Genomic DNA, 72,089 nt, shown 5'->3' on the forward strand with positions numbered 1-72,089 from the left:
AACTCACATAAAAGACATATTGAAAACATTATAAGACTCTACACCGTCTTCCTTGTTGTTCAAACTCAATACTAGAAATTATCTAGACCTTAGAGAAACCAAATATGCAAACCAAATTTTAGCATGCTCTATGTATTTCTTCATTAATGGGTGCAAAGCATATGATGCAAGAGCTTAAACATGAGCACAACAATTGCCAAGTATCACATTACCCAAGACATTTATAGCAATTACTACATGTATCATTTTCCAATTCCAACCATATAACAATTTAACGAAGGAGAAACTTCGCCATGAATATTATGAGCTAAGAACACATGTGTTCATATGAACCAGCGGAGCGTGTCTCTCTCCCACACAAGCATGATGAACTTATTCAAACATAAACAAAAATAGAAACAAACAAACAGACGCTCCAAGTAAAGTACATAAGATGTGGCCGAATAAAAATATAGTTTCAAGAGAAGGAACCTGATAATTTATCGATGAAGAAGGGGATGCATTGGGCATCCCCAAGCTTAGACGCTTGAGTCTTCTTAAAATATGCAGGGATGAACCACCGGGGCATCCCCAAGCTTAGACTTTTCACTCTTCTTGATCGTAGTATATCATCCTCCTCTCTTGACCCTTGAAAACTTCCTCCACACCAAACTCGAAACAACTCATTAGAGGGTTAGTGGACAATAAAAATTAACATGTTCAGAGGTGACACAATCATTCTTAACACTTCTGGACATTGCATAAAGCTACTGGACATTAATGGATCAAAGAAATTTATCCAACATAGCAAAAGAGGCAATGCGAAATAAAAGGCAGAATCTGTCAAAACAGAACAGTCCGTAAAGATGGATTTTATTAGGCCACCAGACTTGCTCAAATGAAAATACTCAAATTGAATGAAAGTTGCGTACATATCTGAGGATCACTCACGTAAATTGGCATAATTTTCTGAGTTACCTACAGAGAATTAGACCCAGATTCGTGACAGCAAAGAAATCTGTTTCTGCGCAGTAATCCAAATCTAGTACTTACTTTACTATCAAAGACTTTACTTGGCACAACAAAACACAAAACTAAGATAAGGAGAGGTTGCTACAGTAGTAAACAACTTCCAAGACACAAATATAAAACAAAGTACTGTAGCAAAATAACACATGGGTTATCTCCCAAGAAGTTCTTTCTTTTTAGCCATTAAGATGGGCTCAGGCAGTTTTAATGATGCACTCGCAAGAAATAGTATTTGAAGCAAAAGAGAGCATCAAGAGGCAAATTCAAAACACATTTAAGTCTAACATGCTTCCTATGCATAAGAATCTTGTAAATAAACAAGTTCATGAAGAGCAAAGTAACAAGCATAGGAAGATAAAACAAGTGTAGCTTCAAAAATTTCAGCACATAGAGAGGCATTTTAGTAACATGAAAATTTCTACAACCATATTTTCCTCTCTCATAATAACTTTCAGTAGCAACATGAGCAAACTCAACAATATAACTATCACATAAAGCATTCTTATCATGAGTCTCATGCATAAAATTATTACTCTCCACATAAGCATAATCAATTTTATTAGTTGTAGTGGGAGCAAATTCAACAAAGTAGCTATCATTATTATTCTCATCAAGTGTAGGAGGCATAGTATAATCACAACAAAATTTACTCTCCATAGTAGGTGGCGCCAAAAGACCACTATCATTATCATCATCGAAATAGGAGGCAAAGTATCATCAAAGAAAATTTTCTCCTCAATGCTTGGGGGACTAAAAAGATCATGAAAACCAGCTTCCCCAAGCTTAGAACTTTCTATATTATTATCAACAATGGTGTTCAAAGTGTTCATACTAATATTACTACCAAGCATGCAAAGAAGATTTCATAGGTTTTTTAATTTTCGCATCAAACAATCCATGTTTTAAATCAGGAAATAGAATAAGAAGCTCACTCTTGTACATTATGCCAAACTAGTGTAAACAAGAAACAACAAGATGCAATTGCAGGATCTAAAGGAAATAGCTTCGAGCACACACACAACGGCGCCGAGAAAAATACTTTACCCGAGACCGTAGTATGAGAGCCTTTTTACCTTTCCTCCCCGGCAACGGCGCCGTAAAAGTGCTTGATGTCTACGGGAGCTTCTATTCTTGTAGACAGTGTTGGGCCTCCAAGAGCAGAGGTTTGTAGAACAGCAGCAAGTTTCCCTTAAGTGGATACCCAAGGTTTATCGAACTCGGGGAGGAAGAGGTCAAAGATATCCCTCTCATGCAACCCTGCAACCACAAAGCAAGAAGTCTCTTGTGTCCCCAACACACCTAATAGGTGCACTAGTTCGGCGAAGAGATAGTGAAATACAAGTGGTATGAATAAGCAGTAGCAACGGCAACGACACCAGAAAAGTGCTTTGCCCGAGACAAGTAAACAAGCGATAGTAATGTAGCAAGTAGTAACGCAAAGAAACAAGTAAACAAGCAGTAGTAACTCAGCAGTATTTAGGAACAAGGCCTAGGGGTTACACTTTCACTAGTGGACACTCTCAACATTGATCACATAACAGAATAGATAAATGCATACTCTACACTTTTGTTGGATGATGAACACATTGCGTAGGATTACACGAACCCTCAATGCCGGAGTTAACAAGCTCCACAATAATGCTCATATTTTGGTAACCTTTAGTGTAAGATAGATCAACGAGACTAAACCAAGTACTAGCATAGCATGCACACTCGTCACCTTCATGCATATGTAGGAGGAATAGATCACATCAATATTATCATAGCAATAGTTAACTTCGCAATCTACAAGAGATCATGATCATAGCATAAACCAAGTACTAACACGGTGCACGCACTGTCACCTTTGCACACATGCAGGAGGAAAAACTACTTTAATAACACATCACTAGAGTAGCACATAGATAAATTGTGATACAAAACATATTGCAATCTTAAAGAGATATAAATAAGCACCTCACTATGCCATTCAACAGTGAATAAGTATTCTGTGAAATATGGCCTAAGAGACCCACACGGTGCACACACTGTCACCTTTACACACGTGGGACAAGGAGTCTCCGGAGATAACATAAGTAAAACTCACTTGACTAGCATAATGACATCTAGATTACAAGCATCATCATATGAATCTCAATCATGTAAGGCAGCTCATGAGATTATTGTATTGAAGCACATAGGAGAGAGATGAACCACATAGCTACCGATACAGCCCCGAGCCTCGATGGAGAACTACTCCCTCCTCATGGGAGCAGCAGCGGTGATGAAGATGGCGGTGGAGATGGCAGCGGTGTCGATGGAGAAGCCTTCCGGGGGCACTTCCCCGCTCCGGCAGGGTGCCGGAACGGAGACTCCTGTCCCCCGGATCTTGGCTTCGCGATGGCGGCGGCTCGCGGAAGGTTTCGTGGTTTTCGTCGAACGCCCCGAGGTTTTTAGGTCAGGGGCTTTATATAGGCGGAGAGGCGGCGCAGGAGGGCTTCTGGGGGGCCCACACCCTAGGGGGCGCGCCCCCCCTTGGCCGCGCCGGGGTGTGGTGTGGTGGCCCTGCCCCCCTTCTCTGGCGGTTCTCGTGTGTTCTGGATGCTTCCGGTAAAATAGGAACCCGGGCGTTGATTTCGTCCAATTCCGAGAATATTTCGTTACTAGGATTTCTGAAACCAAAAACAGCAGAAAACGGAACTGGCACTTCGGCATCTTGTTAATAGGTTAGTTCCAGAAAATGCACGAATATGACATAAAGTGTGCATATAACATGTAGATAACATCAATAATGTGGCATGGAACACAAGAAATTATCGATACGTTGGAGACGTATCAATCACCCAAGGTTTATCGAACTCAGGGAGGAAGAGGTCAAAGATATCCCTCTCATGCAACCCTGCAACCACAAAGCAAGAAGTCTCTTGTGTCCCCAGCACACCTAATAGGTGCACTAGTTCGGCGAAGAGATAGTGAAATACAGGTGGTATGAATAAATATAAGCGAGTAGTAACGGCACCGGAAAAGTTCTTTGCCCGGGATCGGCGTGTGGTTGATGGTGGTAATATTGCGGACGATAGAGATGCAGTAAAACAGTAAACAAGCAGCGATAGCAGTATTTAGGAACAAGGCCTAGGGATCATACTTTCACTAGTGGACACTCTCAACTTTGATCACATAACAGAATAAATAAATAGATAAATGCTAGACTCTACACTCTCTTGTTGGATGATGAACACCACTAACTGTGTAGGATTACACGAACCCTCAATGCCGGAGTTAACAAGCTCCACAATATTCAATGTTCATATTTAAATAACCTTAGAGTGCATAACAGATCAACATAACCAAACCAAGTACTAACATAGCATGCACACCGTCACCTTCACACTACGAAAGGAGGAATAGATCACATCAATACCATCATAGCAATAGTTAACTTCATAATCTACAAGAGATCACAATCATAGCCTACACCAAGTACTACACGATGCACACACTGTCACCATTACACCGTGCAGGAGGAATAAACTACTTTAATAACATCACTAGAGTAGCACACAGATAAATTGTGATACAAAACACATTGCAATCATAAAGGGATATAAATAAGCACTTCACTATGCCATTCATAACGAGTGAATAAGTATTCTGTGAAATATAGCCTAAGAGACCCACACGGTGCACACACTGTCACCTTTACAAACGTGGGACAAGGAGTCTCCGGAGATCACATAAGTAAAATCCACTTGACTAGCATAATGACATCTAGATTACAAGCATCATCATATGAATCTCAATCATGTAAGGCAGCTCATGAGATTATTGTATTGAAGTACATAGGAGAGAGATGAACCACATAGCTACCGGTACAGCCCCGAGCCTCGATGGAGAACTACTCCCTCCTCATGGGAGACAACAGCGTTGATGGAGATGGCGGTGGTGTCGATGGAGGAGCCTTCCGGGGGCACTTCCCCGTCCCGGCGGTGTGCCGGAACAGAGACTCCTGTCCCCCAGATCTTGGCTTCGCGATGGCGGCGGCTCTGGAAGGTTTCCTCTGGTTTCGTCGAACGTGATAGGGTTTTCGCGACGGAGACCTTAAGTAGGCGGAAGGGCAACGTGGGGGGCCACACGAGGGCCCCACACACCAGGGTCGCGCGGCCAGGGCCTGGGCCGCGCTGTCCTGTTGTGGCGGCGCCTCGTGGCCCCACTTCCTTTCCCCCTCGGTCTTCTGGAAGCTTCGTGCAAAAATAGGACCCTGGGCGTTGATTTCGTCCAATTCCGAGAATATTTCCTTACTAGGATTTCTTAAACCAAAAACAGCAGAAAACAAGAATCGGCTCTTCGGCATCTCGTTAATAGGTTAGTGCCGGAAAATGCATAAATATGACATAATGTATGCATAAAACATGTAGATATCATCAATAATGTGGCATGGAACATAAGAAATTATCGATACGTCAGAGACGTATCAGATACAAATGCCAAGGCCTACTCATGGAAATTTATATCCTGGCCCAGTAGACTACCCATAGCTCGCCCGCTCCAGTTCGGTGCTGACATCCGTCTAGCCCCAATATTTTTGAGAAGTTAGCCCCAATTATATGTTCTACGATAAATGAAGGATCCAATCTCAATTTTTATTCTTGCAAGCTTTTACTTTATTTATCAAAGCTTCCTTTATAGTTAACTTTGGTCTAAGTATAGAGTGTTACATGAACATCAAAAGTAGCCTAGAGAAATACAAGTTAGATTAGCACCCCTCATGACTAGTTGCTAGTGCTAAACTAAAAATGACTATCTAGATGGGAACTTGTGAAAACCAATGACTTTGAAAACCTTGGAATGATGAGTCATTCTATTGAAAGATTTTGAAGTTGAATATGACATGAATGACTTGGTGGCTTTAACAAAAACTGATGATTGGGTTCGGATGCGATACCATTCAAATTTTTGAGTACCCCAACAATACCTGATTATGGGTAAGGCTTGTTGGGGGGATGACCCCCGGTATGCCAAAGGCATGCCAAACCGGATGGTTTAGGCCATCAAAGTACCGGTTCAAAGGTTGTTCCGGATAGCGAAAGTTGATTCAAAGAATCATACCGGTATCCCAAGGAGGGGGATACCGGAACTAGCTAAGAGCGTACCGGAATACCGGAACAGGCTACACTGTAGCACGTCGGAAAAGACCAGTCAAAGATGCTCTCCAGAGCTAGAAGACAAAGATGAGCGAAGCACTTCAGCTCTAATCGAAGCCATGACGCCAAAGGCAAAGGATGACGTAAAAGGTGCCGGAGGATGTCACGGCTTCTGATTAAAGGCATACCGGCATCACCGGTAGCTAAAGTAGCTTTGTAAAGTAGTTTGTCTAGTCAAAGATCCCATTAGGGTTTCTAGGGTTTCTTCCCCTGTAAGCCACCCTCTCCCCTATATAAGGAGAGGGGGCACAGCCCTTCGCGGGCACGACGACATTGTTCTCCATTACCAATCTTGTACACAGAAACTTGTAAGCACTTGACATGAGGAAATAGAGAGATCTAGTGCTGTACTTGTTCTTGAGCTCATCATATTCTACCTTCGGCCCAAGCCAAGTTCTTGAGGAATCCATCCCGAAACCTCTCCATTCATACCAAAAACCCTCCCCCGAATCCTCTAGCGTCCATTCGGCCCCAAGATAAGCCATCCCATGGCATCTGTCTGTTCACCACGACGACAGTTGGCGCCCACCGTGGGGCCAGCAGCGACGCTTGCTGGAGTTCATATTCGGGCGGGCCTCCTCACCGTCGGCGGCGAGCACGTCATCACCGCGCTCGTCAACCGCATCCGCGACATGCGCTTCATCAACGACAACACAGGCTGCTTCTCCAATGGAGGTAAGTTCCCCAAGAACGGCAGCGTCATCGAATTCGGGAGCATCCTCGTCTACTACGGCACCGTCCCCGAGCGCCAGTGCCTCTCGCCGGTGCTGGTGGCTCCAGACCCGCCAAGATCTGCGCTTCGCAGCGACCGCGCCGCCGGCAGCGTCGAGGTGCTGATCGTTGGCGCGGGCGACGCCGGCAAGGGAGTTGCGGCGGAAGGCGCTGGCCGGACGAAGTCCGCACGCACGGCCAAGCCGCCCACCGAGCGCGACCAGGAGGCTGCAGGAGCTTCCACACCACCACCAGAGACTCCGCTTGAAGCGGCCATGAGCATCCTCGCTACGCCCATCGCGCAGAACATTTACCCGGCAGCGGCTCAGGCGGAGCTGGAGGCGCAACGCCAGAAGCTGCTTGCGAACGGCGCCGACATCGTCCGGGCGCAGCGCGAGCTGAACCTAACCCTACGTGAGTATAACGCTGCCCATGGCTTTGCTTCTGTTAGCGCTCAGGCTGCAAGGATACCGGAAAACCGGCTTAGAGCTCGCAACTTAGATCAGGACCTGGGTAAGGAGATTTTTACCGGAAAGAGTACTTCTGCATCATTGAGCATGGTAGAGAAACCTAAGTATAGCAGTCCGGATAAAACCATAAAGGCTGCTAAGGCTGCAGTAGAGCTGTGTGAATCCCTTTCCGGAGATGCTTTGGCAAAACAGCAAGAGCGTGTCAGGGAGTTGCTTGATACCATTGAGCAGCAAAATGCTGAGCAGCTGGCCAAATTGAACAAGGCTGCGGCTTCAAAATCTGTGCGTTCAACAAAGAATGCCGGAAGCAAGTCCCATGGGCAGGCATCGTCCCCCCATCCGGACAAGAGAAAAGAAAAAGAGGTGAATGCGCAACAGATGACTGTGTACGATCCGGTTCTTGCCGGAAAACAACAAGCCGGGCGACATGAGGCCGGTAGAAAAAGCCAAGGAGCAGATCGTGGCTACGCCAGATACGGCTATGCCAGAGATGAGTACACCGGTAGAGGAGAAACCGGGCAAAATTATCGCGTACCGAGAGCTGCTTATGCAGAGGAGGAAATGCCTCTGCCAAGGTACCGGCAGGCAAGCGCCGCGGTACCAGAAAGATATGATGAGGCTAATTCAGCAACCGAAAGAGTCGGGGCCTACCAGAACCCTTTGGGGGAAAGGTTAGGAGAAAGATGCCTGCCAGACCGGGATGCGAGGCACAGGCTGGATAGGATGTATTTGTCTGAGATGGTTGAGGCAGAAGGTCCTCCGGGTCCCAAGTGTTTTGGCCCGCGGATCATGAAAGAGGAACCACCGGTTCGCAACTTCACATTGCCCCGCGATACAAAAACGTACGATGGCACTACTAAGCCGGAAGACTGGCTTGCGGATTACGTGACCGCAGTTTACGTTGCCGGTGGCGGAGGAACCGTCGCTGGTGGAGGAAACCGGCGTTGGGCCGTGAGAATTGTACCATCTTTCCTGGTAGGACCAGCGCGCATTTGGCTAAACAACCTGCCGGCAGGAAGCATAAACGGCTGGTTGGAATTTGAGGAAGCTTTTGTGAGCAACTTCAGCAGTACCTACCGGAGGCCAAACAGGCCGCAACAGCTTGCTCTGTGCACACAACGTTCGAACGGAACAGACCGGGATTACCTGACCCGGTGGAACTCCACAAGGAACTCCTGTGAACGAGTAATCGAAGCGCAAGCCATAGCTTGGTTTTGCAACGGGTGCAGAAGAGGTTCACCCCTGTGGCAGAACCTCCAGAGGAACATGCCGGCAACTTTGTCGGAAATGATACGTGTGGCGGATAGCTATGCATTGGGAGACCCAATGCAACCGGCAGTGCAGGCAGAGCCAGCACAAACAAGCCAACCACGCCAAGATCAGTACCGGGATAACCGGCATAACAAAAGAAGGGAAGAATTCCCGGATCGGAGGTACGGTCCGCAGCAAGTTGCTGATGTACAAGATAACTCTGGCGCCAGCGGCAGCCAGAGGCAGAAAACAGGATCGCAGCCATGGGCGGGTCCTAAGAAACAATGGGTCGAAAAGAAACCCTGGGGCCAGAAAAAGAACTGGCAAGAACATGCGAAGTACACCATGGAAGCAGCTATGGACCAACCTTGCCGGTGGCACACACCGAATCCGGCTAATCCGTCTAACCATTTGACGAAGGATTGCTCTTGCACTAGGTACCTAATGTTGAAAGATGCGGTAAAAGATGCGCAAGCACAAGGCTGTACCACGATATTACCACCGTCGCAAGATATGATGCATCAGCATCCCTTACCACCACCACCACCGCTTACCGGAGCAAATGCTCTATCGGTACAGCCTCAGCCAAACCGGCAGCAGCACCAGCAAGTTCATCAGGTGGGTGATGGCAATGGACAACCGCCACCGCCGGCACCTTTGGGCCGGAATGTTTACCAAGATCTAGACTTATGCTGTGTTGTGTTCGTTACTGAGCCAACTGACAAGCAGAGCTTATACCGTCGCTCTATGGAAGTGAATGCAGTGATGCCGGCAGTACCAAGGTACATGCTGTGGTCTGATCAGGAAATCAGCTGGTCGTTCAAGGATCATCCGAAAATCATGCCCAATCCGGGTGGTTATGCTCTTGTTGTGGACCCTATCATGCATGGGCCAACGGCTCAAGTGCGGTTCAGCAAGGTGCTGATTGACAATGGAAGCATCATAAACATTATGTACCGGAACACCATGCGTACGCTGGGAATCACTGAGAACATGCTGCAACCAACTCACACTACGTTCCATGGGATTGTTCCGGGTTTGTCCTACTCGCCCATGGGAAAAGTCCGGGTGGATGTGTCGTTTGGTGGACGCGACAATTGCCGGGTGGAAAAATGTTCTGTTCGAAGTGGTGGACTTAGACAGTCCTTACCATGCGCTGCTGGGGAGACCGGCGGTGGCATCATTTATGGCCTCAACTCATACAGCGTATCTCAAGATGAAGATGCCGGCACCATCTGGACCCTTGACCGTAGTGGGAAACTATAAGGTCTCGCTGGAAACCGCTTCCGCCGGATCAAACCTGGCCGAATCGTTGGTGATCGCTGAAGAAAAAAGGAGAATGCAAACTGCGGTTGCACTGGCTCAGTCCTCGCAGTTGAGTTTAGCTGCAATGAGTGGCAACCTTGGCACACCGGCATTCAAGCCAACCAAGGAAACAAAAGACATCGTGCTGGACCCGGCTCATCCTGACCGCACCGTTCGTATCGGTGCCGATCTCAGTGAGGCATAGGAAAGCGCGCTCGTCAACTTCCTCCGTGAGAATCGGAATATCTTTGCCTGGTCTACTGATGATTTGGTAGGTGTTCCAAGGGAGTTGGCTGAGCACTCTCTGAATGTCCGGAAGGATGCGAAGCCGATAAGACAGCCGTTGCGCCGGTTTGCTGAAGATAGGAGAAAGATTATCGGAGAAGAGGTGACAAAGTTGTTGGTGGCCGGATTCATCGTAGAAGTACTGCATACTGAATGGCTAGCCAATCCGGTGCTGGTCGAGAAGAAAAAAGAGGAGAACCTTGAGGGAAAAGCTCCAAAGGTGTGGCGCATGTGCATCGACTACACCAACCTAAACAAGGCTTGTCCGAAAGATCCTTTCCCTTTACCCGGATCGATCAAGTGATTGATTCCACTGCTGGATGTGAACTGCTGTCGTTCCTGGATGACTATTCCGGTTTCCACCAAATTCGCTTGAAAAAGGAAGATCAAATAAAAACTGCGTTTATCACCTCGCACGGGGCTTATTGCTATGTTACTATGCCTTTCGGTTTGCGCAACGCTGGTGCAACGTATCAGCGCTGCATGCAAAAGTGTTTGTTTGATCAAATCGGTAAGAATGTGCAAGTCTATGTGGATGACATTGTGATAAAAACGAAGGTCAAGGAAACCTTGATCGATGATTTGAGGCAAACGTTTGATAACCTAAGAAGGTTCCGGATGAAACTCAATCCGGCAAAATGTACCTTCGGGGTCCCAGCCAGCAAATTGCTTGGCTTTCTCGTGTCTAGCCGGGGCATTGAGGTTAATCCGGTAAAGATCCGGGCCATAGAAAGAATGGCAATACTGCAAGAGCTCAAAGACATGCAAAAGTTTACCGGAAGCTTGGCATCGCTAAGCCGGTTCATAAGCAGGTTGGGGGAAAAATCCCTACCGCTCTACGCTTTGATGAAAAAATCCGATACCTTTGTCTGGACCCCTCAGGCAGACGCAGCGTTCAAGGAGCTGAAAACAATGCTAGCCACTACGCCGATATTGGCTTCGCCTCTAGAAACAGAGCCCATGCTGTTGTACATAACAGCAACAAACCGGGTTGTGAGTGTAGTAGTTGTGGTTGAAAGAGAAGAGGAAGGAAAAACCGTGCAAAGACCGGTATACTACCTGAGTGAGGTGCTCTCCCTCTCAAAACAAAACTACCCTCCCTTCCAGAAAATGACTTATGGCGTGTTCATGGCCGCCACAAAGCTCAAGCACTACTTTGAAGAACATCCCATGAAAGTAGTGAGCGAGGCATCAATTTCCGATATCATGGGAAACAAGGATGCTAGCGGCAGGATTGCCAAGTGGGCAATTCAGGTATCACCATATGTACCGGAGTACGAAAGAAGGGACGCCATAAAATCACAAGCTTTAGCTGATTTCTCGGTTGATTGGGCGGAAATGCAATACAAACCGCCAGAACACAAGGTAGAGTACTGGAAGATGCACTTTGATGGATCCAAACTCAAGGAGGGTCTGGGCGCCGGTGTAGTGCTTACTTCGCCTAAGGGAGATCATCTCCGGTATGTTTTACAAGTGCACTTCAGAGCATCAAACAATGTTGCTGAGTACGAGGCTCTGATCCATGGGCTCAAAGTCGCAAAAGAAATCGGTGCGCACCGGATCATTTGCTATGGAGATTCAGATCTTGTGGTGCAGCAGTGTTCCGGAGATTGGGACGCAAAAGATGCCAACATGGCCTCATACCGGTTTCACGTGCAAAAGATTGCCGGCTTCTTCGAAGGTTGTGAGTTTCACCATGTGCCGCGCGCGGAAAACGAAGCCGCGGATACTCTCTCTAAGCTAGGTTCCTCCCGGCAGGAAATTCCTCCCGGAGTGGCTTTGGCTCACCAAAGGACTTCATCAATCAAACCGAGTCCGGAATCAGAGTCAATTTTTGTACCGGAGTCACACGTTGTGCCAATGGACATTGACGAAGGAAACCCGGGGACTGTTCCGGTAAATCCGGGGACTGCAGTGTCAAAACCGGAAGAAGCTATGCTGGTGGACAGTATGGAGATAGACGTACCGGTATTCCTAGTCCGGGAAGCACCAACTTGGGTTGAACCTATTAAGGAATTCCTGATCAACGGCACCTTGCCGGTTGACGAAAACGAATCGAGAAGGATCCAGAGAAGGTCCAAGGCCTACACTATCATCAATGGTGAGGTATACAAAAGAAGTGTTACCGGTGTCCTCCAGAGATGCGTGGAGCCGGAAGAGGAAAAAGAAATGCTGGTAGAGGTTCACCAAGGAGAATGTGGGCACCATGCTACATCAAGGGCTCTGGTGGCAAAAGTCTTCCAGCATGGGTTCTATTGGCCCACAGCTTTGGAAAATGCTGAGGACTTGGTACGAAAGTGCAACAGACTGCCATGGGTACGCCAAGCAAAATCATACCCCGAATGCCTGGTCTCAAAACTATACCATTGACTTGGCCATTTGTTGTTTGGTGCCTTGATATGGTTGGTCCATTTAAAACCGCAAGGGGCAATATGACACATGTACTGGTGATGGTGAATAAGTTCACCAAATGGTTGGAAGTGAAGCCTATCGCAAAGTGTGATGGGCATACGGCTGTGAAAAAAAATTTTCATCAAAGAAACACAAATCAAAGCAAAGGAAAATTCAAATGCAAGTGACATATGATAATGGTCAAATCTGCCACTATTAATATGTTACACACGTTGAGCCCTTGTATTAAGCAAATCTCAAACCTAACCCTCCCAACTCTTTCCACCTCATCCAAGAGCCCATCAAGGTGAACACTTTTTGTGTTGACCAACATGGTTGACTCTGCCTCAGTTGCTTAATATAAGAGTGACAAGTGGCAACATTGAAAGAAAAAGTAGATCATACACATTTTGGAATTTCACAAATCAACTCCACTTTGCACACCACCACCACCATTGTGTGCCAAATATTAATTGAATCAACTCCACCAAAAATCTCTGCAAAATTTGAAAATTCACTTCTTGCGGCCATATCATCGAACACACGGCAGGCATCAAACTGAATTACTCACACACCCTTTTATCCATCAGTTTCTTGACTAAACCCGATTTGATTTGTGATGATCATTGTCCTTCTATGACTCCTGTACCAAACCAAGTACTAGCCCATGGTGATTAAAGCTGGGGGAGAGGCAGAACACGGCCATGCCGTGCCCTATGACACCCTCCATGCCATCTCTCTTCTCAGCCTTCCCCTCTCTCTTTAATCATGTCCAGCAGCTTACCCATGCACCACTGAGCAGGACCACCCCAGCCATTGGCCACGGAGAGGCTCGCCATGGCCAGAAAGGCGCGTGCCCAGTACGCCCAGGGATGCCAAAGTGTGCACGCTCACCGCGCCCTGGACGCGCCAGAGCACGGGCAAGCCCTGTCGCCTCCGTCCTCCCCTATCTCTCCGCCGCAGCCTAGAGCATCACCACCTCTCCAGCTAGCCCGTAGACATGCTCGAATGCACACGGAGGCACTGTCGCCGTCGTCCCCTTCCAAACCTTGCCGCCGGTACAGCCGCAGACCTTGCATCATCCCGAGTCGTCCCATCTCGCTTTCGCCACGCCAGCTAGCATGCGAGCCTCACCATGATGCCAGCTATCCCGTGCCGTCCTTACCTTGCCTCTTCGCGCACCAGAGACGCCGCGCCATGATCGACCCCCACGGGCACCCGCGGCACCCTTCTGCTGCTATAAATAGAGCACTCCCCTCTCTCATTCATTCACACCATCTCACTCTCCTCTCATCACTGCTTCTCCTCGACCACTTACCTAGCCACATTATCACCGGAGCAGCGCCAATTTGACGCCGGAGCACCGCCAGTACCCGCAGCACATCGCCGTCAACTGGAGCCACCTCGAGCGACGCCGTCGGTATCTGGAGCCTCGCCGTCCACGCCAATGTCACTGCGCACCCCTCCGACGATCGCCGAAGCACCGGTAGGCCCTCCGACCCCATAGCCCCGCCGCCAGAGCCACGGCATCTCGTCGGAGACGATGATGATCGCCAGCCGCACGATCCCCTTCTAATCCTACGCCTCCCCTCGCTCGTACCGATTCGCGTTTAAAGTCTCGATGACAGCGGGCCCCACTGTCAGGCAGCCCACTCACACGCGGCGTGCAGCTGGGCTGGCCCGAGTCTTTTTCTTTCTGCGGCCCAGCTTCGTTTCCCGCGCTGGCCCAGCTTTTCAAATCTGAATTTTCCAAATTAATTCAAAAACCTTGCAGATTCTTTGTTCAAACTTAAATAGTTTCAAATCTACTAAACCAAATTCAACGAATTTTATATATTTGGAAAGCTTAGGAAAAGATCTAAATAACTACACTGGTTCCAACCCTAGATGTGTTGTAGAATTAAAGTAGCAAAAATAACAAGGCAGGGCCTTTTCGAACTTCAAACTTTATTTAAAATTTAACCCTAAGTGATTTTGAGTTGATTCCAAGTCTCATAAATCACATTTCACATACTCTACATGACTATGTAAGAAGATAACCTAGTTGTTTGCATGATCATGGGCTAGAGCAAAATAATAGCTATGTGGCTATTTCTAGCCCATTTAAATCATCTCAATTAATTTGTTTAAACTAGCATGGTGGCCCTCGCAAATGCGAGGGCTTCATCGCTGGTTTTCTAGGGAGATGTGTATAGTTTTGGTGTATCAAAACTAACTCGAAAATGTATTTATTCATTTTTGGACATTTAGATAAAAAAATAATACATATATAGCTTCAATTCTTGCTAAATTAATATCACATATGTAAAAAGTTATTTAATATATTTTTGAGAATGGATTTTGTACACACATGGGTATGAGTGTTTTCATCATTGTCGGTTTATTCCTCGAGATTCACAATCGCGGTAGCAGAGGAAAAAGTAGCTCTCTCTTCTCCTTTTATCCGAATACAAGACCACCATCTTTAATATGTCAAAATGACTTCAATTAAATTTATGGATCATGTCATGGGATCTAGAACAATACAAATCCCCGATCATTGTAAATCTAAACAATAATTTCCAACGTTGTAAATCTATGTGATCTAGAATTCGTTGTGGCCTACTTTATGTAATGAATGTTTCACATGCTCATATTAAGTCATTATGTTAGTTTATTATTGCTCATGAATTAAAAAATAGCATACCATTCCTTTGTAAGAGATCTGTCCCTTGATAAAGTGCGTTCAAAGATCATACGGTCACATATGTCTCGGATATCTTTGAAAATTAAAATTATAGTATATATTGCTTTATGGTTTAGATTTTCTGCATTTCTCATGAGGAACGTGAAAGAGGAAAACATACTTGAAAATGTCCATTGACTTTGATGTACCTTGCAAAAGCTTTTGTCTTTTTGCTCATAATCTCTTTGCTAGCCTTCGTTTCAGTTATTTTGATAGATCAAAAAATTTATGGATCAATACAATTGTTTTCTATTAATAAAAAGTAGAAGACATGTATACGCTTGAAGCGATACGTTTTGATTTTTTTTCGAATACGGATGTTTAATATAGCCACCATGTTAAGTCACACCATCTAAATTATATTAAGAGTTAGATCTAAAATTAGTGACTACGATTTAATGAAAGATTATTAGTTACGTAACTGTTGTAGTTCGGTTTAACACGTGCTAATTAGAAATAGCAAGAGTCCATGCTAAATAGGAAAGTAAATTCAGGAATCCGTGTTGAGTAACAAAGAGATAGGAGGAGAGTCCACGCTCAATACGGAAGGAAACAATGATTTCCAGGTAGCTTATATCTTGCTACTGGTGGTCATCCTAGCTCTTTTATTTTTTTTCTCTTCCTCGCCTGTCATGTTTTCTTGTGTTGCATAATTATTTTTATCAGCCATACGTCCAACACTGCAGCTTTTTATTCGCGGTTCAGTTTTAAAGCTAGTACATATTGATCTGCTCTAGATTTTTTTTTTGTTCCCGATCAGTTTTGAGCCAGCTTCCTGGCCGTACGTCCAACGTGACATTCAACGTTGGTGGCCTGTCACGTCTGGCTGTGTTTGGTAATTATTTTGAGCTGATCGAGGTGCCTTAAAAAATACTATGTTGCATAATTATTCTTATCAGCCATACGTCCAACACTGCAGCTTTTTATTCGCGGTTCAGTTTTAAAGCTAGTACATATTGATCTGCTCTAGATTTTTTTTTGTTCCCGATCAGTTTTGAGCCAGCTTCCTGGCCGTACGTCCAACGTGACATTCAACGTTGGTGGCCTGTCACGTCTGGCTGTGTTTGGTAATTATTTTGAGCTGATCGTGGTGCCTTAAAAAATACTATGTATATTTATTTTAGTTAGTACATAAAATAAGATATTATATGGACAAGTTGGACCGTGTCAAATAAGATAAAACTGTTACGTAACTATTAATCTCTAACTAAATCAGAGCCGTAAGTTCTAAATCCAACTGTTGAAATAGTTGAGATGATGTGGTTTAATATGGTGGCTCTATTAAACATCCTCATTTTGCTTTTAGTATATAATAGATAGTATGAGAGTTACTCTCTCATTTAAATCATTGTCTTAAGTAATCAAATATGAGGTAATGATCTTAGTCTATAGCACCTCATGTTTAATTACTTAATAATATTAAATTATTTCATAGTAGTATTTAAATTACATGAGATGAAGTATCTCATTTAAATCTTTTCCCCAAATGATATTTATGAATTGTTGACATTGGTCAACATATGATCATACTTTATTATTGGAGGAGATTAAATCTTGATAAGATTCAATGAGAGGAATTTACTTCTCAAAGAAAATAAATAGAAACCCTAAGAAATATTTCAATGAGAGGAAATTATTTTCTTAGAAGAAAACCAAACCAACCACCTTGTGAATAAGGACGTGATGCTAGAATAGCTTGTGTGATTTATTTGTGTGCTTAGTCTAGCACTTAAAAATTGTTTGGTGATTGTATACCTCGTATCCGTTTATAGACGCTAGTACCGAGGAATACCAGGAGGAGGAGGTCTACGAGGAAGAAGAAGAAAACTTTGATCAATACACCACTCAAGGCAAGCTATACTCTTGCAAGTTCCCAAGTGCAAATCTCTAATAGAGCAAGGAACCATTACACTTCTATTTTTTTGTTTAAGGATCCAATCTCAATTTTTATTCTTGCAAGCTTTTACTTTATTTATCAAAGCTTCCTTTATAGTTAACTTTGGTCTAAGTATAGAGTGTTACATGAACATCAAAAGTAGCCTTGAGAAATATAAGTTAGATTAGCACCCCTCATGACTAGTTGCTAGTGCTAAACTAAAAACGACTATCTAGATGGGAACATGTGAAAACCAATGACTTTGAAAACCTTGGAATGATGAGTCATTCTATTGAAAGATTTTGAAGTTGAATATGACATGAATGACTTGGTGGCTTTGACAAAAATGATGATTGGGTTCGGATGCGATACCATTCCAATTTTTGAGTACCCCCACAATACCTGATTATGGGTAAGGCTTAACTAGAAACTTATGCCCTTTAGTATGGGTTCCCTCTAAACAAGCGTCATAGAGGTTATGCCGAGGCCGCCTCCGTTGAAAGTGAAATGATGTGAAATGAGGTGAAAGTACGACCCAAGCCCTGTGCAGTTCCTGGGATAACAGTTGGCTATCACCGGGAGGCCAAACTCATGGGGAGAGGTGCCTATACTATAGTTTGTAAGTGAAAGGTTATGGTCGATGATCCGCATACTCAGTATGATTATTCAGGGCTATTCCTGACGGATGTAATCAAAAGTTGTGGCACAAGTGTGCAACCTCTGCAGAGTGTAAAACTATTCGAATAGCCGTGTCCACGGTTACGGACGATTGGAAAGGCCATATTGTTCCGTTGTCAGATATTTCTAAAAATGAATGGTGATTTTAAGGGTGAATTTGACTTGAAAACAACATGGTTGTGGGAATGACACTAATGTTCCCACTTGAGTTAAGTTAGGCAAATGAGGAGTCTTTCCTTTAAAAGGTTTATTTATGAAATAAAATTGGCTTTATGCAAACAAACCTATAGCTTCGCACCCCTTAGTAAATTTGATAGTACTTACACTAGTATTAGTTTGCGAGTACTTTAAAGTACTCATGGATGTGTTCCTGACTATTCCAATGGCCAGACTATGAAGAGGAGCAGCAGTATCAGGACGATGGACAGCAGGACGTCTATGATAATTAGGATCATCTCCTAACGTCAAGCGTTGCCTGTAGATTAGATGGACTACTACTACTTCGCTTCCGCTATGTGTTGTGTTTGTTGATCGTTAGATCAACTATTATTCTAAGGGTGGATCATGTGATCTATTGTTGTAAGATGACTATGTTTTGTAATGAATGATGACTCTATGATATCAACTGTTATGTCTCGCAAAAACAATCTTCCTGGGATTGCGATGTATGACATAATAGTCATCTGGACTTAAAAATCCGGGTGTTTACATTATGTTACACAACAATTAATGATGAGAGAGGTGAAAATAATATATGACACAAATTTGCATTGAGAATTCTACAAATTATTAAATTTTGCGAAACTATAATACTATCACATGATACTTTATTGTAGGGCTAATATCATAAACTATTATCATATGCATAATACTAGTTTATGCTACTTTCCATTATAAGTAGTCTTATACTACTCCGTAGCTGAGATGCAAGATCAATCAGCCGAGCCGTATGTATGCGTGTCATGAATGAAAATTCTATGCATGGATCTCCTCCTTCTTTAAGTATAGGCGACAAGCAACCACAACCATATCAGCCACCTATTCCTGTACGATCGTTATACGTACGATTCCACATATTCACACATTGTCTCATTCGCCACAAGCTGCACTTTCACATGATTATTTCAAGAGTAACATTTTTCCGTGAATTACCATATTTAGTAACTTTTCATTCATATTTCCTTTGTCTAATGGACTTTTTGTTAACATTTTCCTCTCTAATATCTGGAATAATCTGCATGTTTTGGGCTCCCGGACGCAAGGTACATGTGGTATGCCACCTCATGATTCTAAATTCTCGATGTGAAGCGACACTTATTGAGTAAGTGTCATGTGGATTCTTGAACTTGCAAAGGTTGCAATTTTTACTACTTTGCGAACCCTTATTTTGGAATACACGTGACACTTGCTCTACCCGTGGATAGTGTTGAATATAATTGCCTAGTCCCCCTCCATTAGATCAGTCTTATGGTTGAACTGGCTAGAGCATGCAATTTTAGATGGTATCGGTCTTTTAGTTAAACTGGCTAGAGTATGCAATTTCACGGACAGAACTTGGTGGATTCTCCCACGGAAAAAACCTCACAACTTTTGCAAATCCTGTGACTTGGAATTTACCGAGAAAAAGAAAAACCTTGCGTGAGAGACATGACGCCTCACCAATTCTTATTCACATCGGATTCTAATTTCTTTGACATGGTATCCAGTTGTAACAGGGGAGGAATCAAAGTTCCGCACGCAATAACTTTCCACTCGGTATGGAATCCCAGCTTCCTGCGTACGTATACTCCAATTAACCTAGCCGAACTCTAACAACTTATGCATCAATCACAATGATCGCTACAGGCGTGGACTCTGCATGCACGTGCCAATAACTATGTACTGCTTGTTTCGCACGCCTAGCTGCTAGTATATAATATGGTCGTCGTCGCCAGCAGCAAGAAATCATCGACCCCAAATTAATTCAGGTAGACGTACACCATCGGCCATCGAAGCTAACTAGTAATCGCCATGGGCAACTACATGAGCAACCAACTGTCGTACCGGCACACGCAGCGGGTGGTGGTGAGGACGGCCATGGAGGCCGGCGGCTGCGACGCCGAGTTCCGGTTGGCCCTGAGAAACTGCGCTGGTGGGAAGAAGAAGACGGCCGCCGAGGTGCTGAAGTGCATGGAGTGGACGGCGTATCTCCGGCGGTGCATGGAGCGCAACGAGTGTCACTTCAAGAGCTACATCAAGATGATGGACAAGGGGCTCGACCAGGACGAGGGGAAGGAGAAGAGATCCTTGCGCTTTGAATCGGAGGAGGACCGCTGGAGGTGGAGGTGGTGGACCGGCATGATCAGATTCCCACAACAACCTGCCTCTAAAAATAAGTTCAACTTCTAGCTAGCTTTATAGATTTTAGATAGATTGATAAATATATTGATATATGGGGATCGACAGATAGATACAGATTGATATGTGGACCGATAGACGACTGTGAACTTCAACTTTATTATCATTTATTTATACACCTATAACTCATACCTTGCTGTGTTCTTTTTAATCTTTGTAAATGTTTTGGATTTATTTTGGCCACATACCTTTTTTTTTTTTTTTTTTTGCGAAACACTTTTGGCCACATACCTTGATGCTATATAGCGTGTATTTTAAATTACTACCTGCATCTCTCAATATATGTTTTCGATTTGTCAAAATTTGAATGTATGTAATACTACTTAGTGTATATACGTATCGATACAGTTAAATTTAGACAAATTTAAGACTTCTATTTATAGACGACTGAGCATTAGATACGTCAGTCATGGAAAAAAAACCCAACAAAAGTGGGTTGTAAAGATGCTTTTGACGAATCGAGTTCGAACGGTGACATCCTCTAGTTAGCTTAGAGATGCTTTAGTTGGCGTTCAATCCAGGACAATTCGTAGCCCTGCAGAGATTTAAAGATTAGTCGCATCACTCAGGCCACATGCATCTTTAGTGTCAGAAGAAGTTCACATACTATGAGCTTAAGCTGGTGGACACTTTTCAGAGCCAACGGGAAGAAATATCACAAGGCCGGATCGGGCTTACGTCCTGCATGCCTTAGTTTAGTATATGCCGTATAGCTTTGTTAGCCTAGCCGGTGAGAAGAGTAGAATTTACCTAGGGCTGTCTCCAGAAATTAGGAGCCCCAGTGCAAAATACAAAATAGGGTCCTGAATTTAAAAAATAAGTTAGACAATTAATAACTATTGTGGTTACGGATAATGCCTTGATGAGCTACCATGGTTATGAATAATGCCTTGATGCGTTATTGGTGATCCCTTTCCTAGCAAAAAGACGTCGTCAGCATGAGTGAACGATGAAACTGGGGCAAGCCATTGCCACGCTGCTCTCAGCCCTCGGAATACGTCGCAAGAGGTCGTTTTTTTCTCTCTCCCGCATTGTGCTCCCTAATTGTATCAAATTCGCACCAATTTATTCATATGTTGCACAATAGAGATAATCATGGAGCAAGTATCAGCTCGAAAGGTCCATTCATGAAATTCACGAGGTCAGCAATTTTTTTGTTTCCTTTGGTGTTGTTATGTGTTTACGGGGGTGCACATGCCTGCTCATTGCTGTGCAAAGGAAGCATCTCCGGCTATAAAATAGTGTTTTAGCTGCATCGAGCCCCATGTATGTAATCCAAGTGAATAGGTGAAAGGTGATGCAAGATGAACGTAATCCTGATCAATGAATGATAAGCTTTTGTTTTCATGAAGAAAGAGAGACCAATCGTTGGTGGCTTGGCGCCGGGACTGTTGCCTTTTTTTTTAGAGTGTTCCTTCGCTGGCTACCGGCCGGATCAGCCTCTTGGCCTGCTGAAAGGCAGTAGCCGCACGAGAAAAGCAGTGGGCTGCTGGTCGCTTTACTTTGACGCGCTTGCGCTGCCGCCTGCCGGTGCCGCGAACAGTGGGCAGAACAACATATTGCTGCAGAACTGCAGCCTGGGCTTAAAGATTTGGGGGGGCCCTAGAATTTTGGGGCCCTGTTCGGTCAGCACAGCTCGCACAGGCCCCTCAACGGCCCTAACCTGGCGCTTGGAGAGGCGCCTGCGGATGGCGCGGGTCTTCTTGGGGTAGAGGTCGACTGAACGGACGCGGGGAAGAGGATGATAATGGGCAGGGTATGTATAAGGTAGAGCAATACCATACCCATATTCGTATAGTTAATGGGTACAAACTTCTACACATACTCGTACCCATGGGTATAAAACTTTACCCATATCCATACCTAGCAGGTACCCGTACCCATTAGGTACTCGGTGGGTAGGTTAAATTATACACAAATCAATCACAATTTTACATATATTGATAATAAATTTGATTAAAAATTTAATTATCTCAACTCAATAACATGTAGTAAGTACGGAACAATTAACATAATATAAAAAATCACATTCTCATCTAACTCATAAGTCAACAAAAATAGACGTGTCACGTAAGATTTGACAATAAACGGGCAGGGTATGGATTTACCACGGGTACAAGGCTATACCCGTGCCCTGCCCATGACTTAACGGGTAGGGTATGGGTACTACCCATGGCCATAAAAGTGTACCCATACCCTGCCCATGCGGGTACGGTACCCGCGGGTACCCATACCTGTGGATAAAATTGTCATCCTTAATGTTGTGCTGAGGCTGACTGTTCCTTGCCCAGCAGGAAAAAAATCGTAATTCACAAAAAAAAAATGTTGTGATGAGGATTTCTCGGTCATCCAGATTTCTAGTGTACCACATCATATGCATGCATGCATGTATCTGCATAGCTTTCTTTCTCTGATAAGCTGAAGAAAACAATCTGATTAACGGTGCAAGTACGATTCAAATTTTTGGTATGACTGAAAGCAAAACACATATACTATTGCTTCATTATGGCCAGGCGGAGAGAGGTGGCAACTGCCCCACAACCCTCCCCACCTAAGGATGTAATGTAAGCCATGTTTGAATTAAATTTATCTAATAAAATATGCAAAATTCAATTAATTCTGGCACAATAATCAATGAACTAAATTTAGGCGGCGTGAATTGGTTGTCTATTTGACCAAACTTTGTATTTTAGGCTAACCCGTATATATTCAATTCTATATACTTTAGTATAAAATCCAAAAATCATGTGGCTCATTCTTTCATACTGAAGGGTGGGACAAAAGTTTACTCTCATATTGTTATTATATTGGGAGTTGGGCTAGAAACTCAATCTGGAGCTCAATCTACACATACTCTCTCCGTACTCAAATAAGTAGACATCTAGCTCTAAACTTTGTTCATAAAAGAGTGTACTCCTATCTTTTCAATGCACTTTAATTGCTTCTTTCTTATCGCACGGAAATCAAACCCATTAATATTAAGCACATATTCTTCTTGTTTTCTACCTGCACTTAGCTTATTGGAGGTGAAAGAATGTAAGAGGAGAGATGCATGTTCCTAATGTATTTTTTACTCCATTTCATAATTTGTCTTGAAAACTGATGGCGTGTATTTCACACGTTCGTTGGGCAACCCCAAGAGGAAGGTATGATGCGCACAGCAGCAAGTTTTCCCTCAGAAAGAAACCAAGGTTTATCGAACCAGGAGGAGCCAAGAAGCACGTTGAAGGTTGATGGCGGCGGGATGTAGTGCGGCGCAACACCGGAGATTCCGGCGCCAACGTGGAACCTGCACAACACAACCAAAGTACTTTGCCCCAACGAAACGAGTGAGGTTGTCAATCTCACCGGCTTGCTGTAACAAAGGATTAACCGTATTGTGTGGAAGATGATTGTTTGCGAGAGAAAATAGTAAAAACAAGTATTGCAGCAGATTTGTATTTCAGTATTAAAGAATGGACCGGGGTCCACAGTTCACTAGAGGTGTCTCTCCCATAAGATAAAAGCATGTTGGGTGAACAAATTACAGTCGGGCAATTGACAAATAGAGAGGGCATAACAATGCACATACATGACATGATAAGTATAGTGAGATTTAATTGGGCATTACGACAAAGTACATAGACCGCCATCCAATCGCATCTATGCCTAAAAAGTCCACCTTCGGGTTATCATCCGAACCCCCTCCGGTATTAAGTTGCAAAGCAACGGACAATTGCATTAAGTATGGTGCGTAATGTAATCAATAACTACATCCTCGAACATAGCATCAATGTTTTATCCCTAGTGGCAACGAGCACAACACAACCGTAGAACTTTCATCCATTGTCCCAGGTGTCAATGCGGGCATGAACACACTATCGAGCATAAGTACTCCCTCTTGGAGTTAAAAGTAAAAACTTGGCCGAGCCTCTACTAGAAACGGAGAGCATGCAAGATCATAAACAACACATGTATAATAACTTGATAATTAACATGACATAGTATTCTCTATCCATCGGATCCCGACAAACACAACATATAGAATTACAGATAGATGATCTTGATCATGTTAGGCAGCTCACAAGATCCGACAATGATAGCACAATGAGGAGAAGACAACCATCTAGCTACTGCTATGGACCCATAGTCCAGGGGTAGACTACTCACTCATCACACCGGAGGCGACCATGGCGGCGTAGAGTCCTCCGGGAGATGATTCCCCTCTCCGGCGAGGGTGCCGGAGGCGATCTCCTGGATCCCCGAGATGGGATCGGCGGCGACGGCGTCTCGGTAAGGTTTTCCGTATCGTGGCTCTCGGTGCGGGGGTTTCGTCACGGAGGCTATTTGTAGGCGGAAGGGTAGGTCAAGAGGCGGCACGGGGGCCCCACACCACGGGGCCGCGCGGCCAAGGGGGGCCGCGCCGCCTATAGTGTGGCCCCTCCGTGGCCCCTCTTCGTCTCTCCTTCGGACTTCGGAAGCTTCGTGAGAAAATAGGCCCCGGGCTTTGATTTCGTCCAATTCCGAGAATATTTCGTTACTAGGATTTCTGAAACCAAAAACAGCGAGAAAACGAAGCAATCGGCACTTTGGCATCTTGTTAATAGGTTAGTTCCGGAAAATGCACGAATATGACATAAAGTGTGCATAAAACATGTAGGTATCATCAATAATATGGCATAGAACATAAGAAATTATCGATACGTCGGAGACGTATCAAGCATCCCCAAGCTTAGTTACTGCTCGTCCCGAGCGAGTAAAACGATAACAAAGATAATTTACGAAGTGATATGCCATCATAACCTTGATCATACTATTTGTAAACATATGTAGTGGATGCGAGTGATCATAACAATGGTGATGACATGAGTAAACAGGTGAATCATATAGCAAAGACTTTTCATGAATAGTACTTCAAGACAAGTATTAATAAGTCTTGCATAAGAGTTAACTCATAAAGCAATAAATCAAAGTAAAGGTATTGAAGCAACACAAAGGAAGATTAAGTTTCAGCGGTTGCTTTCAACTTGTAACATGTATATCTCATGGATAATTGTCAATATAGAGTAATATAACAAGTACAATATGCAAATATGTAGGAATCAATGCACGGTTCACACAAGTGTTTGCTTCTTGAGGTGGAGAGAAATAGGTGAACTGACTCAACATAAAAGTAAAGAGAATGGTCCTTCAAAGAGGAAAGCATCGATTGCTATATTTGTGCTAGAGCTTTTATTTTGAAAACATGAAACAATTTTGTCAACGGTAGTAATAAAGCATATGAGTTATGTACATTATATCTTACAAGTTGCAAGTCTCATGCATAGTATACTAATAGTGCCCGCACCTTGTCCTAATTAACTTGGACTACCGGATCTTTGCAATGCACATGTTTTGACCAAGTGTCACAATGGGGTACCTCCATGCCGCCTGTACAAAGGTCTAAGGAGAAAGCTCGCATTTTGGATTTCTCGCTTTTGATTATTCTCAACTTAGACATCCATACCGGGACAACATGGACAACGAGATAATGGACTCCTCTTTTATGCATAAGCATGTGGCAACAATTATTATTCTCATATGAGATTGAGGATATGTGTCCAAACCGAAACTTCCACCATGAATCATGGCTTTAGTTAGCGGCCCAAAGTTCTTCTCTAACAATATGCATGCTCCAACCATGAAGGTGGTAGATCTCTCTTGCTTCGGACAAGACGGACATGCATAGCAACTCACATGATATCCAACAAAGAATAGTTGATGGCGTCCCCGAAACATGGTTATCGCTCAACAAGCAACTTAATAAGAGATAAAGTGCATAAGTACATATTCAATACTACAATAGTTTTTAAGCTATTTGTCCCATGAGCTATATATTGCAAAGGTGAATGATGGAATTTTAAAGGTAGCACTCAAGCAATTTACTTTGGAATGGCGGATAAATACCATGTAGTAGGTAGGTATGGTGGACACAAATGGCATAGTGGTTGGCTCAAGTATTTTGGATGCATGAGAAGTATTCCCTCTCGATACAAGGTTTAGGCTAGCAAGGTTATTTGAAACAAACACAAGGATGAACGGTACAGCAAAACTCACATAAAAGACATATGGTAAACATTATAAGACTCCATACCGTCTTCCTTGTTGTTCAAAACTCAATACTAGATGTTATCTAGACTCTAGAGAAACCAAATATGCAAACCAAATTAGCAAGCTCTAAGTATTTCTTCATTAATGGGTGCAAAGTATATGATGCAAGAGCTTAAACATGAGCACAACAATTGCCAAGTATCAAATTATCCAAGACATTTTAGAGTTACTACATGTAGCATTTTCCAATTCCAACCATATAACAATTTAACGAAGGAGAAACTTCGCCATGAATACTATGAGTAGAACCTAAGGACATATTTGTCCATATGCAACAGCGGAGCGTGTCTCTCTCCCATAAAGTGAATGCTAGGATCCATTTTATTCAAACAAAACAAAAACAAAAACAAACCGACGCTCCAAGCAAAGTACATAAGATGTGGCCGAATAAAAATATAGTTTCGGGGAGGAACTCGATAATGTTGTCGATGAAGAAGGGGATGCCTTGGGCATCCCCAAGCTTAGACGCTTGAGTCTTCTTAATATATGCAGGGGTGAACCACCGGGGCATCCCCAAGCTTAGAGCTTTCACTCTCCTTGATCATATTGCATCATACTCCTCTCTTGATCCTTGAAAACTTCCTCCACACCAAACTCGAAACAACTCATTAGAGGGTTAGTGCATAATAAAAATTCACATGTTCAGAGGTGACACAATCATTCTTAACACTTCTGGACATTGCATAAAGCTACTGGACATTAATGGATCAAAGAAATTCATCCAACATAGCAAAAGAGGCAATGCGAAATAAAAGACAGAATCTGTCAAAACAGAACAGTCCGTAAAGATGGATTTTATTAGGCCACCAGACTTGCTCAAACGAAAATGCTCAAATTGAATGAAAGTTGCGTACATATCTGAGGATCACTCACGTAAATTGGCATAATTTTTTGATTTACCTACAGAGAATTAGACTCAGATTCGTGACAGCAAAGAAATTTGTTTCTGCGCAGTAATCCAAATCTAGTACTTACTTTTCTATCAAAGACTTTACTTGGCACAACAAAACATAAAACTAAGATAAGGAGAGGTTGCTACAGTAGTAAACAACTTCCAAGACACAAATATAAAATAAAGTACTGTAGGTAAAAAAAAACATGGGTTGTCTCCCATAAGCGCTTTTCTTTAACGCCTTTCAGCTAGGCGCAGAAAGTGTATCTCAAGTAGCATCGAGAGATGGTGCACCTACAGCGGGGTTTGGAGTTTTCTCAACCATGCATAGTATATTAGATACATAAGTTTCAGCGTCTCCCTTTTCATTAGTCTTGGGCTTGCTACTCTCATCAAACAAATTTTCAGGAACAAGCCAAGCATAGTTATGTTCTAGTGCATCATTCATAGCTAGGAGTTTACATGGTATTGGTGCTTTGATCTCCCCACCATCATTAATATTATTAGTGTATCTTATCCTATCCATATCCATTTTTTCAAGGAGACCAACAAAATTAGTATGAGAACCAAGCATATTAAATTTAGCGAAGACCTTTCTAGCCTCTCTTGCTAGACCACCAAATTCTCTAAGAAGGGTTTCTAAAACAAAATCTTTCTTTTCCCCTCTTCCATATCACCAAGTGTGAGAAACATGTGTTGGATTATAGGATTTAGATTAACAAATTTAGTTTCCAACGAGCGAACTAAAGCAGCGAGCAGCAATTTCATAAGTAGGAGCAAGTTCTACCAAGTGTCTATCTTCAAAATCTTCAACGGTACTAACATGGGTGAAAAATTCTTCTATATTGTTTCTCCCAATGATAGACCCGCGTCCTACCGGTATGTTCTTTGTGGTAAAATTGAAAGGAAACATGATGGAATAAGTAAAGTAAATGCAAGTAACTAATTTTTTTGTGTTTTTGATATAGCAAACAAGACAGCAAATAAAGTAAAGCTAGCAACTAATTTTTTTGTGTTTTGATATAATGCAGCAAACAAAGTAGTAAATAAAATAAAGAAAGACAAAAACAAAGTAAAGAGGTTGAGAAGTGGAGACTCCCCTTGCAGCGTGTCTTGATCTCCCCGGCAACGGCGCCGAAAAATATGCTTGATGGCGTGTATTTCACACGTTCGTTGGGCAACCCCAAGAGGAAGGTATGATGCGCACAGCAGCAAGTTTTCCCTCGGAAAGAAACCAAGGTTTATCGAACCAGGAGGAGCCAAGAAGCACGTTGAAGGTTGATGGCGGCGGGATGTAGTGCGGCGCAACACCGGAGATTCCGGCGCCAACGTGGAACCTCGCACAACACAACCAAAGTACTTTGCCCCAACGAAACAGATGAGGTTGGCAATCTCACCGGCTTGTCTGTAACAAAGGATTAACCGTATTGTGTGGAAGATGATTGTTTGCAGAGAAAATAGTAAAAACAAGTATTGCAAGCAGATTTGTATTTCGGTATTAAAGAATGGACCGGGGTCCACAGTTCACTAGAGGTGTCTCTCCCATAAGATAAAAGCATGTTGGGTGAACAAATTACAGTCGGGCAATTGACAAATAGAGAGGGCATAACAATGCACATACATGACATGATAAGTATAGTGAGATTTAATTGGGCATTACGACAAAGTACATAGACCGCCATCCAACTGCATCTATGCCTAAAAAGTCCACCTTCGAGTTATCATCCGAACCCCTCCAGTATTAAGTTGCAAAGCAACAGACAATTGCATTAAGTATGGTGCGTAATGTAATCAATAACTACATCCTCGAACATAGCATCAATGTTTTATCCCTAGTGGCAACGAGCACAACACAACCTTAGAACTTTCGTCACACTGTCCCGTGTGTCAATGCGGGCATGAACCCACTATCGAGCATAAGTACTCCCTCTTGGAGTTAAAAGTAAAAACTTGGCCAGAGCCTCTACTAGAAACGGAGAGCATGCAAGATCATAAACAACACATGTATAATAACTTGATAATTAACATGACATAGTATTCTCTATCCATCGGATCCCGACAAACACAACATATAGAATTACAGATAGATGATCTTGATCATGTTAGGCAGCTCACAAGATCCGACAATGATAGCACAATGAGGAGAAGACAACCATCTAGCTACTGCTATGGACCCATAGTCCAGGGGTAGACTACTCACTCATCACACCGGAGGCGGCCATGGCGGCGTAGAGTCCTCCGGGAGATGATTCCCCTCTCCGGCAGGGTGCCGGAGGCGATCTCCTGGATCCCCCGAGATGGGATCGGCGGCGACGGCGTCTCAGTAAGGTTTTCCGTATCGTGGCTCTCGGTACCGGGGGTTTCGTCACGGAGGCTATTTGTAGGCGGAAGGGTAGGTCAAGAGGCGGCACGGGGGCCCCACACCACGGGGCCGCGCGGCCAAGGGGGGGCCGCGCCGCCCTATAGTGTGGCCCCTCCGTGGCCCCTCTTCGTCTCTCCTTCGGACTTCGGAAGCTTCGTGAGAAAATAGGCCCCTGGGCTTTGATTTCGTCCAATTCCGAGAATATTTCGTTACTAGGATTTCTGAAACCAAAAACAGCAGAAAACAAAGAATCGGCACTTCGGCATCTTGTTAATAGGTTAGTTCCAGAAAATGCACGAATATGACATAAAGTGTGCATAAAACATGTAGGTATCATCAATAATATGGCATAGAACATAAGAAATTATCGATACGTCGGAGACGTATCAAAAACCCCGCATGTACACTTAGGGTGTGTTTGGTAGACCGGGTCACCACAGAAAGACTATCCCACCTGAGAAAATCTGACCTTATACAAGTTAAGCTGAGATTTACCACGTATTTGGTAGGTCGGACGTGCTCAGCCATGGTGAGGTAAGATGTTGTTTGGTGAGCCAAGTCTGAGCTCAACGGTTCACACATAAAGCAATTTGCAGAGAGGTTCAGAATTTTACACAAAGAACCTTCAACACAAAAATAAAAAAGCAATCAGACCCTCAGCCGGGCCTGGAGCAGATTGCCGGCGATGGCTGGCCGTGGGGCGCCGGCAGTGGTGGGAGGCGGCAGAAGAAGGGCCGTGGGGCGCCGGCGCTGGCTCGTCTGGCCTCTTTCCGGCGCGGGAGGAGCAAGGGCGCCGGCGCTGAGGCGCGTCTGGCCGCCGGGAGCTGAGGCGCGTCTGGACTGGCTTCGACACGCGGGCAACGTGGAGGTCCAGCGACGGCGGGGGGCGTCCAGGGTCGGGCTGCGTCCAGGGACGGGCGGCGGCGCTCCAGGCCGTGGTTGGCGACGACGAAACCTGGCGGCGCAAGGAGGCGGCCACGGGAAGAGAGACGCGGGCAACGTGGAGGTCCAGCGACGGCGGGGGCCGTCCAGGGTCGGGCGGCGTCCAGGGACGGGCGGCGGCGCTCTAGGCCGTGGTTGGCGACGACGAAACCTGGCGGCGCAAGGAGGCGGCCACGGGAAGAGAGAGAGGAGGCGTGTTCCGGTTGGGGGAAATGAGGCTGCGGGGTGGGGGTTTGGGGGTGGGGCAGGCCACGGCTACAGTGTTTTGCGGGATTGCCTCATCCGGGATGAGTAGGGAAGCTCGATCTGGGCTTCGCTCTTCAACCCGGCTCTGAGGCCTTTTTCGTATCCCCTCAGCAGTGTGGAGATGGCCCGAGCCGGGCTAACAAACACCGGATCTCCTCAAAATCTCCGTTGAGAGGAGATTTTCTGAGTAGCCCCGGGCTACCAAACACACCCTTATTTGTGGATGGAGGGAGTAGCTCATTCTAACAAATTAAATATAAATGGTGTTTCAAAGTTTTGTAATATTCTAAAAAAAAAACTGGTTGTAGGTAATAAGTATGTATCCTACAAAATTGTAAATTTGTAATACAAAATTCATTGTACTATGGGTTAGTAAAGATAAAAAATTGGAAAATGCTTCGCTGCCCCCGGACGATCGAGCCTCCGTTCCCCCGCACGCAGCGCGTGACGTGTGTCCCTGTGGGTCCCGCAAAACCTTATCTCTTCTCTACCTTTCTCCTTTCCCCTGCAGAACCGCATCGCAAGCGCGCAGCTCCGCGCTGGACACTGCCCAGCTTCCGCGCCCGGCGACCCTCCTATGGCGCCTCGCTCCGTCTCCACACCACCTGCTCCGCCGCCGACGAGACCCGTGGCTTTGCTCATGTATCCCACGCATCACCGCAGCGGACGCCTCCGCGCGGCCGCTTCAGCCTTCCCCTCACCAGAGCAGACCTCGCTGACGCCCACCACCGATTCCTCTCCCAGCCTGACTTCTGCCCCGGACGCCTCCACCACCGCGGCTGCGAGCACGCACCGCGGAGCAGACCTGGCCTCGGTCATTTCTAAGGCGAGGTCGACTACCACTCCCGGGCTTCCGGCTGGGCACGCACAACTGTATGGAGTCCGCATGCATCTTCCCACCATGGGTGTTTCAAGGCCGCCGCCGGGTTGCTGCAAGGGTTTGACTACGGAGCTGCTACCGGCCAGCGCCGAAGCTACATGCGGCCAGCGCCGAAGATACATGCGGCCAGCGCTGATGCTACTTTCGGCCACCGTCGTTGCTACATGCCGCGACCGCTTTGCTACAAGGTCCATGACGTCGATGCTACCTGCGGCCACCGCGGTTGCTACTTGCAGCCACCCCGCTGCTACATGCAGCGACCGCCGTTGCTACAAGGTCCATGGCGCCAATGCTACCTGTGGCCACCGCCGTTGCTACAAACGCCATGGCGCCGATGCTACATACGTCGACCGTCGTTGCTACAAGGGGCCATGGCGCCGTTGCTGCTACATGCGTCCGCCGCGGTTGCTACTTAGGGCCGCCTCCATTGCTTCATGCGGCCACCGCCGTTGCTACTCAGCCGCCGTCGTTGCTACAGGCGGTGCTGCAAGCGAGCGGCGTGAGGGCTCGTCTTCTCCGGCGGCGTGTGTCCCACTTGAGGACATAGACGCACAGTTTTTGCAAAAGAGGTTCCTGCCGGCGGCCAGCGGGGTTCAGGGCCGAGCTCCGCCGCGCTTGCGGGGTCCAGGGAGAAGCTACGCCGGCTCCTACCGCCGCGCATAGTTTTTTTTATCCCTCTTCTGTTTCTTTTTTCTGTGTCGCCTCCGTTCGAGTGTGCGTGCGGAGATGAGATGCCAGGCTGGCGAAAGGAGATCAAGCGGTTGAGTACGACTCCATCGGACGGTGCGCAAGGCGGAGGATCTGGCGATTCTATCCCCCGGGGGACGCCCAGCAGTCCCCATTAAAAAATTCTGTCAATTATGGGGATTTTGAAAATGTCTACTATTCAATACTCTCATAATTATTCTTTTGTCATTATTGTGTAGACCATAGTATAATGTATTTCGTATTAAAATTTTACATATTTGTAACAAATATCCCCAACTACATCCATATTTATTTTCGGTTTTTTTTTTTTTTGAAACCTCAAAATATGGATATTTTTTAGAAAATACGAGCTACTTATAAGCCATCCTCACAAATGCCATACTCGAGCTAGAGCTTTTTATAAGGACACGCGGTGCTATAGCACCCGTTTGTCTTACAAAGTGCCCACCCTGTCTGAACGCAATTATTTCCAAAAAAGGAAAGTAGTCCCAAACATGAAAGCGACATCCAAAACTAAAACGTGTTTAGTCCGTTGCACCCAGCACAGTACAAATGTTTTGACCCAATATTTTTTTGACCGACCCTCTACCATCTTTTAAGCTGGATGCATAAAAATCATAACGATGCACTTAGAAACATTTACATGCAGAACTCAAAAATTACATCCAGAACTCAAAAATTACATCACACGGAATTTTTTTTTAGGTAGCTTTGCAATTGTAATTTACATGTAGTTGGGCACACTGGAAAAAATACATCCATGGGTTAATAATGTACATCTAGAATCTGGCACTAAAGCTTTATAAATTAATAAATTACATCCGAAAATCAGAAGAAAATACACCTTGATATTTTCATCATTTAGATGTAAAAGAAATATAAAAATTACATCCATTTTCAAAAAAAATACATGCAAAGTTGAGGCAAAAGTTACTGTTGTTACATTCATCCATAAATCTGGATGAACAAACAAGAGAATGTCAGAAATTGTAGCTCACCTTGGTGCAGCGTGAGGGTGTTGAATTGGAGTGGAGGAGCACCTGGGACACGGGAGACCGCCCTCCCGGTCGGCCGCCGACGTTGGACGACATCCTGGGAAGGGGAGGCGCCGGCGACGGTCGTCGGGCGGCCGAGACGCGCCCGCTACCGTGGTCTCGGGTGGAGGCAGAGGCGTATCGGGCATTGGTCCTACGGCCGCGTCGTCGACGCTAAGTCCAGGACGACTGTGCGACGGAGCGAGAGCGGTGAAGCCGGACTGGCGGCTGGCGCAGATCGGGGTGGCCATGGTGCCCATGTGCGAGTCGAGGGAGGGCCTCGCGGGAGGTTGGGGAAGGCGGAGCAGAGGCGGCGGAAGAGAGCAGGACGTGAGACCGGCACGAGCACATCCAGCAGGGTGGCGCCATGGCTAGGCGGAGAGTAGTTCACGGGAGATTTCTCTCGCAGAGATCGTGGGGGTGGGGAGTGGATAAGGATGTGTTGCGTGGAGGAGGGAGAGCCACGTGCGGGGCTGAAACCGTTTCATCTAATCCGCTCAATGTAGATCGGACGCTGGAGAGGCAGGAGCACTGCCTAAGACAACACGGTGCCCCATCACGAATTAGATTTGGGGTTTTTATAATGGAGACTCTTCTATTGTGTGATTACGAGAAAAAGAGACCTATACATGTGCTCCTCCTTTTCCGCCGCCTGGCTCGGCTCGTCAATGCTGAATGAGCAGAGCGGAGTTAATAAGACATATGCCTCTGGTGTAAATCAATAAATCTATTTTCTTATTGATCAAAATCAGTCCATCCAATTGGATAGCTAGTTGTGCCTAATCCTACGCTCATCCTATGCAACTACTTAAGCTAACCTCCATTGGCGCGCGGGATCATACTTTTTTTGAACAGGTTAGCAATGGTACTAGCAGCAGCGAGTTAGGTCAGAGGCATGATGCCTGGACTCGATCATGGTGTATTGGTGTGCCGTTAGTCAAAGATGTGCCTCCACCTAACTAAAGTTTGGGAAAGTTTGGTTCTCTCGTAGCTTCTGCACGGCTACTTCTATACTTTCAGCTCGGCGTGCGTGTCACTCTGTCATTTCCAGGATTCCAAGCCTAATCAAGCTTAAGCAAGTACTTACTGCCTTCGATCTAGAGCAAGCACACGTAATTTCTGCTGCTTTCCACTTGCACCAAGCATTGTTGAAAGAAAACGTTTATGTAGGAAATAAAGTGCTTAGCCGGCCGGCCTAGCTAGGCTAAGCACGTTCTGATACGATTTGCTCTTGTTTCCGGATTTCGAGGTGTGCAAATGAGCAATAAGCATGTGCCTGGATTCGAATCCTTGCCATAATGAAAACATGAGCGAAGAATAAAGGCGTAAAGGTCCGATCTTGATCCATCACTTTTTAGAGATGCTAATTTGAGAGTTAGAGGGGTGTTTAGCTGTGTTCATGCCTTGGTAGAGGCATGCAAGTACTTAAGCATGCATGCTTTGAAACCTAGAGATCAACGACGAGATATCTCTTGATTCGCTCTTTGCATGTGTGGGAGGGAAGATGCATGCAACTAGATAAATTAATCGCCGGTAAAATGTCAGCACCGTCACATGAAGTACTGTACAAAATATATGCCGTTACCACTAACTAAGTAGACGATACTATCTGTAAAAAAAAAGAAGACGATACTAGATGTCTAGGGGACCGTATCGATTCCACATAAGTTTGTATATCACTACACTAGTAGAAAAAGGACTTTTAGTCCCAATTTATAAGGGGCTTTAGTCCCGGTTGTACAACCGGGACTAAACAAGCGGGACTAATCCCCCCCCCCCCCCCTCCCTTCCTTTAGTCCCGGTTGCTTAAGAACCGGGACTAAAGGTCCATCCATGTGGACTGGCTAGGAGCTGGGGCTGGTGCACCCTTTAGTCTCCGTTGGTCTGACCAATCGGGACTAAAGGGCTCTCCAGGTTTAGGGTTTAAACCCTAAATTTAGTTTTATTTTGTTGTGTTTTTATTTTTTATATATTATTTTGTGTTTTATTTTAATTTCAAAGAAGGTTCAATACACATATTCTACGCTAGTATATACACGTTTACACGTTGATGCATATGAATATATAATTTCAAACAAGTATGAAATTTCAAACAAGAAGAATTCAAGAGATGAATATATAATATTCAATCTCTTGACCATATATACAATTTCAAACAAGTTTCCATATACAACTGTTTAATTAATTTTTCGGCATTAGAAGTTCTTCATCCTAAAAATAGTGTTGTCCATTAGGATGGAGGATCTTCCTCATCATAAATTCAGCAAATTCCTCTTGAATTGGTCGGAAGCGAGTTTCTGGATTAAGCTTCTCCCGCAAGTCATACACCCGCAAGTTAATATCGGCAGCCCTCCGCTCGGATGTGTATGTCCGAATGAACTCACAAACGTGAGAAAAATATGTGAAGTTCAGTCAGTTCGTGATGCTTGCATTGATGCCCATATCTACCTTTCATATGGAGTACATCATTATCATCACCGGCATAGTTTCGTTCTTTCGTATGTATACATTATCATCTAATTAACCATCTACCATGGAAATACCACTGTACCTTATGGACTAACGCAAATCTCAGATCTTAAGCTGGCTGAGATCTTAAAGCGAATATTTGAAACATGCGTACTCCTGAATCCGATTAAACTTAGTATGGTATTAGGTTACATAGTTGTCCGACCACTAAGTTATAGAAATTTCTGGATGGGCACGAGTTTCCTTTAGACTGCTCATTTAAAATTTGTGGTTTTTTTTCCTAAGCTACATACTTTTGAGTTTAGGTATAAAAAATTTCACGCACATACATACGTGCATCCTCTACCAAGAAATTTTTTGTTCAACTTTTTTGGAGATACAAAAATATTGATTTTTGGGCTGGCCCTTTATAAGGTTCCATTGAACCTAGGTTTCAACGTGTATTTTCGTGCGTGAGAAGTCTCTCTTATTATGCGCATGCTGCATTGGGACATTAAATGAAAGGACAATTTTTGCGAAACATGTGACAAGTATTAAGAGCCACAATATAGGCCGAAATGTATCTGGACTCATTGAACCAGTGACAAGTACTCGGAACCAGAGGAAGAACCATAAATTAAGAAGAGAGCGATGCAAAATCTGACGTATGTTTGAATTGATATGGAAGAAACACTCCTACTTTTCAGCATCCTTCAGTACATAGTAAACTTGGATGTGGGTCTATAAGAAAAAAAAGAACTAGCAAACGAAATAATTAAGTCGCCAGGAAATCCTCTTGAGGTTAGGTGTAGTAGTTTTTTTTTCGTTTGCATGCCTAGTCCTCATATATAGATCTCCTTTTACGTCTTGACTTTTGCAGCAGGCCAAAGAGCTAGAAGACTAATTCCTTAAGATGCTACAAGCAAATTGATGGTTCCAAGCGACAAAACAAGGCGCTTTACGTACAGTCAGGCCACTTGTTGGAACTTGGAACATACAAGCCACCGCAAGGACATGCAGGAACATCATTCTACTTGTGCTTCTGCATGCATGGCTGAAGATTCGTGTCTCGCTCGCAGTACTGCCAAGTAGTGCAAAAAAGCCATGGTGACCTCTCCACCTCCAATTGTATGTCCATTTGCAAGGATACGAAATTGGGAATATTTTGGTAGCTGTCACTACACTCACAAGATATAACTCGTGAGTGTGTATGCGCTTGTGATTTAAATTAATGTCAATATCTTGATCTAGATACAACTCGTGAGTACTGTTGTACTCCTATATCTAGATGCATGGATGATTCCCCTTTGTTATGGAAGCCATTAATATCTCAAACAAGACTTGCACTACTACAGATATGGCCTTCGCAGGAGTAGAGCAACAATGCCGGGCACAAAAAAAGGACGGTAAAAGGGTTTATAGTAGGCGCCTGGCTGCTTTAGCCGCCTGCGCAACTTTCAAAGTCAGCTCCATAGGTGAGCCATCACGTAAAACATAATATCTGATTTAATCAATGGAATAACACTGAAGAATGTGAACTTATGTTTCTTGTCCTTGTGTGCAATATGTCTGGCTTTAGTTTCTTTGATGCCAATAAAACTAAAAAAACGGAAAACTTGAAAAAAATTGCAGGAGTAGCTATCACATGCGGTCCGGAAAGCGCATATTGAAAATACGCTATCTCGGGGGCAGGGGGCTCTGATTGATGAGTCACTTGTGAAAAGCATATCAAAATCGGTTCTTACCAATATCTGTCGGCATAATCTCAATTGGTGTCGTCGGTGCTAATCCGGCAGGGGAGGACCATCAGATCACCAACCACCCTCTTTAGTTGACACGTATGGTTACTATGGAGCGAAATGCGAAGAACAAATCTGCATAACTGTTAGTTGTGAAATCCTTGGATTTATTTTTGGTTTTTGATGGTGTGAGCACAAATTGTTTATCCCGTATTCTTGTAATCCCAAGAAGAACATCGCATTGTATCGCAAAAGGGGATCCTAATTTTTCTAAACGCTTCACAATGCTTTTTTCATGCCTTCTTTATGTCATTTCGATCGGCCAAGCTCGCCACTACTTAGTCATTTTCGATCAAATTAGTGTTGCTAAAGTGCTCAATTAAAGAGTGTCTACGTAGCTAGTGTGAGAGCTTTTTCACCGCCTTTTAAAACTTGCATGCATGCAATGCACGCCCAGTTTTATTATATGGCCACTTTGCAAGATTTCCACTTTAGACACATTAATTGTTATATTGGAAGACTTTAGTTCCTCACAAAATTCACGTAGACTACGAGGAAAGCAGATATGAAGCACCCTAATCGTAAGATCTGATCACAATCGAGCCAAAAGTAGAACCAAACTGAAGAATGTGCGAGTAAACCAAAAGTTATTGTTGTCACCTAAAAAGAAGAAAAGGAAACAAAAGGCCAAGGTTGATCGCAAGTTGATCTAGCATATATTGCTATGGATGCAGTGCCCATGCATGCCTGCACGGCTGCACGATCAGACAATGCAGATTTGTTTCCAAATATGCATCCAACGTGTGCGGCAGCGTTTTGCCTCCCTCTTTTTCGAAGCCGGACAGGCCAAAAGCTGCATGCAGCAATGCAGCCAGACTTTTTTTTAGCAAGACTTTAACTTTTGTTGAGGAGGAAAACAGTTTGGGCTTACTCCCTCCGATCCAAGGCTTAGGGCGTATAATTTTTATCAAATTTTCCTCACAGCATAAGGAACGATGTGGTTTGCACGTTTTCTCCCAACAGTATCCTTGAAATCTGTTTAAAAGAACTTAAGTATCGGGAGGGGATGAGTAATTTGCGATGCTGCCATAGGCCTACCATATCGCATGGGGGAAGTTGAGCAGAATATCCGGAGTGGAGCAGTTAATGGGGGCTGTTTATTGGCCATGTATGTACATGCGGTGGAAATGGGTAGTTAAGGCTAGTCAAAGTAAGGTGTAACATAAGTTAGCAACATATACTACATGTTACTACTCTATGTTACTACATTTTATAGTGGGTAGTAACTTAATACTATGTGGGTTCATGCATTGTGTCATTTATTAGTTTCTATGGACTCATCTTGTCTTGGGGTGTGTGATGTTATGATAACATAGCTAGATACCATATATTTTTTCACTTATTGCGATGCCATGTCACCAAAATATCTTGAGGTGTGTGATGTTACTACATATGTTACTTGTGAAATTGGGAGCGGGAAAGAGGGGACTTGCATTTGCATGCAGCGATAAATTAGGAATCAGCTCGCAGTTAGAGGGGAAATTAAGAAACAAATCAGACGATTTAATAGGGGCATGTTTGGAAGGATTTATCTCGCTGGGTGCTCCTTAATCGACGTGCCAAATTTTTTACGTCTTAAGCCTTGGGTTGAAGGGAGTATTATATATGAGAATTTCGGAAATAAACAATCTGTGCATGGACTTCCGTGTGGCTTTTTCTTTGGGCTTTATTTCACTACAACAGATACCCCCCTTCAGCAACGCAACGATGCGTTGCCAAATGTCCATATAAGCGTTGGTAGTGCCTACACCAACGGATTTGGTATGCGTTGCCGTTGGTGGCGTTGCAAGGGTCGACACAAACGCATATACAGGCGTTGGTAAACGACACGAAGAAGCGTTGTAAGATAGCAACGTATATGGGTAGATCCTAACAACACTTCATATACGTTGGTGGTTGCTAGATAGCTCGAATAATTAGTGGTAGTTTATGTACTATGTAAAGCAATTATTTATTCAATACTAAGAGTGAACGAGAGATGCAATATGTTAAATAGAAGGATATCATATATTAATCAACTATGTTGCTTTACAAGTAGCATGACTCATTGAATACAAGTTCTGTATCTCAAAAGTGACACTCTAAAACATAGTCTAGATCTATCTGGTAGTAGCGCCATTCTTGAAACTTCTCTCAGCATCTCAGCCATGCTTGGTCCACTTATTTTGCCAATCTACAACAACACCACCAATTTTATATAAGTAACTTGCCATTATTGTGACAAAAACCAAGTGAATAATAAAATAATGTAAATTAAAATAGTTGCAACATACAAAGGTTGAATGCCATAGGATAGTTAACCTTCCTGCATGAACACTTCTCGGAACACAGAAGGAAGTTCATGTTTATCTTATCTGAACAGCGATGTGAAAGCAACAACAAGAAACCAAGAACTCTTTCAGTCATACATAAATTATCCTTTATTGTAGCAGATTCTTGTGTGTCCTTTTTCTTTTAGATCCAATTAATGTTCCCAGGACATTGAGGAGAGGATTCATAGGAGTGCAATTTGACCTGCACCAAGTAGCTTAGTGGCTTCAATCTTTCGACTGAACCTGTGGTTGTCACAAAGTAAAGATTGAATTAATATAGCAGAGATAATAAAATATGTATCTGAAAAATTCCCTAGGCATTTTCTCTTTACTACAATAGACATATAGTTCACACAGATTTATATTAATTCCCATGCGAGGTGACTAGACTAATATATGTGACACCATAGCAGCCTACGACCAAAGAAGTCACCAGGCCGTACTACACACTCTGATTACTTTATGAGCCTTCTTCTATACAACCACGGATTTATATTTCTCGTTGCAGCACACAAATACTGAAGCTTTACCTCTTGTATGAACCTGCACAGGCAAGCTGTCATAAGAAACCAACAGAAATTTCAGATTCAGTATGTATAGCTGCATGTAAAGATTACTTCACAAGAACAATTATATAATACAGAATCTAGAAAATTAAATTAATTTTGATCTTAGTCGTCTCCATCTTTGTGTACAAGGGGCTCTATTAAACAAATGATTAGAAGTGCGCGCAATTTCCCCTATTTCTGCAGTCTACTAGTTAGTCCCTTGACTAGCCACGAAAGATGCATACGGTTGTCAATCCATAAACAATCATTGAAAGAAAGGTGAATATTTTAAGTTAATAAATTATTTCGTTTGCACATGCATAGCAAGAGACTTAAGCTGGTCTGCAATATAATTCTTCTATAGCATACATCGAAAGAACACAACCGTGGCTTGCACAAATAAAAAAAATAGTGCTTTGCACCTCGTAAGAACAGTACTATAACTAATATTCATTTGAACAAAACGAGCTAGATACAGTAATCAACCACCCAACTGTCTAATTCATGAAACAGTAGAAACAAGTTACAGTTCGAAGACATCTTGCATATCACAGGAGTACCAATAAAGCTACAGAACATGCCATGCTCTAATATATGTGGGAACGGATCATGTAGTAGTAAAAGTAGTAAAACAGAGGGATCACGTCTAGAGCCTGGTCACCTGATTAAGGGAGAAGCCGGGTGGGAGCGGTGGTTACCAGTTGGGACTTGTGGCAGGTGATCTGAGAGCAAGCACCCTTGGTTGAGCGGCAGGGACAACATGAGACACAACACGTATCAACACAAAACACAACCCTGAATAGTTAGCGGATCGAGCCAACTAAGGACTGCAGACTTTGGGTCAGATGGGAGTGAAACTGAAACCAAGTGGTACCCGTCGAGGCACATAATCTCTAGAACGAAGCACGGCCCGCTGAAACCAGAGATGATGAGATCGATAGAAATCAAGAAACTCGCCACTGAAGGCGGGTTGAGGTGGAGATCCCCACCTGAAGGCGGGTTGCAGCGGCGGACGGGGCGCAGCGGGATGACTGGATCTAGCAACGGCGTTCGGCTCGCCGACTCGCCGCTGCACATAATTGACAACCCCTCTACATATGAATCCCATTAGGAACCTGCAAAGAACGAAGCAGGAACCGCTAAAACCAGAGACGACGACATCGATAGAAATCAAAAGACATGATCGAGGTGGAGTTCCCCACCTGAAGGCGGGTTGCAGTGGCGGACGAGGCGTAACGGGATGAGTGGATCTAGCAGGGCGTATTGGTAACGTGATGAGAAGATCTTCAGGGGAGTACTAGCAAGACGAGAGAGTATTGGGATTGCGGGGCAATGTACAAGGAAGGTCGTTCACGGATATTATAGATCGTGTCTTATCTTTCCGCTCATATAGGAAGTGGGGAAGTTGTTTCGTGCAAAGCATGGCGAGTCCGTTGTAAGACATGCGTAGCTACAGGTGGGTTCTTGGTGTAGTGTTTAGGTCTGAACCAGACTGTGTTAGTAGTATTTATTTGGGCTTCCGTGGGCTAGCTTTGTCTCCACGCACACACTAACTGTGCACAATAAAATTCCATGATCAATTAACATGTCATACAGTAATAGAAATGTGTTTAATGTTGCATCACGAAGGTGCCAAAAAGTACTTAATGTGCTGTTAAGTTTGCATCGATCGATGTGCTGGAACCAAATCAAATCTACCTGATCATTTGAATAATTAACACATGGAGCTAGATACCGCAATCTAGCGACAGAATTGATTACCAAACAGTCGCTCGTGACATCTGACTTAGTGCCGTCCCAGAGAAATTTATACCAGGTTTTTGTCCTATACAACATTCATGTAGATTTCATGCCTATAAGCGTATCTAGCATTTACAATACAGCTAGCAGGAATCGAAATCTATGTGCTAGCTGAATCAAGGAAATCAATGTGTATGTTCATTCTTTGGATTTATCAACCGGCCGAAACAAAAAAGATCACGCATATCTAACCAATTGATTTGCAAGCTAGACACACTAAACTATCCTTCAGACTAATCAGTGCCTTTAATACTACTCCTATATACGCCGGAGAAATAATTAAGCATGCAGCCGGACCTGACCCTGGTATTGCAACAGAAAATCTTCAAATCAGCCAAGGTCAGCCAATGCAGTCACATCTTCACATATCATGCCCAATCACCAAACCTAGTCACGTCCCATTACATTTTGCTTTTGCTTGGCAGCTACCTAGCTGCCTATATATCATTGATCTCTTTAATTTATATATCAGAATTCAATCACTCGCTTTTGCCGCAGTACTGCAACAGGACAGGCAGCACTACTGATGTAGCCAACCCTACTAGTGCACAAGTTGTGCAGCACAATTTATACGTACTAGCTAATTGATCATTAAACCATAGATGTAGCCGTGTACTTTCAACAGAAACAACCACATGTTGCAAAGCTTCTCCAAAGAAATATAATTGGAGAATGACATCTTCGAGAAGTACGTACGGCGCCGACGTGGCGAACCGGCAAATTGCTACGAAGAGGCAAACTAAGAGATTATAATTTGATTGATTAACCCAGTTGTTATTGGCGTTTAGCAGAACTATGTTCAAGCGAGAGGAAGCTTCCATGGATCATACGCCACAAAACGCCATGCAAGTACACGTACCTACTTGAGTAACCAAATCAATATATTGCGAAGCAAACGAGACATCTTTATATATTGACTGATCAATGTTAATGTAACGCGAGGCAACACTCAAGTGGCTGGACGTTTTTAAGCAATGTCCGCCACGTATGATTTACTTGGATCTCTGACTATGGAACGATTGTGCAGTTGGGTTTTTCTCTTTGTTCTTGTTCACTGACCTTGAAAAGTGCTTCCGTGCCAAGGTACCGATGAATATATAAGCTGGCACACTGACATGTACTTGACTAGGCACGAACGTATATACAATTGGTTTTTCTTTCTGATTGATAGTTCAGTTTTGGACCAATTAATGCATGTATGCCTCGACGTACACTTCGCAGTCCACTAAGCATAGCTTGTTAAATGAAGCTAGTAGAATATATATACATATTAGTTGACAAAAACAACACAATCACTTAAAAATGTAAATATTTGGAATAGATCGAAAAACCTGAGTGAGTGTGTGTGTGTGTGAGAGAGAGAGAAGGTGGGGTGGGCAAGGTGAATTTTCCCGCTAAGCATTTCTGCACGTTCCTGACACCTCTAGTGGCCCGTTTGTGCTAGTTTTAATTAGTCCGAAAAGGCGCGGCGAAAAGTGGAAGTAAACCTCCTCCCCAAATCAAAAGAAAAAAATAATTCGTAAGTTTAAATTTCAAATACTTCTTTGTCTTGCTGAGTTATATGTATGCCACATTATTAAGAGGGAGTAATCTATTTGAACACGAGGGCATGATCGCTATCTAATCCATACATGTACCATCGACAAAACAAAAGGTAAAGGTCTCCTTCTAATGAGGTTGCTATTCAGATAATTATCTGGAAATTCAGATGAAATTTGTGGGACCCATATCACTATGTGAAGAGTCTGGCTCTAGTCTGAACAGATCTAGGGCTCGCGTTAAGCCCGTTAAGCCCGTACCCAGCTCAGATCCATCCCCGACGACCCGATTTTCACTTGAATACGGGGCCCAAATGCAGATGGTCTTGTGCATAACATACACATTTTCAAGGGAGGTATAAATGCCCTTTCTTCTTTGAACGGGTAATATTGACCAAGCTCAAAAAAACATTCATTTTCTCTCTCATCCATTGCTTAATTATCCTCAAAAGGTTGAGATATCTTGATTCCTCCACCAAAATTTGAATCCCTTTGGAAAATAAGGTGAGACGATTTGGATGGTAATCCCACTAAGCAAAATAGCGATACCCCTTAAGTTCTTTAGGATTCTTATTACGTTTGGGTTTGATTCAAACCCTAGGTTTTCTCAAAAGCCTCCAAGTAGTGTTTTTGTGCCCATCACTGGTAGAAAAACAGCCTTCCGGGAAGCCCCATTAGTCGCGAAGCTACAGGAACCGCGACTAATGGGGTCTTTAGTCGCGGTTCGGGTGGCGAACCGCGACCAAAGGCCTGGGCCCAGGGCGCACGGTGGCCAGCTGGTGCACGTGGGGGGCTTTAGTCGCGCATGGAATGTTTTTGAGGGTTTTGTGGTCACTGATGACCCACAAGTATAGGGGATCGCAACAGTCTTCGAGGGAAGTAAAACCCAAATTTGATGATTCGACACAAGGGGAGCCAAAGAATACTTATAAGCCTTGACAGCGGAGTTGTCAATTGAGCTGCTGGAAAAGCACTAACAACAGGGTGATGTGAAAGCAGTGGTAATATGATGCGGCGCCAGAAAATAGTTGCTACTACTTTGATGGCGTGTTGACAGGGAAATGTGATGCGACAGTAATATGAGATCAATAGTAACACATCAGTAGCAGTAACACATATGCGATGGCACTGGAAAATATCCCAGCACGCAGTTGATTGAAAAGCAATGATGATGAAATAAAGAACCGGAGTTCCCGGCGATCTACACTAGTGGTAACTCTCCAGATAACAAGTGTTGGGTGAACAAATTACAGCTGGGCAATTGACATAATTGAATTTAGCATTAAGACAAAATAAATAGTCTATTAATATCGTAGGCATTTTTTTCATATATAGTCATACGTGCTCGCAATGAGAAAGTTGCATAACATCTTTTGTCGTACCAGCCCGTTTGCAGCGGGGCCTCAAGGGAACTACTGGTAATTAAGGTACTCCTTTTAATAAAGCACCGGAGCAAAGCATTAACAATTGGTGAAAACATGTGATCCTCATATCAAAGCCATCCCCTCCGGTTATCCCAATTAGAGATCACTTTGGGGCCTCGGGTTCCGGATAAAGACATGTGCATACAATTTGTAGATACAATCTAAGCAACAATTATAGAGTCTAGATCTAAGATCATGTCACTCGTGCACTAGTGGCAAGCATTAAACATAATAATATTGCAGCAACAAATACTTCACACTTATAAGATATACTGAACATAATGATCAATCCATCGGATCCCAACAAACACAACACCGATTACATCATATGGATCTCAATCATGTAAGACAGCTCATGAGATCATTGTATTGAAGCACATGGGAGAGAGTACCATCTAGATACAGCTAAGAACCCATAGTCCCTGCGGGAACTACTCACAAACCATCATGGAGTCGAAGTGGAGGCGGTGGAGTCGATGGCGATGGCTCCGGGGACACTTCCCCGTCTCGGCAGGGTGCCGGAACAGAGACTTCTGTCCCCCAAAACTTGGTTTCGGCGATGACGGCGGCTACGGAACTTTTCGTGGACGGAGGGTCATATGTAGCAGAGTTTTTAGGTCAGAGGGGTCTTATAGGCGAAGAGGCGACGTCAGGGGACGCATGAGGCCACCATACCACCCCCAGGCGCGGGCCAGGTCTGTAGCCCCCCTCCGGCTCTCCTTCTAGCTCCCGGGGTCTTCTGGTATATTAGAAAATCTGTGATTTTTCCAGAATTTTCCGAGCACTTTCATTTTTGGACATTTTCTGCAATAAATAGACATAATAAACATGCTGGCACTGTGGCACTTGTTAATAGGTTAGTCCAATAAATGTCATAAAATGATACAAAGTGCGCATAAAACACAGAGAAATTGGTGTAGAATAAGCATGGAGCATCAAAAATTATAGATACGTTTGCAACGTATCAACATCCCCAAGCTTAACTCCTGCTCGTCCTCGAGTAGGCAAGTGATAGCAAACAAATAATTTTTGAAGTGACATGCACCTTCAAAGTTCAAAGGATGACTAGATACAAATAATTTAAGGAAAAGTAATAACAGATTCATGATTCAATCAATAATAATTTTGGGACCATGCACATAAAACTAAGAATGACAACTATGCTCTCTTAATGGTGCATGAACTTAGAAGATGAATACTCAACATAAAAGTAAAAGAAATACTCTTCGCAGAGGGAATAAGAGATTACTCATGTGCTAGAGCTTTTTATTTTGAAAGCATGGAAATAATTGTGTCAACGGTAGTAATAATTCATATGGGTTATGTATAAAACTTCCTATAAGTTGCAAGCCTCATGCATCGAATACTAATAGTGCCCGCACCTTGTCCTAATTAGCTCAGATTTTCATGGATTATCATCGCATTACACATGTTTCAACCAAGTGTCACAAAGGGGTACCTCTATGCCACCTATACAAAGGTCCAAGGAGATAAATCACATTTGATTTCTCGATTTTGATAGATCTCAACTTGAGGACATCCATACCGGGACAACATAGAATACAGATAATGGACTCCTCTTTTTAATGCTTTAAGCATTCAACAATAATAATATTCGTATAAGAGATTTTGAGGATTAAGGTGTCCAAGCTGAAACTTCCACCATGATACATGGCTTTGGTTGGCGACCCAATGTTCTTCTCTAACAATATGCATACTCAAACCATTTCAACTCATGGAAAATCTCCCTTACTTCAGACAAGACGAACATACATAGAAACTCACATGATATTCAACAAAGGTGTGACAGGTTGATGGCGTCCCCAGTAATTAAAGGTTACCGCTCAACAAGCAACTTATAAGAACTAAGATACATAAGTGACATATTCCTTACCACAATAGTTTTTTAGGCTACTTTTCCGTGAGCTATATATTGCAAAAACAAGGAAAATTTTGTTTTAAAGGTAGCACACAAGAAATTTACTTTGGAGTGGCTATGAAATACCACATATAGGTAGGTATGGTGGACACGTTTGGCATTTTGGTTTTTTGGAGTTGGATGCACGAGTAGAGCTCATACTTAGTACAAATGAAGGCTAGCAAAAGAAAGGTGGCAACCGACTAACAGAGAAATAATGGCCATAATCATGCATAGCGACAAAACTTATTAATCAAAGCATATGGTGATATTAAAAGTCAAAAACTAAATGATCATCAAGTCAACTCAATTGAAACATCAAAGGAGATCTTTCATTTGCATCACTATTAATATGAGATTTTTTACTCGTATCCAACACCAATCAACTTATTTGAAACAACTCTCATAGATAATAAACATAAAGACCAGAGAGCTTTCATAAGGAAACTAACAAGCTCTGAACATAATATGAATGAAAAACTAGAGCTTAAACGCAGTACTCACAAAAATAGAACGCTCGTTGAACATATGAGTGAAAACTAGAGCGTCCATGCAATTAAAACGGAGTGTGTCTCTCTCCAAAACAAATATGATGGGGTCCAACCACTTGTTACAGCAAAAAAACAAAACAACAGAAAAAATACATACGCTCCAAGAAAAGCACATAATACATGAAGCAATAAAAATATAGCGCATTGAAAAATGACCTGGTGCTTTTTACTGATGAAGAGGGGGTGTCCCCAAGCTTTGATGCTTGAACTTCTTGGATATTTCTTGGGGGTCCAGGGTACATCCCCAAGCTTGATCTCTTGTCCATGCTTCATATTATTACATCATTCTTCTCTCCCTACACTTGAAAACTACCTTCACACAAAACTCACAACAATTGATTAGCAACATTAGTGCAAATAAAAATATATCAAACCAGCAAGGCTTCAGTAATTGCACATAACAAACACTCATTTTAACATATTCTACTGTAGCTACTTCTTCCCAAAGCTCTTTTTCACAAAAGAACTCAAAAAGACGAAGCATAAGACGCAAATGCAAAACATGGCAGAAATTTGTCAAAACAGACCAGCAGGCAGAGATAAAAATTGAAGAAATAGTTATATTTCTCAAATCGAAAAATGCTAAACTAACGAAAGTTAGCTAACATACCGGGTCATAAGCACAAAAAAGTGCAGCTCAAAATAACGTTCTGGCGATTTTTAAGAATTTTTTTCGTGACCAGCACAGAATCTGTTTCAGAATTGCAAATACCCCAAACACTACTTTCTTACCATTAGAGGCTACTCTTGGCACAAAAACGAAATAAAAATGATAAGGAGAGCTTATTACAGTAGCAATGACTTTCGAGACTAAAAAAAAGTAAAATAACATAAATAAACACATAATGGGTTGTCTCCCAAAAAGCTCTTTTTTTATAGCCATTAAGATAGGCTCAGTAATTTGATAAGATGCTCACATATGTAATATGAATTGAAGCAAAAGAGGGCATCAAGAAGCAAATATGAAACACATTTAAGTCTTACCCACTTCATGTGCATGGAAATCTTGTCCACAAATAAATTCACAAAGAACAAAGTGACAAGCATGTGAAGGTAAAACAAGAGTAACTTTAAAATTTTCATCATGTAGAGAGGTGTTTTAGTACCATGTAAATTCCTACAACCATATTTTCCTCTCTCATAATAATTTTTAGTAGCATCATGAATAAACTTAACAATATAACTATCACATAAAGCATGCTTTTCATGATCTTAAAACACATAATTTTTATCAAGCTCAAACATAGTAGGATTAAAACAATCAAACCCACTTTTAGCAATTTTATAACAAGATGATTGATCATTCTCAAGAGGTATGGGACTACTAGTAGAAATCCTATTTTCAGTAGCATTATAATTTATAGCATCAAGTAACATAGGACCATCATCTAGAGCTTTATCATAAACACTCTCCAAGCAAAATTCTTTAGTTCCATGCTTTTTGAAATTAGGCACAAATAAAGGATTATCATGAGATTTATCAAAATAGCATGGATTATCATAAATAACAGTAGAATAATTTTTCTCACAAGTTTTACTCATAGGGAATATTTCAAGAGAATCCTCATGAACATAACATTCGTCCTCCTTTGGTGAGCATGGAGGGCAATCAGATAATGTAAGAGATAAAGAGTTACTCTCATTAGAAGGTAGGCATGGGTAGCTAATCCATTCTTCCTCCTTTTGTTCATCACTCTCCTCCTCTTTTTCATCTAATGAGCTTTCAGGTTCAACAACTTCTTCTTCCACGGGTTCCTGCAAATTGTGGATACATTCTTGTGCATAATTGAGTCTCCCTTTATAATCAATGATATAATAATTATTGTTGAATTCTATGCAATAATCAAGGATATAAGAGACATAATCTTTAAGGTCATGACAAGCAACACAAGTTTCATAATTTTTAGACATGAAGGATTCTATTTCAGAGGCTCCCATAAATAAGACAAATTGTTCTACTTCTTCGAATCCAAGATGAATATAGTTATTCCAATGATAGTTCGAAATTAAAACTTCTTCACTAAAGCCACATTGGAATTTAAGATGTTTAGTATCCTGTTTAGAGCAACAATTTATATCATGGCGTTTAAGCAAACTTTTAGCAATTGTATCCAACTTTTTCAACACGCCACTCATTACTTTTCCCTTATATGATTCTCTATACTTCATAAATAATTCTACAAGTTTCATAGAGTATAAAATCAGGTCCTTCCATAACAACAGTTTTTAGTTTTTCGATTTTTCAAATTTTTATGGATTTTCAGATATATAGGAAAAATAAAACAAGATAAAAATAAACTAAACTAAACAAAATGAAATAAAAACAGCGAGAGAGGTGGAGTGTACTCCCCAGGTGAACTTATAAGTAGAGCTATGCTCCCCGGCAACGGCGTCAAAAAATAGTCTTGATGACCCACAAGTATAGGGGATCGCAGCAGTCTTCGAGGGAAGTAAAACCCAAATTTGTTGATTCGACACAAGTGGAGCCAAAGAATACTCATAAGCCTTGACAACGGAGTTGTCAATTCAGCTGCATCTGGAAAAGCACTAGCAACAGGGTGATGTGAAAGCAGTGGTAATATGATGCGGCGCCAGAAAATAGTTGGTACTACTTTGATGGCGTGTTGACAGGGAAATGTGATGCGGCAGTAATATGAGAGCAATAGTAACACGTGAATTAGCGAGTAACACGAGGCGACGGCACTTGGAAAATATCCTGCAGCGCAGTTGATTGAAAAGCAATGATGATGAAATAAAGGACCGGGGTTCCCGGCGATCTACACTAGTGGTAACTCTCCAGATAACAAGTGTTGGGTGAACAAATTACACTTGGGCAATTGACAGAATTGAATTTAGCATTAAGACAAAATATCTAGTCTATTAATATCGTAGGCATGTTTTCCATATATAGTCATACATGCTCGCAATGAGAAACTTGCATAACATCTTTTGTCCTACCAGCCCGTTTGCAGCGGGGCCTCAAGGGAAACTACTGGTAATTAAGGTACTCCTTTTAATAGAGCACCAGAGAAAAGCATTAACACTCGGTGAAAACATGTGATCCTCATATCAAAGCCATCCCCTCCTGTTATCCCCAATCGAGATCACTTTGGGGCCTTGGGTTCCGGACAAAGACATGTGCATACAATTTGTAGATACAATCTAAGCAACAATTATAGAGCCTAGATCTAAGATCATGCCACTCATGCACTAGTGACAAGCATTAAACATAACAATATTGCAGCAACAAATACTTCACAAACTTATAAGATATACTGGACATAATGATCAATCCATCGGATCCCAACAAACACAACACCAATTACATCATATGGATCTCAATCATGTAAGCCAGCTCATGAGATCATTGTATTGAAGCACATGGGAGAGAGTACCATCTTGCTACAGCCAAGAACCCATAGTCCCTGCGGGAACTACTCACAAACCATCATGGAGTCGAAGTGGAGGCGGTGGAGTCAATGGCGATGGCTCTGGGGGCACTTCCCCGTCCCGGCAGGGTGCCGGAACAGAGACTTCTGTCCCCCGAAACTTGGTTTCGGCGAAGACGGCGGCTGATACGTCCCAAACGTATCTATAATTTCTTATGTTCCATGCAACTTTATTGATGATACTCACATGTTTTATACACATTATATGTCGTTATTATGCATTTTCCGGCACTAACCTATTGACGAGATGCCGATGAGCCAGTTGCTGTTTTCTGCTGTTTTTGGTTTTAGAAATCCTACAAAGGAAATATTCTCGGAATTGGATGAAATCAACGCCCAGGGTCTTATTTTTCCACGAAGCTTCCAGAAGAACTAAGGAGTTACGAAGTGGGGCGACGAGGCGACGCCACGCCAGGGCCGCGCGGCCAAGGGTGGGGCCGCGCCGCCCTGTTGTGTGGGTCCCTCGTGACGCCCCGACTCTGCCCTTCCGCCTACTTAAAGCCTTCGTCGCAAATACCCCAGTACCGAGAGCCACGATACGGAAAACCTTCCAGAGACGCCGCCGCCGCCAATCCCATCTCGGGGGATTCAGGAGATCGCCTCCGGCACCCTGCCGGAGAGGGGAATCATCTCCCGGAGGTCTCTTCATCGCCATGATCGCCTCCGGATCGATGTGTGAGTAGTTCACCCCTGGACTATGGGTCCATAGCAGTAGCTAGATGGTTGTGTTCTCCTCATTGTGCTATCATGTTAGATCTTGTGAGCTGCTTATCATGATCAAGATCATCTATTTGTAATCCTACATGTTGTGTTTGTTGGGATCCGATGAATATTGAATACTATGTCAAGTTGATTATCAATCTATCATATATGTTGTTTATGTTCTTGCATGCTCTCCGTTGCTAGTAGAGGCTCCGGCCAAGTTGATACTTGTAACTCCAAGAGGGAGTATTTATGCTCGATAGTGGGTTCATGCCTCCATTGAATGCGGGGAGTGACAGACAACCTCTAAGGTTGTGGATGTCTCTGTTGCCACTAGGGATAAAACATTGATGCTTTGTCTAAGGATATTTGTGTTGATTACATTACACACCATACTTAATGCAATTGTCTGCTGTTTGCAACTTAATACTGGAAGGGGTTCGGATGATAATCTGAAGGTGGACTTTTTAGGCATAGATGCATGCTGGATAGCGGTCTATGTACTTTGTCGTAATGCCCTGATTAAATCTCATAGTACTCATCATGATATATGTATGTGCGTTGTTATGATTTCTTTATTTGTCAATTGCCCAACTGTAATTTGTTCACCCAACATGCTATTTCTCATCGGAGAGACACCACTAGTGAACTGTGGACCCCGGTCCAATTCTTTACATTTGAAATACAATCTACTGCAATTGTTCGTTACTGTTCTTCGCAAACAAACATTATCTTCCACACTATACATCTAATCCTTTGTTTACAGCAAGCCGGTGAGATTGACAACCTCACTATTACGTTGGGGCAAAGTACTTTGATTGTGTTGTGCAGGTTCCACGTTGGCGCTGGAATCCCTGGTGTTGCGCCGCACTACACTCCGCCACCAACAACCTTCACGTGTTCCTTGACTCCTACTGGTTCGATAACCTTGGTTTCTTACTGAGGGAAAACTTACTGCTGTGCACATCACACCTTCCTCTTGGGGTTCCCAATGGACGTGTCGACTACGCGCCATCAAGACTGTTTTCTGGTGCCGTTGTCGGGGAGATCAAGACACGCTGCAAGGGGAGTCTCCCACATCCAATCTCTTTACTTTGTTTTTGTCTTGCTTTACTTTATTTTATTTACTGCTTTGTTTGCTCTCTATATCAAAAACACACAAAAATTAGTTGCTAGCTTTACTTTGTTTACTGTCTTGTTCTCCATATTAAAAACACAAAAAAGTTAGTTACTTGCATTTACTTTATTTACCTTTTGTTTATTTCATCATGTTTCCTCCTAAGTACACTCTAAAAGACATACCGATAGGACGAGGGTCTATAATTGGAAGAGATAATATAGAAGATTTTTTCACTCATGTTAGTACATCTGAAGATTTTGAAGATAGACACTTGGTAGAACTTGCTCCTACTTATGAGAAAACTCCAAACCCCTCTGTTGATCCTTCGTCTCTTGATGTTACTTGATTCACACTTTCTGCGCCTAGCTGAAAGGCGTTAAAGAAAAGCGCTTATGGGAGACAACCCATTATTTTACTTCTGCACTTTTATTTTATATTTGAGTCTTGGAAGTTGTTACTATTGTAGCAACCTCTCCTTATCTTTATTTTATTGCATTGTTGTGCCAAGTAAAGTCTTTGATAGTAAAGTCAATACTAGATTTGGATTACTGCGCAGGAACATATTTCTTGCTGTCACGAAATTGAGCCGCCCCTGCTGTAGAAAATTTAGAAAAATCTGCCAATTTACGTGTGTGATCCTCAGATATGTACGCAGCTTTCATTCAATTTGGAAATTTTCATCTGAGCAAGTCTGGTGCCTCTAAAAAATTCGTATTTACGGACTATTCTGTTTTGACAGATTCTGCCTTTTATTTCGCATTGCCTGTTTTGCTATGTTTGATGGATTTCTTTGTTCCATTAACTTTCACTAGCTTTGTGCAATGTCCAGAAGTGTTAAGAATGATTATGTCACATCTGAATATATGAATTTTCAATTATGCACTAACCCTCTAATATGATTGTTTTGAGTTTGGTGTGGAGGAAGTTTTCAAGGGTCAAGAGAGGAGGATGATACAATATGATCAAGAAGAGTGAAAATTCTAAGCTTGGGGATGCCCCCGTGGTTCATCCCTGCATATTTTAAGAAGACTCAAGCATCTGAGCTTGTGTAATATCCCAGGTATTGGGGTTATAAAAATAGAGGAAACGGATGTGTGCATCGCATTCATGCATAGAAAATCTAGGGAATTTTCGCGCTTTAAAGTAAAACAGTCACAGTAACTGATGTTTCACTTGACCTTGGTGGAATTGAAGTAGCTCATCAAGTCAAGCGCTATAAACCTCAATGTGACTTTGTTAAAACCTTGTTTTGGGTAGAGATGATTTGATCCAAGGGGTTAGATCAAATGGAACTAATAATCAACACAACAACACCTTACTCAATGATCAACTACTTGATCTTATAACAGATCATAATATGGTAATCCTTGTCATAACATATGACACCAATTCAATTGCAAATCAAGTAACAACAAAATGGAGAAACCATTTGGTGATCATAAGTAGAATCCTACCGTACCTATATTTCATAAAACAAAGAACCTAAGAAAACCTTAGAGTAAAACTACATATTTAATATGGTGAGAAACCATCCATCAATATGACCAAAGTTAACTATAAAAAGAACTATAACCACTGTAGTTACTTTAATGATAAGTTGGGAGTAATAAAAGAAGTTAATTGGTAGAAGATAAAACCAATTCTCAAATCTTTAGTAATTAGGGAAGCACATGAAATATTGAGCAAGTAAACACCTTACCATGGTTAGGGGAGATTAAACCCTAGCACATGCAATATGGAGACACCCCATCTCTATAACCTAAAATTATATCTCAACCCTAGTTATTGTATCACTATGGTGATTACAATATAAACCTAGACCATAATATAGAATCAAATCCATGGCCATTATGTAAATATCATTAAAACCCTGGAATGGCATATTAATGAAAGCTTATGCTCCACATATTAAACCCGAGAAAAACCCTTGTGTTACATCTTATAATTAAGATCATATGTGTGACCAACCACTTATCCTTATAATTAAAGACAAACCAAGATGAGAGTAGTACCTACTCTAGATATTTTAAGGTGATATTAAACTATAATAATAGTACTAAAATTTGAAGGAGTTCTAGTAGAATTTCCAATTTATTAACATATAACTATGCACATAAAATAATAGGCAAGTGATCACTCCCCAAATGGAAACCAAGTCCTAATACAACCTCTGAATTACCTTGAGTTCAAAGTATTAACTCTAATCATTCCCAAACAGAATTGATTCCTAAGAAAAAGAAAATTAAAATATAAACTCATGTCCAATTGCTATTTTGAATAAGCACATATGTATAAACTCAATCTAATATAAGATAATTGCTTCAAATTGAAATAGTGGTGTAATAACCATTGCACTAACCCTTGTATGAATTAAATGAGCTATACCTGCTAGATAGAAAATAATTCAAATCTGAATTCAAAATAGAAATTCCAAACAATGAATAAAAACAGAAGATAAAAGAAAAAGAGAGAAAGGGGCTTACCTGGACCTTACCTGGCCAAGCAGCCCAGCACCACCGTCCACCAGCAGTCCACCAAGTGCAGCCCAACCCGAGCCCAAGGCCACCACAAGTCAGCCTAGCCCACCGTAACCTTCGTAAAAAGAAAATAGAAGAAGAAAAGCTTCTTCTTCCACCTCCGTCCGCTCGCCACCGCGGCGATGCCAGTCGGCGCCGGCCACGCCGTCGATAAGGATTGCCGGACGTCGCCAATTGTCCCAGAGCCTCGTCCTAAACCTCCCACGTCCGTGCTTATCCGAACTCGCCAAGATTCGTGCCCGAATCATGCACCGACATCGTCGTGCATCCCGGCCAGTCATCGCCGTCGAGCCGACGCTCCAAGCCTCACCATGAGCTATAAATGTTCTCTGAGATTCCCCGACGAACCCTAATGTCACTCCGATCACTCAATCGTCCTCTAACCCTCTCCTTCTCTCGCCATCCTCACTTTCTGGCCGCCGGAGTCGGAGAAGAAGCCGACGTTTGGCGCCACCCCAGCACCAGTGCGCAAGTCCTAGAGATGCGCCTTGTCGAGTAGAGCCTCCAGGAGGAAGATAGCATCCGGGGGAGCAGTGTATGATGCCAATTTACCAATTCCCTTTCACAGTTCATCCCCGGCATAGATGAGATTGAGCTCGTCTCCATCCACGATTGTCGTCGCCGACCACCTCATCAGATCCAGGGTATGATTACGCACCTGTAGCACTTTAAATTGCATCAAATGGTCCACCGTAGCCCCATTTCGCTATCTGGCCGGAGCTGCGCCACCGCAGACACGATCTCCGGCGATGCTCCGGTGGTCCCTTCGCACAACCAACACCACCAGTAGCCTCGGTGCGAAGGGGGGGTTCGGAAAATCCTATTCGCGCGTCCTGGGAAGCCTTAAAACGGCGGCGCCGTCATCGGCTATCCGCCGGCGTTGAGCCGCCGATCAAGTCGACGTGGCCGTGGGGCCGCATCGAGTTCATTGACCAGTCGTTGCCTGCATGGCAACTGACTTGGTCAATGACCCCACCAGTCAGTCTATGTAGGTAGAACCCAACCGGTACGTTTAGTAATTTAGATTATTGCATAATTCCAGAAAATATCTGCAACTTTGTAAATACATAGAAAATTCATAACAACTCAGAAAAATACAAATGAGATATAAAAATGATCCTAAAAATAATATCTATCCAATAAAAATATAATATAAAAATTTTATTTTTAATAAAAATTTAATTGTTTTAAACTTAATAATTAAGTCTTTTCTTTTAATCTTAATTGAATTAAAATTCAATAATTAGGAAAAATTATCCAAATTAAAGAAAACCAGTAACTAAATAAAGAAAACATTAAAACTAATTTTCTTTATTTATTTGTTGTGTTAAATTCTTATTAAAGGGATTTAAACCCTAATTAATAATTACCTTAATTAGGAACTCTTTAAAAATAATAAAGGCACAAATCCAATATTATTTTATTTCAGAATTATTAATAACTTCAACTTATTTAATGAAGTTATTAATCCAAGAATTACAGGGTAATTAGGAAACCCTAATTCCATTGAAACAAAGTGATAACCTCATCATTTCATGTGTAATCCTAAAACCCTAATACCATTTAGACCCTAGATCAATTACTTCTTATGAAACCTAAATTATTCCCAAATTTAAACCTAAGTAACATGTGATCATGTTACTTCACCAATAAACATAGATTCATATTTAGCAACTAAATACTAGTTCAAATCCACATAAAATATGGGAACCCTATCACTACTAATCGAGCATCCCATGTGTTCATTTAAATCAAACCTAACTCTTATTACCAAGAATCTTATCTTTACTCTTCCATGCTTAGCATCACACCATTGTGATGAACCCTAATAGCAACCATGCCCATTATCCTACATTACCTAACCATACTCCACTAAACCCTATTAGTATGAGATAATTATTAATCATCCTATTTAGGAAACCACCATTCATCACTTAATAGAACCAACAGTAAAACCTAGACCACTTCAACCCTGATTGATATACTTCTTATTATTTAAGAAGTATGTTCTTCAAAAGTTATTCTTTTGAAGAAAATAAGGAATCATCATCAACCCTGCTTATAAGGACCTATAAACCCTAGCCGACTATCACTAGCAAGATAAACCAACCTTGACAACAACCATGTATAATGAATTGCTTAGGATGCCTAAGCTTATCTCAACCTTACAAGCCCTAGTTGTTGATGAATCCAACTATGTTGTGATCCATCTTATACTTACTCCGAAAACCACTTGGAACCAGAATAAATTATAGCAACCCACAAACCTAATTACCATACTTGTTCTTTATCAAATTACATGTTCTTCAAAAGTTATTCTTTTAAAGTATAGGATAATCAATCATTAACCATGCTATATAATACTAAAACTGACCACTGTTCCTTACTTGTTAACATTATGCCAATAATCATTCTCTTTGTGATCAATTGATTACTATGCCTTATTATCTACCTGTTTATAATACCAAGTAATCACACCTGAACAAGAACCTTGTCTGTGAATCACTCTAAAAGTACAGCACACCCTAAACCAATCATTACCACTCACTAATCCTAAATCATCGGGGTTAGGACACGCTTAGAACGATTGCATCTCATACTTATGCATTATTGCATCCTTGCCAATCTTTTAAACATCGTCCTTACCGGACGATGATGCTATTTCAGAATTTGGAGTTATTGCGTATCGAAGACCTTGCCTGCATAATCTTGCAGTCAAGAAGGGCAAGTTCATCACTTGCTCATGTCATTTGAGTATTTCTATCAAATTACTTGCAAAGTATTATGGTTATCACTATTGCATAAAAATCAAAACCACTACTTTCATAACTATGAATATGACTATGTGGTGGGCAATGGAACCATGGATTGTGTTGATATGGTGGAGGTTCCATTGCAAGGGTTTATATCCATCTAGGATTAAACAACAAATGTCGCCAGTGATTCTTGTGCCGTAATACCCGTGTTAACCATAAGATCCGGAGTGGGACGGAGTAGTCAAAAGTGTTTCCACCTCTCGTTCATCAACGGATGCACTTTACCGTAGACACTTGTATCCGTCGGCGGCAAGCGGTAGGCTGGGGAAGCCTTAAGTCCCCACGGCACGGTCCGTAGACACTTGTCGTTCGAAGAACAAGCGATAGGCTGGGAAGCCTTAAGTCCCCACGGTATTGCGGTCTATGATGGGTTGCAGCCACCGGCGTAGGAGTGTATGGTACAGCCCAAGACTTGTTGTCGTGGTCGGGGTCCACCTTGAAATCTACAGGAATAATGGGACCGACGTGGACCCAGGGTCGGCGCATGCAACAACGGGTGGGTGTTCGAGGTAGCGGAGGAACATGATTGGCTAGACCTTATACCGGGCGTTACACCAAAGGAAGTGTGGACGAGAACATGACTCGGTTGGCACCAAGGTTAAGATCTCTTATGGGTAAAGCAACACACCTCTGCAGAGTGTAAAGAACCGTGACCTGTCACTCCTCGTTCCGGGATATGGAAGCTGCGAACGCTGCCGGAAAGGAGCTCCATGAAGTTCTAGTAAACCGGTGAAGGCTGACGGACATAGTTCTTCTGAATAAAAGTAACCTTTTGAAGAAATGGTTATGAAAACTTGCATTGGTATTAGACTTTCTGGTCTAATGCTATAGCTAGTGCATTAAACACCTCTTTCCTATAATGAACTTGTTGAGTACGCTCGTACTCATTCCACTCTTAAATCCCCGCTTAGATATGAAGGCATCGAAGGAGGATCCACAGTGCAACTCGAAGGCCGAGGAGTCAACAACTACTTCAAGAGACAAGACCCTGTCAGAGGAGTCAGATACCACATCCAACAAGGAGAGAACCTAGTTTAGCCATAGAAGGGAACTAGCTTCCTAAACCTAGCTCCTATTTAGCTAGAATCTATTCTTAGCCTCTATAGCTAGGTAAATACTCTACAAATAGAGTTCGTGATAGGATTAGACTACGAGTCGTTCTTTTGGAGTTTATTTGCGATTTACCTCATTGTAAAGTAGGAGGCTATGCTGATCTTATGTAATAGAGTCGAGTTGTAATTCTATAGACATGCCTTGGACCCGCATATGTTTCGTTGTACCACTCGAGCGATATAATACTAGTGGAACGGTGTTTCATTGGTGTTGTATCGGACTTGCATACTACACCATGCGGTGGTATGCCGGGTCACCACAGTTGGTATCGAGCAAATGCTTTGACCTTAGGATTAAAACCCTTTAAAGGAGACCTATAGGATTGGTAGTGTCTATAGGAAGTTGTCCTAGGTAAACCAAATACTTCCTATGACTTGAGATGGATATTCACTTGAGAATAATCCTGACACACTTGAGTCAACATTTTTTACCTATCTTTCCTAAGTAAAGTTAGCTAATCCCAGACATGTAGCACACCATTAAGTTCCTTCAAACCATAGATGAGTAGATCACAGTTGGTATACAATACATGGTAGTCCAAAGAGAGGATACAACCATAAGGAAGATATCCTATTGGAAGATGTGTACCAACACATGTAATGGTTAAGTAAGAATTATCCAGACCTGGAATAGGAGTAATATTAAGTGACAAAGATAAACAAGATATCCTATTAGAAGGTGTAAACCAATACAAGAAATTGGTAAGTAAATTATCCGAACGTGTAAAAAAAACAACTGATAGTAAGGAATGAATATAAGTTCTATGAGGTACTATAAACCATGATGAGTCAATCATGGGAGGAAAGGAAGAGGGATAGGAATAATATATGACTACTGATACGTCTCCGACGTATCGATAATTTCTTATGATCCATGCCATATTATTGATGATACCTACATGTTTTATGCACACTTTATGTCATATTCGTGCATTTTCTGGAACTAACCTATTAACAAGATGCCGAAGAGCCGATTCTTTGTTTTCTGCTGTTTTTGGTTTCAGAAATCCTAGTAACGAAATATTCTCGGAATTGGACGAAATCAAGACCCAGGGTCCTATTTTTCCACGAACCTTCCATAAGACCGAAAGGGATACGAAGTGGGGCGACGAGGCGCCGCCACCATAGGGCCGCGCGGCCAGAGGGGGGCCCGTGCCGCCCTATGGTGTGGGCCCCTCGTCAGCCCTCCGACTCCGCCCTTCCGCCTACTCAAAGCCTCCGTCGCGAAACCCCCGATGGAAAAACCACGATACGGAAAACCTTCCGGAGACGCTTGCTGCCGCCAATCCCATCTCGGGGATTACGGAGATCTCCTCCGGCACCCTGCCGGAGAGGGGATTCATCTCCCGGAGGACTCTACACCGCCATGGTCGCCTCCGGAGTGATGAGTGAGTAGTTCACCCCTGGACTATGGGTCCATAGCAGTAGCTAGATGCTTGTCTTCTCCTCATTGTGCTTCATTGTTGGATCTTGTGAGCTGCCTAACATGATCAAGATCATCTATCTGTAATACTCTATGTTGTGTTTGTCGGGATCCGATGGATAGAGAATACCATGTTATGTTAATTATCAAGTTATTACATATGTGTTGTTTATGATCTTGCATGCTCTCCGTTATTAGTAGAGGCTCCGGCCAAGTTTTTGCTCTTAACTCCAAGAGGGAGTATTTATGCTCGATAATGGGTTCATGCCCGCATTGACACCTGGGACGATGACGAAAGTTCTAATGTTGTGTTGTGCTTGTTGCCACTAGGGATAAAACATTGGCGCTATGTCCGAGGATGTAGTTGTTGATTACATTACGCACCATACTTAATGCAATTGTCTGTTGTTTAGCAACTTAATACCGGAGGGGGTCGGACGATAACTCGAAGGTGGACTTTTTAGGCATAGATGCGGTTGGATGGCGGTCTATGTACTTTGTCGTAATGCCCAATTAAATCTCACTTGTACTTATCATGACATGTATGTGCATTGTTATGCCCTCTCTATTTGTCAATTTCCCGATCGTAATTTGTTCACCCAACATACTTTTATCTTATGGGAGAGACACCTCTAGTGAACTGTGGACCCCGGTCCATTCTTTAATACTGAAATACAAATCTGTTGCAATACTTGTTTTTACTTGTTTTCTCCGCAAACAATCATCTTCCACACAATACGGTTAATCCTTTGTTACAGACAAGCCGGTGAGATTGACAACCTCACTGTTTCGTTGGGGCAAAGTACTTTGGTTGTGTTGTGCAGGTTCCACGTTGGCGCCGGAATCTCCGGTGTTGCGCCGCACTACATCCCGCCGCCATCAACCTTCAACGTGCTTCTTGGCTCCTCCTGGTTCGATAAACCTTGGTTTCTTTCTCGAGGGAAAACTTGCTGCTGTGCGCATCATACCTTCCTCTTGGGTTCCCAACGAACGTGTGAAATACACGCCATCAAGCATATTTTCACGGCGCCGTTGCCGGGAGATCAAGACACGCTGCAAGGGGAGTCTCCACTTCCCAATCTCTTTACTTTGTTTTTGTCTTGCTTTATTTTATTTACTACTTTGTTTGCTGCACTTATATCAAAACACAAAAAAAATTAGTTGCTAGTTTTACCTTATTTACTGTCTTGCACTCTATATCAAAAACACAAAAAAATTAGTTACTTGCATTTAGTTTACTTTTGTTATCATGTCTAGCTCTGTACCTGTTACTACTTCACTCGAGGAATTAGTTTTTACTTTTAAACAAGGGGATGAGGAAAGTTTTAAAGATGCTTGGTCCAGGATTTTTACTTCTTATCGTAAAGCTGAACCTCAAATGACTCTAAGTTTGCTCCTTAGTAATTTTTATTTTGGTCTTATGATTCGCTATAGATATGCCTTGGATGCTCTAGTGGGAGGAGATTTCCTTCATTGTAATGGGGATCAAGCTTTTAATGCCATAAAGAAGTTGGTTGCATCACATGATTCATCTAATAACTTTGATTCAGCCCTTATTAGCATTCATAATAGATTAAACACTCTTGAGACAAGTGCATCTCGCTTAAATGAAAATTATGGATACATTTGTAATCGTCTTGATCAAGTTTTAGTGAACTCTGAACCTTCATTGTGGAAACCTACTATTAAAATTGTCATAGGTGACCAAACTCTTCGTGCTAATTGTGATATTATGACTGAATTTTGCCTAATGCCTAAGGGTATTCATAAATCTTTGAAACTTTGGGAATTCACTGAAGGGGGAGAAGGAATAACTCTTATTGATAACTCTGTTATAATTTCTAAAGGGATAGCTGCGGGTGTGCATACAACCATTCTTGGGGTAACAATATCCATTGATTACCTTGTCATTGAATGCGCAGGAAGAGGACACATCACACTCGGAAGATCCCTGCTGAAACTATTGGGAGCAGTCGTAGACGTGAGAGAAGGCACCCTAAAATTCACCTCTACACCCGGGGGTAGCCATATATTCCCTAAGCCAAAGAGTAAGGACAAGAAAGGTAAAGGTAAAGCCCAAGGTAATGTCAATAATGCTCCACCCTTCGATAACACTTGAGTTACACTTTCTGCGCCTAGCTGAAAGGCGTTAAAGAAAAGCGCTTATGGGAGACAACCCATGTTTTTACTACAGTATTTTTGTTTTATATTTGAGTCTTGGAAGTTGTTTACTACTGTAGCAACCTCTCCTTATCTTAGTTTTATGATTTATTGTGCCAAGTAAAGTCTTTGATAGTAAAGTAAGTACTAGATTTGGATTACTGCGCAGTTCCAGATTTCTTTGCTGTCACGAATCTGGGTCTACCTCCCTGTAGGTAGCTCAGAAAATTAAGCCAATTTACGTGCACGATCCTCAGATATGTACGCAACTTTCATTCAATTTGGGCATTTTCATTTGAGCAAGTCTGGTGGCCTAATAAAATCCATCTTTACGGACTGTTCTGTTTTGACAGATTCTGCCTTTTATTTTGCATTGCCTCTTTTGCTATGTTGGATGAATTTCTTTGATCCATTAATGTCCAGTAGCTTTATGCAATGTCCAGAAGTTTTAAGAATGATTGTGTCACCTCTGAACATGTTAATTTTTATTGTGCACTAACCCTCTAATGAGTTGTTTCGAGTTTGGTGTGGAGGAAGTTTTCAAGGATCAAGAGAGGAGTATGATACAATATGATCAAGGAGAGTGAAAGCTCTAAGCTTGGGGATGCACCGGTGGTTCACCCCTGCATATTCTAAGAAGACTCAAGCGTCTAAGCTTGGGGATGCCCAAGGCATCCCCTTCTTCATCGACAACATTATCAGGTTCCTCCCCTGAAACTATATTTTTATTCCGTCACATCTTATGCACTTTGCTTGGAGCGTCGGTTTGTTTTTGTTTTTATTTTGTTTGAATAAAATGGATCCTAGCATTCACTTTGTGGGAGAGAGACACGCTCCGCTGTAGCATATGGACAAGTATGTCCTTAGGCTCTACTCATAGTATTCATGGCGAAGTTTCTTCTTTGTTAATTTGTTATACGGTTGGAATTGGAAAATACTACATGTAGTAACTCTAAAATGTCTTGGATAATTTGATACTTGGCAATTGTTGTGCTCATGTTTAAGCTCTTGCATCATATACTTTGCACCCATTAATGAAGAAACACTTAGAGCTTGCTAATTTGGTTTGCATATTTGGTTTCTCTAGAGTCTAGATAACATCTAGTATTGAGTTTTGAACAACAAGGAAGACGGTGTAGAGTCTTATAATGTTTACAATATGTCTTTTATGTGAGTTTTGCTGCACCGTTCATCCTTGTGTTTGTTTCAAATAACCTTGCTAGCCTAAACCTTGTATCGAGAGGGAATACTTCTCATGCATCCAAAATACTTGAGCCAACCACTATGCCATTTGTGTCCACCATACCTACCTACTACATGGTATTTATCCGCCATTCCAAAGTAAATTGCTTGAGTGCTACCTTTAAAATTCCATCATTCACCTTTGCAATATATAGCTCATGGGACAAATAGCTTAAAAACTATTGTGGTATTGAATATGTACTTATGCACTTTATCTCTTATTAAGTTGCTTGTTGTGCGATAACCATGCTTACGGGGACGCCATCAACTATTCTTTGTTGAATATCATGTGAGTTGCTATGCATGTCCGTCTTGTCTGAAGTAAGAGAGATCTGCCACCTTAATGGTTGGAGCATGCATATTGTTAGAGAAGAACATTGGGCCGCTAACTAAAGCCATGATTCATGGTGGAAGTTTCAGTTTTGGACATATATCCTCAATCTCATATGAGAATAATAATTGTTGTCACATGCTTATGCATTAAAGAGGAGTCCATTATCTGTTGTCCATGTTGTCCCGGTATGGATGTCTAAGTTGAGAATAATCAAAAGCGAGAAATCCAAAATGCGAGCTTTCTCCTTAGACCTTTGTACAGGCGGCATGGAGGTACCCCATTGTGACACTTGGTTAAAACATGTGTATTGCAAAGATCCGGTAGTCCAAGCTAATTAGGACAAGGTGCGGGCACTATTAGTATACTATGCATGAGGCTTGCAACTTGTAAGATATAATTTACATAACTCATATGATTTATTACTACCGTTGACAAAATTGTTTCATGTTTTCAAAATAAAAGCTCTAGCACAAATATAGCAATCGATGCTTTCCTCTTTGAAGGACCATTCTTTTTACTTTTATGTTGAGTCAGTTCACCTATCTCTCTCCACCTCAAGAAGCAAACACTTGTGTGAACTGTGCATTGATTCCTACATACTTGCATATTGCACTTGTTATATTACTCTATGTTGACAATTATCCATGAGATATACATGTTACAAGTTGAAAGCAACCGCTGAAACTTAATCTTCCTTTGTGTTGCTTCAATACCTTTACTTTGATTTATTGCTTTATGAGTTAACTCTTATGCAAGACTTATTGATGCTTGTCTTGAAGTACTATTCATGAAAAGTCTTTGCTTTATGATTCACTTGTTTACTCATGTCATCACCATTGTTTTGATCGCTGCATTCATTACATATGTTTACAAATAGTATGATCAAGGTTATGATGGCATGTCACTTCAGAAATTATCTTTGTTATCGTTTTACCTGCTCGGGACGAGCGAGAACTAAGCTTGGGGATGCTGATACGTCTCCGACGTATCGATAATTTCTTATGATCCATGCCATATTATTGATGATACCTACATGTTTTATGCACACTTTATGTCATATTCGTGCATTTTCCGGAACTAACCTATTAACAAGATGCCGAAGAGCTAGTTGTCTGTTTTCTCGCTGTTTTTGGTTTCAGAAATCCTAGTAACGAAATATTCTCGGAATTGGACGAAATCAAGACCCGGGGTCCTATTTTGCCACGAACCTTCCGAAGACCGAAAGGGATACGAAGTGGGGCGACGAGGCGCCGCCACCATAGGGCCGCGCGGCCAGAGGGGGGCCCGCGCCGCCCTATGGTGTGGGCCCCTCGTCAGCCCTCCGACTCTGCCCTTCCGCCTACTAAAAGCCTCCGTCGTGAAACCCCTGATGGAAAAACCACGATACGGAAAACCTTCAAGAGACGCCGCCGCCGCCAATCCCATCTCGGGGGATTCTGGAGATCTCCTCCGGCACCCTGCCGGAGAGGGGATTCATCTCCCGGAGGACTCTACACCGCCATGGTCGCCTCCGGAGTGATGAGTGAGTAGTTCACCCCTGGACTATGGGTCCATAGCAGTAGCTAGATGCTTGTCTTCTCCTCATTGTGCTTCATTGTTGGATCTTGTGAGCTGCCTAACATGATCAAGATCATCTATCTGTAATACTCTATGTTGTGTTTGTCGGGATCCGATGGATAGAGAATACCATGTTATGTTAATTATCAAGTTATTACATATGTGTTGTTTATGATCTTGCATGCTCTCCGTTATTAGTAGAGGCTCTGGCCAAGTTTTTGCTCTTAACTCCAAGAGGGAGTATTTATGCTCGATAGTGGGTTCATGCCTGCATTGACACCTGGGAAGTTCTAAGGTTGTGTTGTGCTGTTGCCACTAGGGATAAAACATTGGCGCTATGTTCGAGGATGTAGTTGTTGATTACATTACGCACCATACTTAATGCAATTGTCTCGTTGTTTAGCAACTTAATACTGGAGGGGGTTCGGACGATAACTCGAAGGTGGACTTTTTAGGCATAGATGCGGTTGGATGGCGGTCTATGTACTTTGTCGTAATGCCCAATTAAATCTCACTTGTACTTATCATGACATGTATGTGCATTGTTATGCCCTCTCTATTTGTCAATTGCCCGACTGTAATTTTTTCACCCAACATACTTTTATCTTATGGGAGAGACACCTCTAGTGAACTGTGGACCCCGGTCCATTCTTTAATACTGAAATACAAATCTGCTGCAATACTTGTTTTTACTGGTTTCTCTGCAAACAATCATCTTCCACACAATACGGTTAATCCTTTGTTACAGCAAGCCGGTGAGATTGACAACCTCACTGTTTCGTTGGGGCAAAGTACTTTGGTTGTGTTGTGCAGGTTCCACGTTGGCGCCGGAATCTCTGGTGTTGCGCCGCACTACATCCCGCCGCCATCAACCTTCAACGTGCTTCTTGGCTCCTCCTGGTTCGATAAACCTTGGTTTCTTTCTGAGGGAAAACTTGCTGCTGTGCGCATCATACCTTCCTCTTGGGGTTCCCAACGAACGTGTGAAATACACGCCATCAACTACTTACATGGTAGAGATAGAAATCATATATGATTCACCTGAGAATCGTTATGTGATGGACTAGAATATCATAAATACTTAGGAGGAGTTTAATAAGAAGTCAGACGTTCAATAATAGTGCAAGATTTGTGTTCCAAAACCATGGGAAGTGTGCCAAGCACATCATGACCATAGTCTTATGATAATATAAACACTTGGAATTATATAGGAGCTATATTTCCATAGTATGTGTTTAGAGTAGCAATGTTAGAACCTAGACATATCATGTGAGATAGTCCTCAACAAAATGGAAGTTAAGTAGTACTTCCAGAGAAAATTAGATTAACTTTAACTTCCTAGCCTACTTTGTTCCAAGTTTATCTCATTGCAAATGTGCAATTAAGGTAAAGGTTGAGCCAAATAGTAGAATTCTCTATATTCGTGCTAAGTATCACGATATAAACCTATATTATGTGGTGTTCTATACTACACATCAGAGCCTGATGTTTAGAGATGTCTTACTCAACAATCATATTCGGGCTTATGATGATGTGTATTATAAGCACAAAGCTGAATCTTCTTGGATTTTATTGGATTTTCATTGTTTGACTAGATCCATACATGAAGTTTGACTTTGGTATGCAAATGCATGTTGCAATATCAAGTTCTTACTTGATGCTATAGATTTAGAGGGTAATAGTATTCGTGTGAGGAAGTGACGAATTCTGAATATTTTGAAGACAAGATGAAGGTTCATCAGAAGAAATGAGTAAAATTGTGGGAAGCAACCACAATATTCAGAAGGAAGTACCAACCAAAACTCATGCTTTACCTCAACATAGGAGTACTTTAGTACATAGGAAGCATGAAGGTGAGAAATATGATGACTGTGGAGTAGTAGAAGTAGAACCATGGTCATTATGGAAGAGGGAATGCATGGGAAATCACTTAGGATACTATATTCATAGTGTCAGCTAGTGATTTTCTTGCAAAATAAACCCTGAATGAAGGAAGATGATATATGAAACCATAGCAGACATAAGAAGACCATAGTCGATATCAGAAGACCACAATTGGTATAATATCAATACTACGAGATAAAGTAGAAGATGTCTCGTCCAGTTGATCAGAACCTATAATAGAATCCATTTTTAGATATCAAATAGCCACAGTTGGTATAATAACCACAGCTGGTATAAGTTGGTATTACAAATAGTCCATGATTTAATTAGTTGTAACAAAAGTTTGTGAACAAATAAAGTTTTGTCAGCCAAATAACTATGACCTATGATCCTTTAGCCGAAGGATTCACATTGGATGTCCACAATTGAGTGGATACACCACAAAGTTTCTTCGCAAAACCTTAGAGGAAAATAAATTATAAACAAGACCTATACCAATATTCTAATCATAAGTCCAATAGTTGGAAGAAAAGGAGTTGAAGACCATAAGAAAAACTCTAAGGGGTAGAGTAAAGATTGAGTTGGATATACAATAACTCAATACTTTGAGCATAATAGAAGAAGAAGGTCTGAACTGAGAGGAAGTTCAATCTTATTTTCATAAGATTGTTGAACAATACCTTCAGAAGAAGGTCAGACCAGAAGCCGAGGTTCATACCTCGAGGACGTAAGAAGTGGATTATAACTTGAGCAAGTGAGTAATATCTACCCAGAAGTATTTAAGCTCAAGTAAGTCAAAAATAAAGAAGTTGGACGAAGGAAATATCAGAGACCAAATATAGCTCAAGGAGGTCAAAGACTGAAGGGATTTGACCATACCGTAATCCAGAGACTACATGAAAGATTCCTTTCATGGAACCTAAATGAATCTAAAGAGTTATAGGTATCAATTATAAACCATGATTGGATGGACTAAATGAGTCTAATCCATTCTTAGAGGAAATTAAACCATCATAACCATTTCCATGGTAAGTACCTTACCAAGTACCATTATTGCAGTTTTGGTAGTAAGGGAAAACAAAGACCTATTTTATCAAATAGGAGAATGTTATCCAATTAGTCCTCAATAAAGACTGCCAGGATAAGAAGAAGTCCCAATCATTGAATCTTCAATGAGATAGGAAACAAGATTATAATAGTTGGAAAAAAATCAATGAATCAAAGTAAGAGCCATGGTTCAGAGATGGGTATTATTAGATTCCAGAGAAAAATCATAGAATTGGAGTAAGAACTAATGTTCAGAGACAAACACTAATGGATTCCAGGAAGAATCTGGACAAGGGATATATTTAAATATATCCAACAAGATCAACACGGAGTTCGAGAAAAGATATAGTCTGCACAAGTCAGATCCACACTCCGAAACGTGAGAGAGATCAAACTTCGAGGACGAAGTTTAGTTTAAGGGGTAGAGACTGTAATATCCCAGGTATTGGGGTTACAAAAATAGAGGAAACAGATGTGTGCATCGCATTCATGCATAGAAAATCTGGGGAATTTTCGCGCTTTAAAGTAAAACAATCCACGATGAATCGAAGTTTCACTTGACCTTGGTGGAATTGAAGTAGCTCATCAAGTCAAGCACTATAAACCTCAATGTGACTTTGTTAAAACCTTGTTTTGGGTAGAGATGATTTGATCCAAGGGGTTAGATCAAATGGAACTAATAATCAACACAACAACACCTTACTCAATGATCAACTACTTGATCTTATAACAAATCATAATATGGTAATCCTTGTCATAACATATGACACCAATTCAATTGCAAATCAAGTAACAACAAAATGGAGAAACCATTCTTGACTTATCTTCTCCATGTCTTAAACTAATCCATGCACTTGTCATAAACCCTATGATATCCATTCTACTGTAACCTTGGAAACAAGACAAGGAGATTCAACTTAAGAAATATATATTCTTCCCTATTCCAAATAGATTTACATCAAACCTAGAGAGGTGAGAGTTCTATTATAATTATTAAAGAAGCAATAACAAAACTTGAGTTAAACCTTGGATATATATCCAAGTATTCAAATCATCATCTTCAAGACAACCCTAGAGAGAGATAACCATTAATGTTAAACATAGATCTTGATGATCACATCAACCTCTATGGAGCCTAATATTAGGTTAGCATTGAAGTCCTTCCCAAATGAGAGAGACCATCCATACTAATCCTAGTTCTATCTATTCAAATATCCAAATGGTTAAACCATCAGTTCTTGAGGGAACTTTAAGTAAATATCTCAGGCATTCCCTGGGATATAAAACTATTTAGACAACCATAACCATGACCATCCTAGAAAGTAAAATAGAAGTGATATATCCTAGTTGATCAAGACAATGCTTGATCATGGAAGTGAGAACCCATTCCATTAGAAATAATTTAGGAAGCCAAATCTTGATCATTATAAATTAAGTGATGATCATAAACCCTAAGAACTTGAGGTATTGAGAATAAACCCTAATAGGATAAGTAGATATCATTCACCACATGAAATCTTAGGGAGGTAACTAGTAAACAACCCTAGGCTTAAATCCTATCTTTTACTTGTGAACCATTTGGTGATCATAAGTAGAATCCTACCATACCTATATTTCATAAAACAAAGAACCTAAGAAAACCTTAGAGTAAAACTACATATTTAATATGGTGAGAAACCATCCATCAATATGACCAAAGTTAACTATAAAAAGAACTATAACCATTGTAGTTACTTTAATGATAAGTTGGGAGTAATAAAAGAAGTTAATTGGTAGAAGAGAAAACCAATTCTCAAATCTTTAGTAATTAGGGAAGCACATGAAATATTGAGCAAGTAAACACCTTACCATGGTTAGGGGAGATTAAACCCTAGCACATGCAATATGGAGACACCCCATCTCTATAACCTAAAATTATATCTCAACCCTAGTTATTGTATCACTATGGTGATTACAATATAAACCTAGACCATAATATAGAATCAAATCCATGGCCATTATGTAAATATCATTAAAACCCTGGAATGGCATATTAATGAAAGCTTATGCTCCACATATTAAACCTGAGAAAAACCCTTGTGTTACATCTTATAATTAAGATCATATGTGTGACCAACCACTTATCCTTATAATTAAAGACAAACCAAGATGAGAGTAGTACCTACTCTAGATATTTTAAGGTGATATTAAACTATAATAATAGTACTAAAATTTGAAGGAGTTCTAGTAGAATTTCCAATTTATTAACATATAACTATGCACATAAAATAATAGGCAAGTGATCACTCCCCAAATGGAAACCAAGTCCTAATACAACCTCTCGAATTACCTTGAGTTCAAAGTATTAACTCTAATCATTCCCAAACAGAATTGATTCCTAAGAAAAAGAAAATTAAAATATAAACTCATGTCCAATTGCTATTTTGAATAAGCACATATGTATAAACTCAATCTAATATAAGATAATTGCTTCAAATGGAATAGTGGTGTAATAACCATTGCACTAATCCTTGTATGAATTAAATGAGCTATACCTGCTAGATAGAAAATAATTCAAATCTGAATTCAAAACAGAATTCAAAACAATGAATAAAAACAGAAGATAAAAGAAAAAGAGAGAAAGGGGCTTACCTGGACCTTACCTGGCCAAGCAGCCCAGCACCACCGTCCACCAGCAGTCCACCAAGTGCAGCCCAACCCGAGCCCAAGGCCACCACAAGTCAGCCCAGCCCACCGTAACCTTCGTAAAAAGAAAATAGAAGAAGAAAAGCTTCTTCTTCCACCTCCGTCCGCTCGCCACCGCGGCGATGCCAGTCGGCGCCGGCCACGCCGTCGATAAGGATTGCCGGACGTCGCCAATCCTCCCAGAGCCTCGTCTTAAACCTCTCACGTCCGTGC

This window comes from Lolium rigidum, chromosome 7 (genome assembly GCF_022539505.1).
Source record: "Lolium rigidum isolate FL_2022 chromosome 7, APGP_CSIRO_Lrig_0.1, whole genome shotgun sequence".
In the NCBI taxonomy this organism is placed as follows: domain Eukaryota; kingdom Viridiplantae; phylum Streptophyta; class Magnoliopsida; order Poales; family Poaceae; genus Lolium; species Lolium rigidum.